The 72,089-nt window shown below is 43.0% G+C and overlaps 1 protein-coding gene across 1 annotated transcript; it reads left to right on the top strand.

Annotated features, from left to right (window-relative positions):
* The first annotated feature begins 22,156 nt into the window (after positions 1-22,156).
* NNMT (nicotinamide N-methyltransferase) lies at positions 22,157-37,844 on the top strand. The gene is made up of 3 exons (XM_032641276.1): positions 22,157-22,420; positions 23,412-23,619; positions 37,143-37,844. The coding sequence occupies exons 1-3, from the start codon at positions 22,267-22,269 to the stop codon at positions 37,573-37,575; spliced, it is 795 nt and encodes a 264-aa protein (XP_032497167.1). The 5' UTR covers positions 22,157-22,266; the 3' UTR covers positions 37,576-37,844.
* Positions 37,845-72,089: the final 34,245 nt, after the last annotated feature.

The raw sequence follows: 72,089 nt of genomic DNA, 5'->3' as shown, positions 1-72,089 counted from the left end.
ATGTGTATATATTAGGACTATGACTTTTTAAAAAATACGGAGCTGGAAACAAGAAGCCCTTTAAGCACTAGTCCTTATTCACACAACAATACGAATGCAGCCCGCATCCTGAGAACAGGTATAGGTAAGAAGGAAATGTATGAGGTGGTGAGGAGGTTGAGTGGAGTGGCCAGGGGACAAAGGGACGAAAGGTAATGGAGAGACTTGGGCCCCCAACAAAGTGCCCCAAGCTCACTTAGTAGTTTTGCTCAGCTGATTCCAGGCCGACTTTCCGTTTCTGGAGGCACTTGTCTGGGTCGCGTTAAACACAGACTAGTAGAAAGAGAATGGGCTACCTGCCAGGGGTTCATTGCCGACAGAGGGCCTGCAGGTAGACAGAAGGCTGACCGCGGGGTCGGCAGGTCTTGGGCTTGACTTTGTCCACAGCTGGTTCAGGACCAGGTCTCTCTCTGGGACTCAGTTTCTTCATCTGTAAAACCGGCAACCTGCTGTTCTGGGAGCCTCTGTGCGCCAAGCAGAGAATGGCTGGGAGTGATGTGCGCGGTCTACGCGATAAGCATGACCCACTGGCCCCTCTTTCCTTTTCCCTCCACTCCAGAGACAGGGGGGCCTAGAAGGAGGAGCGCGTAAGGAGAGCCATCCGCCAGGTACTCAAGTGTGACATCCTGAAACAACAGCCCTTGGAACCTGCGGTCCTGCCCCTGGCCGACTGCCTCATTTCCTCCCTGTGCCTCGAGGCTGCCTGCCCCACCCTGCAGGCCTGCCTGGACGCACACCCTGCGTCACCTCAGGACCCTGCCCTGGCCCAGGGGCCATCTGATGCTGAGCGGGGACTTTGAGGCCAGCTTCTTCATGGTGGGGGTCAAGAGGTTCTCCGCACTGCCCCTGGATGAGAAATTCCTGCGGGAGGCCCTGCAGGAGACCGGCTTCATCATTGAGAAGCTGGAGGAGTTTCCGCAGGCCACTGAGACCTACTTGGATGACTGCTCCGACGACACAAGGTTCTTCTTCCTGGTGGCCCGGAGAAGGGACCGAGGCGGCGACTTGGAGGAATGGGCAGCAAGCAGGGCAGGGCTCCAGCCATCACTCTGCGACCTCATTCGCGTTCCTCTCCATTTAGTCAGCTTTTCTTAGAACCCTTACCAGCAAATGATTGCCAGGTAAATAGGGATGCTTATCTCAAACAGAGAGGTTTATAATATGCTTCACTAATGGCCCAGGGTTGGGAAAAAGAATTGGACCAGAGAAATAAAGCTGTGCCTCCTTCGTGCTGAGGGCTCTTCAGGGTTGCGTGGAATGAAGGGGAAGAATCCCTTCCCGTTCCCCTATTTTAGGCAATTCAGACTATACAACTTCTGAGCTCACTCCCCACCTGCATCCTCATCCCTGCTAATACTGCAGCCCCACCCCATGAAATGGAAAGCACATGCATGGATTTGACACTTGGCTCTCTGGCTTACTTGCTCCTGTGACTTTAGGTGGGCACCTGGTATCTCAGAGCCTCAGTTTTCCTATCTGTGAAATGGAAATCATCACACCCTTCCCCAGGGTTATTGTGACACCCCAAAGATATAACATGAATGCACTTGGTACATAACCACGTGAGCAACTTCATGTGTTTTTTAAGTTTGGCTGACCTTATAGATGCATATCATAAGCAGTTCTAAAAGAGCAAGAGAAGTTGTTTTCCTTCTTTGTCCAGTGAAACCCTCCTAACCCAGTTTTGGGGCAGGGATGGGACACTTGGAAAAGACTTTTTGAAAGAAGTAGCAAAGAAATCAGTGAGATCTAAAGGGTGACCAAGAGTAAGTCAGGTGAAGGAATCGGGGGTGAAGGACAGGAACTTCTAGTACAGGTACTGAGAACCAGAGGGGAGATAACATACTGTGTTTGGTGAACTTCAAGAAAAATTGAAGACATTTGGGTACCAAGATTGTGGCCCTATCCCTCTAGGGCACTGCTGATACACCAGGCACCTGGCATGGTAGAACAGGCCAGCGCTTCAAGGGAACAGAGGAGTGTCAAATCAGTGACCGTGGGTGGCGTTGGAGGTGGGCACGCAAGCAATTTAGTCATTCAACAAATATTTGTTGAGTGTCTGCGTCAAGCTGGACCCTGTGAGGAGTGTCAGAACCTTTGCCCAGGGTTGGTCTTCACACTAAACATGGTTGCAACATCTAAGCCCTTGATCACATTCTACACCGTGTGTGCATCTGGGTATATTCTTGTGTGTGTATGTGGGCATGTGCACATGTATGTGTGTGTGTGTTTATGCTGAGGATGGTAGTAGAGATGCGTCAGTTCTATCCCTGGTGCCACCACATGAGTTATAAGTGAGGCTGCCTCCCAAAGGCTGAGGTCAGATCAAGATTAGCTACCAGGACTTGCTCGCAGTAGATGGACCCTGAGGCTGAGCGCTAACACTCCATCCCAAGAGAGCTCCCAGTATACACTGGCATGTGCGCCAGAAAGCTGGGCTGGGCTGGGAAAGCATAAGGCAAGGTGGGAGGGCATATATGGAGGGTGCCCAGGGCGGGAGCTCTTGGCGCGATTGAGGTGCCCAGTCTCTGCCTTCCTGCAGGAAGTGTGGACATGCACCTGGGGAAGTTTCTTCTGGGGTCCTAGTGTTAGTTACATGAGTTTTCACATTGGGAGCTATTGGCTTCTTGACATGACATTCAAGTGTGTGCTTTATGGGTTGCCTGTGAGCGGGCATTTGAGTGTTTACCTTCATGGGAGATGAGAGATATCAATGTGTGTGAGCCGTGGCTGGTGATTGGAGAAGGTTTACAATTTGCTGAGATAACAGGCAGCACATTTCTGTTAAGTTCTACAGTGAGGCAGAATTAGCTCGGGAGAGGGACGATGATGGGAAGCACAGAAGAGGCAGGGATTAGTTCCTGCTCAGGAACTGAGGAAGGTTTCATGGAGGAAGTGGCAGCCAAGACGCGTTTTAAAGGAGGATGAAGGTTGGAAAAGCATTCCCCCCGGAGGAAACAATACTGTTACAAAACATGGCCTTGGGAAGATGCTGAGTCAATGATGTGATGTTTCCGTTGCCTAGAGTGTGGGCTCCCTATGCGAGAGCAGAGGGAGGCGAGGGCAGGAGGGCAGCTTGGGGCATTGGGCTCCGTGAGCCTCTCCAGTGGTCATCAGAGTTCGTCAATAAATATTTATTTAGCATCTGCCAGGCACTGAGAACGCAAGAACAAATATGATACAATTCTTGCCCTTGCTGGGCTCACAGACAGTTATGACAGCCGTTAGAGGAAGTGAGGGAACACAGAAGGAATTGCCTAATTTGGGAGAGGTCAGGGAGGCTTCACAAGAGGTAATGTTTAAAGTGAGCCTTGAACTAACTGTAAATACCAGGTTGCCAGGCAGACAGTGAGGTGGCGGTGGGATGGGGTGATGACGGCATCTCAGGAGGAGGAAGCAGCTTGGCCCAGATGGGAGCCGTGGGTGGACATCGGGCACGTGTGGGGAACTTTGGTCGGGAAACACGTGCCAAGTGGCTGCTCCCTGCGGGGCCAGTTCTGTATTCTGGGGATGCAGTGGATAAGTCCAGCAAGGCCCTGCCCTCATTCCACTTGGGAGGGCAGGGAAGGCAGGCAATAATAAAGGAGACCAAAACAAGAGTGTGAGAAGCCCCAAGAAGGAAACAACCAGGGCGATGCTGTGGAGAGTAATAGGCAGAGGGGGTGGGAGGAGATGCCTGGGCTGAGCAGACCTAACTGGGGCCCCGCACAGCCAATGGTGTGAGAGCAGGAGCTCCTGGGGAAGGGTGCCAAGCCCAGCAGCCCCCCCTTCTTTATGACAGAGCTCCCCAAAACTAGTGCGGAGAAGGCCCTCTGGAAGCAAAACCAACAGGCAGACAGAAGCTGCCAGGCTGCCTGTTGGGTATCTTGTCTGCAGCCCCCCACAGAGAAACCCCTTTCCTTCTTTCCTTCTTCTTTCTTTCCTTCTTTCTTTCTTCTTTCTTTCTTTCTTTTTCTTTCTTTCTTTCTCTCTCTTTCTTTCTTCTTTCTTTCTCTTTCTTTCTTTCCTTCCTTCTTTCTTTTTTTTCTTCCTTTCTCTTTCTTTCTTTCTTTCCTTCTTTCTTCCTTTCTTTCTCTTTCTTTCTTTCTTTCTTTCTTTCTTTCTTTATTAAAAGATAAATCAAACATCTTTATTTAGTGTTTAGGCATTCAGTTGGTTTTATTTTATTTTTATTTATTTATTTATTTTTTAAAGGTCTTTTTAAAATATTTATTTATTTATTTAGGCTGTGTTGGGTCTTTGTTTCTGTGTGAGGGCTTTCTCTAGTTGCGGCGAGGGGGGGGCCACTCTTCATCGCGGTGCGCGGGTCTTTCACTATCGCGGCCTCTCTTGTTGCGGAGCACAGGCTCCAGATGCTCAGGCTCAGTAGTTGTGGCTCACGGGCCTAGTTGCTCCATGGCATGTGGGATCTTACCAGACCAGGGCTCGAACCTGTGTCCCCTGCATTGACAAGCAGATTCTCAACCACTGCGCCACCAGGGAAACCCGGTTTTATTTTTTTTTCCCTAGTACAAACAATGTTTCAAGGAATTATTCTCCATTCTATTCCCCCACATATAGATGCTTTAATATTACTAGGTAGATTTCTAAAAAATTGCTTTTGAGTCAAGAGAAAATTTAAAAATTAATCTATGTTTCCATACTACCCATAATATTTTATTTTTTTGGCCGCGTGTTATGCGGGATCTTAGCTCCCCCGACCAAGGATCAAACCCGTGCCCCCTGAAGTGGAAGCACAGAGTCCTAACCAGTGGACCACCAGGGAATTCCCACTACCCATAAAATTTAAAGCAATTTGTTGCTCCACTGCTAATTTCGTTGTATAGATATAAAACTTTGTACAATCTGTTCCTTGCAGAGTATTGCCCAAGGCAGTGATTCACTACATTTGAGGACATCGATTTCTGTGTCATTTAAGGACATCGATTTCTGTGTCATTGGTATCAAGCAGAGGGATGCCATTACAACGGATGTTGTAGGACAGTCTTTGTTTAATTTCCAGGGATTGAGGACCTATAGGAGCTCTTTGGCACATTTTCAGAGAGTTTCTAAACATCATGAAATGATGTTTATGATTGTGAAATAAAGTTCATATTTTATGGCAAGACAAGAAAAGTTTAAATGCAAAAAATTCTCCTCTGCACTTTGGCCTCCCCTCTCCCCCCACTGTGCATTGTGTATCTTCATTACCCATCCACCAACCCTCCCCCATCAGCAGAAATAGCTGCTCAGCCATAAAGAGCAACATTCTCCCAGCACCAACAAGACAACTCAAATGATAACATTCCTTCTTGATCTCGTAAGGGGTCACATGACCTACCACGATGACCCTTAGATCTGGATTATGTAAACTCAGTAATACTTCACTTGTTGGACAGCCCTCTTTCTCAAAAACTTATATAACTGTGCCTTGAGTTCTAACGGGCTGAACAGTTCTCAGAGCTTTCTGAGATGCTCTTCCCGGGTTATAAGCCTCAAATTTGGCTCAAATAAAATTTTCCATTTCTTTTTAAAAAATATTTATTTATTTAATTTATTTATTTTTGGCTGCGTTGGGACTTCGTTGCTGTATGCGGGCTTTCTCTAGTTGCGGCGAGCGGGGGCTACTCTTTGTTGCAGTGCGTGGGCTTATTGCGGTGGAGAAGCCCGCTTTATTAATTAATTAATTAATTTATATATGGCTGCGTTAGGTCCTAGCTGCGGCATGCGGGCTCTTCACTGCGGTGTGCAGGCTCCTCTCTAGTTGTGGTGTGCGGGTTACAGAGCATCTGGGCTTGGTAGTTGCGCTGCACAGGCTTAGTTGCCCCGCGGCATGTGGGATGTTAGTCCCCGACCAGGGATCGAACCTGAGTCCCCTGCATTGGAAGGTGGATTCTAAACCCCTGGCCCACCAGGGAAATCCCAAAAAGCCCCCTTTAAAATATTCAAGGCCTTCCCTTCCAGAGGAAGATCCCAGGCCCTCAGACCTCCAGGGCAAAACCCAGCAGTGAGTGGGGTGGGCAGTGCACTGCTGGGGGACAGCGCAGGTGGCCCTGCTGAATGTGAGTTCCCGTGTGTGGGTGCCCTTGGGGAGAAGGAGGCAAGACAGCTGGGTGGCTCCCAGGGGACCAGTCCTAGCCCAGTTTAGGATTAAGTTTCCCTTGTCCTTCACTCTGTGGACACAAGGGGGCAGCCGAGCCTTGAGCTTGGCAGGCTGCAGGGCCAATGGGGCGGGAGGACTCTCTTCCCTCAATTTTTTTTCTTTTTTAATCTTTATTTTTGACCATGCTGCATGGCTTCTGGGATCTTAGTTCCCCGACCAGGGATCAAACCCACGCCCTCGGCAGTGAAAGTGCGGAGTCCTAACCACTGGACCACCAGGGAATTCCCTCTTCCCTCCATCTTGCTTGTCCACAGACCGCTCATTGTCTGAGACCTGCTCTCCCGTCCAACCTGACCTCTGAATGTGGGAATCAGGAAGAGGGCCACTGCCAGGACAGAGAGTCCTAATCTTCACTGACCTTCACTTAAGCACATATAATTTGCACAGGCCCTGCCTCATCCACAGTAGAGGCTAAGGCCCAGGAAAGCTACCTCAGATCTGCCCTCTCCAGGGCCTGGCTAGAGACTGGCTCATAAGCAGCCTGGACACACAGACCAAGGGAGAGACACCCCAGCTGACCTCTGGAAGGGCATCCTTCTGGGGCCTCTCTGCTGTAATGAAAACCTCCCCAAAGCCCATGAAGCTGGGGCAGGAAGGCCAAGTACCGTGGACAGGGCATAGTAAGCCCATCATATCCATCCAACAGCTGTTATGCATGTGTTAAGGTCCCGAGCTAGTGCTAGGAGTACAAAGGGGAATTGGATTCAGATTCTTCCCTAAAGTTCACGATCGGGTAGGCAAAAGGCCATTGCAATGTAGTGTGGTAAGTTCGGTGAGAGTTGTGCAAGTCTCAGCAGTGCATTCACCTAGATGTGTGCGTGGGGTGGAGTGGGGTCAGAGAAGGCTTCCTGGAAGTAATGCCCAGGTTAAGGCTTAAGGATAAGAGGGTTTAACCAAGCAAAGGTAGAGAGGGCTTTTCAGGCAAGGGAAAAGTGTAAGCAAGAGATTGAAGAAACAACATGGGAGAGGGGTTCAAGGAAACTAATGTGTCTGAGAAAGTTCCAACCTAATACCCTTTAATGCTGCAACCATCTTATCAGGCTCAGGCTCTGTGATCTGGCTCTTGCCCACCTCTCCTGCCAGTTGAAACGGTTTCCTGAGCAGTTCTGTACATTTGCGTAGGAGCTTTGGAGAACTGAGTTTTTCTAGGCCAGAGCCTACAGGATTAAGGGAAAATGGATGCTGCAAGGGAGACTTGGAGGCTGGGTAATTAGTCTCTAGGTGAGCCTTTCCCTCTGGGGACCTTCCACATTCCTGTCCTTAACAAGTGACCTCCTTGCAAATTGGGGACTGATGGGAAACTGACAAAGGAAGTAGTGACAGGGTGCTTTCAAGAGGAATCCAGAGGTTGAGACTGTAAACAAACAACCAACACAATCTCAAAAATAAAAACCGTAAGACTATAAATTGATTGACTAGGTCACATAAAAATTAGATTCCTGATTGGTAAAAGACCCCATAGCCAAAGTGATCAGGCAGACAGATTGGTAGGATTATTGGCAATGATAAAACCAATGGGGGGGCTTCCCTGGTGGTACAGTGGTTAAGAATCCGCCTGCCAATGCAGGAGACATGGGTTCGAGCCCTTGTCCGGGAATATCCCACATGTCACAGAGCAACTAAGCCTGTGAGCCACAAGTACTGAGCCTGTGAGCCACAACTACTGAAACCGGCGCACCTAGAGCCCATGCTCCGCAACAAGAGAAGCCACTGCAGTGAGAAGCCCGAGCACTGCAACGAAGAATAGCCCCCGCTCGCCGCAACTAGAGAAAGCCCGCACACAGCAACGAAGACCCAATGCAGCCAAAAAAAAAAAAAAAGAAAGAAAGAAAATAAATTAAAAAATTAAAAAAAATCCTGACAGGGAATTGATACCTTCTAGAATACACAATGAATACACAAATGAATAACAATGACAGGAGGAAGTCTGAAAAAAAAAAAAAAAGGAACAAGGATATGATGAGGAAATTTATAGAAAGGGAAACCCCAAAAGTCACAAACATCTTGGGGCAGAGATTGTCTAATTCTTCACCAATTTCCATATCCTCTTTTCTTTGGCACATAGGGGCACCAGGATTTTCTCTGGCCCAAGGAATGTGACTGCATCTGTGCGTGGTACTACAAACCTCCTGTGTCATTCTCTGAGGGCTCTCTCTTCCCTCCCCTGCTGGCTGGATGCAGAGAATCCAGCGGAGGACCCTGAGGCCCTAGGAAATGACAGAGCTACACAGTAGAAGCCTGACCATCTGGAGCAGTACTCTGCCCTTGACCCCCACTACACTGGACCGTGATGTGAACCAAAAATAAACATTTGTTTTGTTAAGCCACTGAGATTTGGGGTTTGTTATATCACTTAGCTTACTCACTGTTTAGACGTGCTCAAACTCACCAGAGAAAGGCAAAATTTAAAAAGGTGTATGTAGCACTTCACTTGTTCTCATGAGACTGGCAAAAATTGGTAAAGTAGATCATTCTAAGAAGTGTGCTAGGGCTTGAAGGTGTGCATGTGCGTATGGTAACCCAGGAACTCCCATGCACTGCTGGTAGGGAGGTAGGCTGGTGGAGCCTTGCTGGGGGCAATCGGGTGGTTCTTAGTAAAATTAAATATGTGGATATCTTGTGGCTCAGCATTTCTACTCCTGGGGATATATCCTGTGAAAAGGCTCACACGGGTCTATATAGAGGAGACATAGATATCTACAGAATGTTGTGCTGGGGAGTTAGGGGCAATTTTGGTGTCCATCACTGGGGGAATGGATAATAAACGAAGGGGATGCAAGTCATGGAGAGTGCAGTGGTCAGAAGTAATGGACCCCATGGGCACACAGCAATGAGAATGGGCCTTCAAAGCATAGTGGAAATGGTGTAAATAAAAATAGATGCATATGGCACTGTTTACAATAGCCAAGACATGGAAGCAACCTAAATGTGGTACATATAAACAACGGAATATTACTCAGCCATTAAAAAGAATGAAATAATGTCATTTGCATCCATTACATGGATGGACCTAGAGATTATCATGCTAAGTGAAGTCAGTCAGGCAGAGAAAGACAAATATCATATGATAAAACTTGCACATGGAATCTAAAAATAAAAGATACCAATGAACTTATTTACAAAACAGAAACAGACACACAGACTTAGAGGACGAACTTATGGTTACCAGTGGGGAAGGGTGAGGGATAGATTGGGATTTGGGATTGACACGTACACAATGCTATATTTATTTATTTATTTATTTTTTGCGATACGCGGGCCTCTCACTGTCGTGGCTTCTCCCGTTGCAGAGCACAGGCTCCGGACGTGCAGGCTCAGCGGCCATGGTTCACAGGCCCAGCCGCTCCACGGCATGTGGGATCTTCCCGGACCGGGGCACGAACCCATGTCCCCTGTATCGGCAGGCGGACTCTCAACCGCTGAGCCACCAGGGAAGCCTCCACGATGCTATATTTAAAATAGATAACCAACAAAGACCTACTGAATAGCACAGTGAACACTGCTTAATATTCTGTGTTAACCTAAATGGGAAAAGAATCGGAAAAAAAATAGTTACATGTGTATGTATAACTGAATCACTTTGCTGTACACCTGAAACTAACACAACATTGTTAATCAGCTATGCTCCAATATAAAATAAAAATTAAAAAATGCATATGGAACAACAGTACCTATTTTACAAAAATACACATAAAGAATATACATTAAACACCTGGGAATGGTTGACTAAGGGGAGAATGAGAGTGGAAAATGGGAGGGAAAAAAGAAAATAGAATTGAATGTGTGAATTCATTTGCACTACACAGATTCTTCCTTTCAAAAGCTTTCTGACAAGAGATTGAAGACTGACAGTCACGGCTTTCGACTTCTGAAGCTTGGTTTCCTTTACGAAATCGGATTTCCATGAGGTTATTACACCTCTCTTCAATTTTTTAAAAAGCCCACGTTCAGCCTTCACTGTGCTTTTTCCAATTTCACAAGCGTTCTCTTTTAATCTCCTGACCTCTTGCTTTTTCAAAAACTAAACAATAAAGAGGAACAGAATTATAAGATCCAATCTTAGTCCAAAGAGCTCTTACTCAGAACATGAAACGATTTGCTTTTTACATATGTAGTAAACAGAGGGAGAAAAGAATGAAATACATTGTGCTTTTATTTGTATAGCATTATTAGTGACAGCATGGGTGTCCTAAATATGTATATATATTATAACATTACAGTAATTAGTAGGAAACAAGAAAAAAATCAGTGGAACAGAGAAGACAGCCCTAGTCAGGTCTTAGTAAGTATTGTAAGGATGCATGTGCCAAAGGAGCGTCACACCAAGGAGGAAAGGAGACAAAGCAAAAGCATCCAAAGAGCACAGAAGCCACTAAAGTTGTCAGCTCTTGCCAGGTGGGTGTCGTGGGAGCTCCGCCCTGATTTCCAGCCTCACTGTACTTCGATCGGCATGACATCTGCTGGGCACACGCAGATCTCCAGCAAGCTGGCCCCCTGATACAGCAAAGCCACTGGTCCAGGGCTCTGCCAGAAGCCCCGACTGCCATCTCCCTGCAGTTCACAAGCCGTGTAATGGAGATGGGTAGGGGCTGGATGCCTCTTGGCTGGATGATGAAGTTGGCTGAGGCTGAGGCTCAGGAATCTTGTTCTTTTCTGAGCAGCCCGCCCTGCTCCATCTCAATATCTTTTGTCTCCCCTCACTCTCCTTCCTGTAGCCAAGCAGCTCGCCACTCACCTATTCCTCTCCTTCCCCTCCTTGCCATCCTTCGCAAAGCTTTCTGCAAGCTGGGCAATGGATTCAGTGGCTAGTTTAAAATTTGGACACTCATGAGTATAGATAACCAGAGAGATAACTGGGTAACCAGAGTTTCTAACCGAATCCGTGTCTGTGGCCGTGGGTTTTCAACTCAAAGTTCTGTGGGAGGATGCAGTGTTAGAGCCACAGGAAACGAAATGCAGCTCTCTACACTCACACTGTCCCTCTCGTGGTCTGAGGGAACAGCCTCCTTTCTTCCCCACAGATAGGAGGACTCTCAACAGAAGAGAGAAGTCGAGAGGTGGTGGACTTTAAGAAAAACCTCCCGGGGGCTTCCCTGGTGGCGCAGTGGTTGAGAATCTGCCTGTCATTGCTGGGGACACAGGTTTGAGCCCTGGTCCGGGAAGATCCCACATGCCGTGGAGCAACTAAGCCCGTGCGCCATAGCTACTGAGCCTGCACTCTGGAGCCCACAAGCCACAACTACTCAGCCCTCGTGCCACAACTACTGAAGCCTCCATGCTCCTCAACAAGAGAGGCCACCGCAGTGAGAAGTTCGCACACCGCAACGAAGAGCAGCCCCCGCTCACTGCAACTAGAGAAAGCCTGCACGCAGCAGTAAAGACCCAACGCAGCCAAAAATAAATAAATTAATAAATAAATTATTAAAAAAATAAAAACGTCCCAGGACTTCCCTGGTGGTCCAGTGGGTAAGACTCCACACTCCCAATGCAGGGGGCCCAGGTTCGATCCCTGGCCCAGGAACTAAGATCCCGCCTGCATGCCACAACTAAAGAGTTTGCATGCCACAACTGAAGATCCCACATGCCTCAACTAAAGATCCCACATGCCACAACTAAAGATCCTGCACACGGCAACGAAGATCCCGTGTGCCACAACTAAAACCCAGTGCAGCCAAAATAAATAAATAAATAAATAGAAAAAGAATAACCTCCCCATGTCCCTGCAGTTGAGTCTCCCATAATCATCCCTGGTCTCACCGTATGTATTCATTAGAATCTCAAGTAGGCCCTGTGGGACCAAATCAAATTTGATGAGCTATCATTCTGCTTGTAATTTTGTTTATTTCTTAGTAATTACCAAGCACATGAAAGGCTCCCAGGTTGCCGGTTCCTCTGACGGCAAGAGTTGCTTCATCGGGCTCTGCCTGGGATTCTGACCTGGGAGCTCACACCCGGCCTCAGGTCTGGTTTAGCAAAGAACCAGGAAGAGGCTCAGTGGACGTGCTTCTCTGCCACATAAGCGAGACCTGTCCCTCACTGTAGCAGGCAGAGGTGATGGGAGCAGGCTGCGGCATACCTGGGCTTGCCCTGCTTTCTTGGATATAAGCAGAAGCCATGGAGTGTAAAAGGAGAGATCACTGCTGACTGGGGTCTGAATCATCTCTGGAGCATCCTGGGCCTCTGATCTAAAGTAAGCCTTCATGTCTGAAGCACAGAAGGACCTCTTCCAGAATTGGAAAGAGAAGCTTGGGGGGAAACTTGAGTGGCAGTTTCTGTAATGCTCCCTGCCATTCTTGCCCTATTTTGTTGAGATAGTCGTTTATCCTTTACTGCCCTTGAGTGATTTAACCCCATTGGATTAAATTGAGTAAAAAGAGACTCGCTGAGGCCTGCCTCACAGAGGAAACTTGGGAAAACCTATATGATCAAGTACACTTGATCTCTAAATCTGTGCTTGTTTTGAAAGTGACTCTGCATCTAGATGTGCAGGATGTGTTTTAAAATCGTGAGATACAGCATACATAGAAAAATGTTCTAGAAAAATGTTCATAAAATATTTACATACGGTGTAACGATTAATATAAAATGAACACCAGGTGACCACCCCCAAGTCAAGAAACAGAACACTACAGAATTTTCTTCCACCTGAGCACAGCCCCTTTCTTTCCCTCCAGAGACAACCATTATCTTGGCACCTAAAGTAATCATCTCACTGCTTTTCTTTACAGTTCCCCACACGTTTAGGCATCACTAAATGATACTGTTTACTGTTGCATGTTTTGAACTTTATATAATGGAGTAAAAACATAGGTCTTCTTTATGACTTGCTTCTTTCACTCTGTATCATTTGGAAACACATCCTTTTTTTTTTTTTTTTTTTTGCGGTACGCGGGCCTCTCACTGCTGTGGCCTCTCCCATTGCGGAGCACAGGCCCCAGATACGCAGGCTCAGCGGCCATGGCTCACGGGCCCAGCCGCTCCGCGGCATGTGGGATCTTCCCGGACCGGGGCACGAACCCATGTCCCCTGCATTGGCAGGCAGACTCTCAACCACTGCGCCACCAGGGAAGCCCTGGAAACACATCCTTATTGATGCTTATAGCTGTAATTGGTCCATTTTCATTGCTATACACTTCAATTTATTTATTTATTTTATGCCGCTGGACGTTTAGGTTGTTTCTAGTTGGGGACTAGTTCAGACAATGCTGCTAAGAGCAGCATTCTGTGTATGTGCAGATTTTTCTCTACGTATGTCCCTGGGCATGCAATTGCTGGGCATTGCACAATTGCTGGGAGTATGCACAAACTCAACTTTACTAGTTAATACTATTCTACTGTTTTCCGGGATGGTATGCCAATTTATATGCTCACTAGAGAATATTTGTTGGTCAGGGTCTTTGGTGCTGGTCAGATGTTAGTTTTGCCATTTGATGGCTGTGTAATAGTATCTCATTGTGGTTTAATTTGCATTTTACTGATGAGATTAAACATCTTTTCATAGGTTTATTGGCCATTTGGATTTCCTTTCTTATAAAAGATCTGTTCAAATCTTCTGTGTTGTTCTTTATTTTATACTTTGATTCACAGAAGTTCTTTATAAATTCTGGATTCTAGTCTTTTGTCACTTTTATGTATTGTAGTTAGTATCATTTCCCTCTCTGACTTGTCCCTTTACTCTCTTAATGTGCCTTGGTTGGACAGACATTCTTAACTGTAACATACTCAAATTTACAAATCTTTCACTTACTGTGAATGGTTTTTTACCCAGTTTAAGAAATCCTTCTCTACTCCCAAGGTCATGAAGATATTCTTCTATATTATCTTCCAATATAGAATATATACATATTCTTCATATATAGTTTTTGAATCCACCTGAATTAATTTCTCTGTACTATATTGCCAAGAGAGGTTCTAATTCCATTTTCTCCCCTACGGATACTCAATTATGCCAGCACTATTTATTGAAAAGTCTATCTTTTTTGCCATTGACCTGGGATGTCACCTCTGTTGTATAGCAAATGTTCATGGAGGTGTAGGTCTCTTTATGGGTTCTCTACTCTGTTTCATTGGTCTATTTGTCAATCCTTGTCCCAATGCCACACGGTCTTAATTACTATAGCTTTATAATAAGTATTATATCTGGTAGAGGAAGTCCTCCTACTTTATTTTTCTTCTTCAAGAGTAGCTACTCTTGGCCCTTGGCGCTGTCATATAAATTTTAGAGCTGGCTTGTCAAGTTCGAACAAAAACCTATTGAGATTTTAATTGGGATTTACTGAGTCTGTAAATCAATTTGGAGAGAAATGACACCTTTGCAATGTTGAGTCCTCCAATCTATGAACTGGTATATTTCTCCATTTATTTAGGTCTTCTTTAATGTCTCTTAATAAAACTTTATAATTTTTTCCATTAATGTCTTGTACATATTTTGTTGGATTTATTCCCAGGTAGTTCGCATTTTTTAATGCCATTGTGAATGAAGACTGTTTTAAATTTCATTTTATAACTGCTGCTAGTGAAAAACAAACGTAATTTTTTTATATTGATTTTGTATCCAGAAACTTTGGTAAACTCTTGTATTAATTCTAGTAATTCATTTGTAGAGTATTTTTCATTTTCTATATATATCATCATTATATGTTCATAATAATAGTTTTGTCTTTTTCCTTTCCAATCCTTGTACATTTTATTTATTTTTCTTATCTACTTGCTGTCCAAGATCCCCTAGTAGAATGCTGTATAAAATGGGTAATCAGTAGCATTCTTTTCTCGGTTCTCAAGTCAAAGGGAAAGCTTTTAAATGTGTCATTATTAAGTATGCTGTTTGTTGAAGTTTTTGTAGATAACCCTTATCACATTAAGGAAGTTGCATTTTATTCCCAGTTTGCCAAGAGCTGTTTTTACTGTGAATGGATGTTGAATTTGAGCTTTTTTTCCTCTCTATGTCTGTTGACCATATCTATTTTTCCTTTAATGTGTAAATGTAATGATTTACACTAATTAATATTTGAATGTTAAATCGCCTTGTGTTTGGGTGATAAGCCCACCTCAGTTACAGTGTAACTACTAAAAGAATGAAGGTATGAGTTAGACTGCTTAGGTCTGAAACCCAGCCATACCACAATGTGGGAGTGACCTGGGCAAGTTACTTAATCTCTCTGTGTCTCCATTTTCTCATATGCTGAAATGAGAATAATAGTAGCACTTAGGGACTTCCCTGGTGGTCCAGTGGTTAAAAATCTGCCTTCCAATGCAGAGGACGCAGGTTTGATCCCTGGTTGGGGAACTAAGATCCCACATGCCACGGGGCAACTAAGCCCTCGTGCCACAACTAGAGAGTCCACACAGCCAAAAATAAAAACAAACAAATATTTTTAAAAGAAAGCACCTAAATCACAGAACTATTGTAAAGTTGTCATATTTCCAGAATGCTTAAACCAATGCCTAGAACATAGTAAGCACCCTAAAAGTATTTGCTATTTTATTGACTAGACAATAATTTGTTTAGGATTTTTGTACTTGTGTTCATGAGTGAGTTTAGCTTGTAATCTTTCTTTCTCATAAATAACCTTGGTATTATGGTTTGGCTAAACTTATCAAATGAGTTGAGGAGTGTTTTTCTCTTTTTCTTTCCTCTGAGTTTGTGTAATATTACGATGACTGATTCCTTGAATGTATGGTAGAACTCACTTGTGAAGCCATCTACTCTGAAGGCTTTGTGTGGGAAAAATTTTCAATTTAAGTATATGTTGGTTATAGGTCCGTTCAAGTTTTGTATGTGCTTTACATTTACTTAGGAATTTGTAAATCTAAATTTTTAAAATATTGGCATAAAGTTATTCATAGTATCTTGTTATCTTTTAAAGGTCTGTAGCATCTGCCATGAGGTTCTCTTTTTCATTGCTTATTTATGACCACATATGACATTATTTTTTATATGTTTGTTAGAATTACCCACCAGTTCATTCTTTCTTGCATCTCAGACCTTCCATCTGGGTTCACATTCCTTCTGTCTGAAAGATATTATTAGGATTTCCATTAGAGAGGACCTACTAGTGGCAAACTTTATTTTTTTTTTCCTGAGATTTTTTTTTTTTTTTTTGCGGTACGCGGGCCTCTCACTGTTGTGGCCTCTCCCGTTGCAGAGCACAGGCTCCGGACGCGCAGACTCAGCGGCCATGGCTCACGGGCCCAGCCGCTCCGCGGCATGTGGGATCTTCCCGGAACGGGGCACGAACCCGTGTGCCCTGCATCGACAGGCGGACTCTCAACCACTGCGCCACCAGGGAAGCCCTGAGATTTTTTTTTTAACATCTTTATTGGAGTACAATAGCTTTACAATGGTGTGTTAGTTTCTGCTTTATAACAAAGTGAATCAGTTATACATATGTTCCCACATCTCTTCCCTCTTGCGTCTCCCTCCCTCCCACCCTCCCTATCCCACCGCTCTAGGCGGTCACAAAGCACCGAGCTGATCTCCCTGTGCTATGCAACTGCTTCCCACTAGCTATCTACTTTATGTTTGGTAGTGTATATATGTCCATGCCACTCTCTCACTTTGTCCCAACTCACCCTTTCCCCTCCCCGTATCCTCAAGTCCATTCTCTAGTAGGTCTGCATCTTTATTCCCGTCTTGCCCCTAGGTTCTTCTGACCACTTTTTGTTTTTTTAGATTCCATATATATATGTGTGTATATGGAATCAAACTTTCTTTTCTGTCTCAAAATGTCTTTTTTTTTTCAAATTCTTGAAAGATTTTTTTTCTTGTTATAGAATTCTAATCTGACAGGGACTTTTTTCAGCCTATCAACAATATTGTTCTCCTGTCTTCTGGCTTCCCTTTTTTGCCCTGCAGCATCAGTTTTTAGTGTAACTGTCACTCTTTGAAGATAATCTGTATTTTTTTCTCTGGATGTTTTCAACATCTTCTTATGGTCTTTGGTGTTCTGCAGTTACAGCAATAAAATGTCTAGCAGCAGGTTGCTTTTACATATCTTGCTTGGGAGTTACTGGACTTCTAAATGCAGTTTTTCATAGAACTGTTACAAGGATTAAATGAGTTAATATTTGTAAAGTACGTAGAACAGTAGCTGCACAAAATAAGTGCTCCATAAATGTTACCTATGATTGTTTCTGTGTATCGATAGCTGTGCCTGTTATAAATTCATTGCTTCACAGCTCCATCCCACCCTTCTGTATTTTGTGATGTGAGAGCTAGATTCTGCAAACACAGTTGGTCTTTGCCAAATGCCTCTTTGTTATGTTCTGCCAGCGGGGGATGCTGGAGAGACACACAAGGCTTGGGAAGGAGGAAGAGACTTGCTCTTTCCTGGGGTTTATTTCCTGAGGTCTTGTGGGCTTGTGATCCTGAGAGCAGTCTCTAGCAATGACTGTCTTCACTAAGCTAGAGGCCCAGTGCATGTCTGATCCGTATAGTGGCATTTCTTGGATTCCCGTGCTGGACACCATCCACGCAGCAGCTGTGCTTTCTCATCAGAGCTGTGAGTCTCAGTTCTACAGCCTGTACTCTAAATTTCCAACTTTGTCCCTGGTTCCCTTCATTCCCAGTGGCTTTTTACATTTGCCACCTCTGTAATTCTAAGGTATACATTAGAGTTCTTTTTACCCTCCTAGTAGTTAACCATTTTTAAACTTAGTTAATAATTCTTTATATTAAACTTATATTAAATTTTTCCAGTTCAAATTTCTGTCTCTTGACTAGACTCTGACATAGTACTTTCATCAGTTCTGGAAAATTCTCTGTCTTTACCTCTTCAAATGTTACTCTAATTCATTGTATATCTCTTTTCCATCAGAGACTCTAATTTAACGTGTTAGACCTTTTCACTTCATACTCTTTCTTTTTCATATTTTCCATTTCTCTTTCTCTCTCTTGTATACATTTTGATAATATCTTTTAGCCTATCTTTCAATTTACAAATTATCTCTTCAGTTATATCTTGGGGGTTTCCCTGGTGGCACAGTGATTAAGAATCCACCTGCCAATGCAGGGTACACGGGTTTGAGCCCTGGTCTGGGAAGATCCCACATGCCACAGAGTAACTAAGCCCGTGGGCCACAACTACTGAAGCCCACGTGCCTGGAGCCCATGCTCTGCAACAAGAGAAGTCACCACAGTGAGAAGACTGCACACTGCAATGAAGAGTAGCCGCCCACTCGCCGAAACTAAAGAAAGCCTGCACACAGCAACAAAGACCCAATGCAGCCAAAAATAAATAAATAAATTTAAAAAATTATATCTTGTAGTTGGTTAAACTTCTCTACGGTTATACACACACACACACACACACACACATATAATAAAATGTATAAAAATATGATATATCTGTATCTACAATAATACTTTTAGTGGTTTTCAGAAAGAGGGTATGTCTTGAGAGCTAGTCAAACATATTACTGGAAACTGATATGTCAATATGTAGAATCTTTCTTCTAAAAAAAATGTAAGCAATGTTTATGTTTTGGGTTTGTATAGTATATTCTAGGAAGAGAGTTGATCTAGCCTCTGGAGTCTAGGGTATGGTATTCTGGGAAAGAATGCCCCACTACTTTGATTTTTTTGTGCACTAAATATTATAGAACTATTTTCTCATGAGGTCATGACCTGAGATAATGAACCAAATACTTTATCAGCTGACCACATGCGAAGAGAAGTTACCAGTGGACCAAGCTCCCAGATTAGATGGGAATGGCATATTTTCTTTCTTTCTTTCATTTTGCCTTCCTTCCCACCCTTTCACTCTCCCTTCTTTCTTCCCTTTCTCTTTCCTTCTTGATCTTTGTTTCTTCCTATATACGTGCATTCAAACATTCATAATTATAACAAACATTCATGTAAGAGTGGGTAGAGGGCCTTTATGAGGAAGCAGATTTCTATATATAGTGAAATCTGATTCTGACTATCAACCTTGGTGGCTTCTGAAAAGAGCGGGAAAAATGAATTATGAGGTGAAGGGGAAAGGGGTACAACAGTATCAAGGCCACATATAAGCTATAGAACCATTAGTTTTAAAGCTCCCTGGTAAATTGCCCATCAGTGAGCATAGGGTACATTTCCCAATGTAAGGATTCAATGTAAGGGAAGCTATGATTTAAATTTCTCAATACCTTGAACAGAGAACTTTGAATAGGAAAGATATTATTGAAGGAAACCAAAATATATCACCCTAAAATATACCACTTCGGCATATTCATTATTTTGAATTAAAGGCACTTAAGAAACAGCAGGTACAGGACTTCCCTCGTGGCACAGTGGTTAAGAATCTGCCTGCCAATGCAGGGGACACATGTTTAAGCCTGTGGGTCTGGGAAGATCCCACATGCCATGGAGCAACTAAGCCATGCTCTACAAATACTGAGCCTGCGCTCGAGAGCCATGAGCCACAACTGCTGAGCCCTCGTGCCACAACTACTGAAGCCCACACACCTAGAGCCCATGCTCTGCAACAAGAGAAGTCATCGCAATGAGAAGCCCACGCACCGCAACAAAGAGTAGCCCCAGCTCGCCGCAACTAGAGAAAGCCCGCACACAGCAACAAAAACCCAACACAGCCATAAATAAAATAAATAAATTTATTTTTTAAAAAAAGAAACAGCAGGTACAAGGATACTCTGACCCTTCTTTTTCTTCCTGAAAGCAGGAGATAAAACTCCCATATGAAAGATACCCTCCCTATACCAGGAGGAAAGAAGACACTTCAATCACCAGAGACAGGGAATTTGGGGCTGAGAAATCTATGCAAACAAACTTTGTTGAACCAACCTTTACCTTCTTAGTTACTTCTCTACCATTTAGTATCCTACCCCAAACAGCTTTGTCTTGTCAATTCTTCACAAATTTATTATTTCTTTGTCTAAAAGTTCTAAAAGCTCCCTGCTCTGGTCACATCTTCAGGTCTTCATTCTCTTGTGAAGACACCCTTGTACATGTAAAAAAATTTATTAAATGTATATTCTTTTCTCCTGTTAACCTGTCTTATGTCCATTTAATTCTTAGGTCCAGAAAGAGACCCTAAGGGGATAGAGGAGAATTTTTTCCTCCCTTATTATCCCCATTTTACACACCAAACTGAGGCTTAAGAATCTCAAAAGTTAGTTTTTCTAACTGCCATTTCCATACAAACTGTTGGTAGCAAATCAGGATGGTAATTTCTATCTTTTGGCTGAGTTCTGGATGCTTCCTGCTGTATTCCATCCCCAGGGCAGTCAGGAGAAGCAGGAAGTACCAGTGGTGCAGCAGCCCCTCAGAACCACTGCCAAAGACACCTTGTTTTGATTCTACATCCTTCAAGTCTGTGATTTGACTTTTGAAGATCCAGCAGTTTCAATAACCCGAGCCAATTTGTCTGTCCCATATCAGTTGCTGCAATGGGAGGTGAAAAGATCCTTTACTCCCCCCACCACTATGCAGACGTAGTCAGCCAGCTGTGAGGAGATGAGTCAGAAGGTTCTCTAAGCTCAGGGGCCAGAGTCACCATATGGAATGGTCAGAATGGAGCCATGTGTATAGTGGATGCTCAAAAGAAGAAGCCAGTTTGCACAGAAGGGAGGGGGGAGAGAGAGAGAAGAAGGAGAAGAAGAAGAAGAAGAAGAAGAAGAAGAAGAAGAAGAAGAAGAAGAAGAAGAAGAAGAAGAAGAAGAAGGAGGAGGAGGAGGAGGAGGAGGAGGAGGAGGAGGAGGAGGAGGAGGAGGAGGAGGAGGAGGAGGAGGAGGAGGAGGAGGAGGAAGAGGAAAGAAGAGGAGGAGGAGGAGGAAGAAGATGATGAAGAAAATGAAGGGGAAGAAAGAGAGAGAGATTAGCTGCCTAATGATTTTTTTGGTCCATGAGACCCAGTTAGATACCCTGCAATTTATTTCCATTATAGTCTCCTATTAATAATTCCCTGAGCTTCTTTGTGTGAGTCTCTTTGCCTTGTAACCAAATGGGCCCTTACTAAGTCATCACCCATGGAATACCATGCATTTGCTGCAATTGCATTTGGTACAATATGACAACAGTCAACTAATCGCTCAGTGTTTTGAACACCTGTTAGGTAGACCCCCCAGTGATGTGCAGTAGGGGTTATAAAGAGAACTGAGCCATGGTCCTTGACCTAAAGGAGGTGGTTTTTTAGTGCATCATACATGTAAAATTTAGTTTGGGAAGTAAAATTGACACAGGCAAAACCAGGAACAAATACATGACACCACAAAATCAAGTGCTTGGCTAGTTGAACTAATTCTAAGGGCAGTATGAGTTCAGAATTGAGAATTTAAGGAATTCTTTAAGGAAGTACGGGGCTTAAAGTTCACTTTGAAAGAACTGTCAGGATATGGATTGCCAAGAAAGAGTGGGGGGCTGGGGAGGAGGTGCTTTCCAGTTGCTGAGAAATGGCACTGGGGAGGATGGTGAAGCTGCAGACTACAGAGAGGGGATGAAGGGGTGTGTAGAGTACAAGGAGAGAGTTAATTGATCTCGTTTTTAAAAATTGCTATTTTACTCTCTTTCCAGACTTCATCTGAGATTCCTTCTTTAGCCAACATACCTTAGCCCTGAGCACATTTCCTCTCCTCATCTTTCCCTTTTTCCTTTTCCTTTTCTTTTCTTTAAGTTGTTTAAACTTAAACCATTATTTGTGACTCTCTTTCCTGGGAGAATCACTGCAAGAAGAATGATGGTGCCATGGGAAGGTGACCCATCTGTCTGAACCTAGAGGTTCTTCTATGAGTTAAATAACTTCCCTGGTGAGCCCAGGTGAGTCTTCTTGTCTCTAGTCCCTTGCAGCTGAACTTCACCCCTTGGCTGAGCATTGCATACAGCTCATAGCCCTCCCCCTTCCCCTTCCCCCTTCTTTTAGGCTCCCTTCCCCAGGAATTTCATCACTTCCTAGAACTGCCAAAACATTTTTGGTATATTTCTCTCAGTTAGTGTTTAACTAAACATCTACCTTTAAGGGATGGGCTGAACTGATGGGAGAAATATTGATAGCCAGAGACTCAAGAAGACAATTTCTGCAGGGTGCCTCCCTGGCTTCTGGAGGGGCGAGAAGGAGGGCAGTGGACTGTTGGCACAGGAGTGAGACACAATGGAATCTGGCTTCACCTCCAAGGACACTTATCTGAGCCATTTTGACCCTCAGGCTTACCTAGAAAAATATTATAGCTTTGGGTCCAGACACTCTGCAGAAAAACAGATTCTTAGGCATCTTCTGAAAAATCTTTTCAAGATATTTTGCCTAGGTAAGTTTGTCTGTTGTCTGTGTGTCTCCCCTCCAAATGTGAGTCATAGAGAGAGAGTCTCAGGGCATGACTCTTGTGTCTAATCATTGTTATTTGACAGCCCTTTTGGCATCACCCATTCATTTAACTAGGATAAAAACTAACATTGGGGTGGATACTTTACAGTTTACAAAGTGCTTTTATATCCATTATCTCCTTTGGCCCTGCAAGAGGGTAATCTAAAAACTGGAGTTCTGTCCTTGATTCTACATTGATTTGCTAGGTCACTAGCCAGAGATTTCACTTAAGAAATAGAGATTCTAGGGACTTCCCTGATGGTCCAGTGGTTTAAGACTTTGCCTTCCAATGCAGGGGCTGCGGGTTTGATCCCCGATTGGGGAGCTAAGATCCCACATGTCTCATGGCCAAAAAACCAAAAACATAAAACAGAAGCAATATTGTAACTAATTCAATAAAGACTTTAGAAGTGGTCCACATCAAAAAATAATAATAATTAAAAAAAAGAAATGGAGATTCTAGTAATTATTCTATTCCTAACTCAAAGGCATGTTGTGAATGTGCATGAGATAAAGACCTCCCATGAAGGGAGGATGCTTTTTGAAGAACTGGATGTGTTTTGGAGAAAGACACTATAAAAACTCAATTTTTAAAAAATTTTAACTTTCTCTCAAAGCATTCCTTAATAGTTTTTACATTATCTGTGTGGCAGTCTTTCTGGATCAGGGGTCTGTACACCAGATGCAGATCTTTTTTTCCCTCCTCCTAGAGCTAAAAATATACCAGCAACATGCTCTACCCTTGAATGGGGAATGGAAAGTAAAAAATGTTTTAAAAAGAGACATTGAGGGAAGAGGGGTGACTAAAGAGATGGTCTGTCTTTGGGGCTCTCCTTGGGGCTCCCCAGCATAGTCCTGGCAAACAGAGTGCAAATCAGCTCTATCTGCCACCATATTATGCCTGACCCCCTTCCTCATTCCCTCCTGTAAACCAGATGGTGTGAAGGGAGACCTCCTGATCGACATTGGCTCTGGCCCCACCATCTATCAGCTCCTCTCTGCCTGTGAATCCTTCAAGGAGATCATCGCCACTGACTATACTGATCGGAACCTGCAGGAGCTGGAGAAGTGGCTGAAGAAGGAGCCAGGGGCCTTTGACTGGTCCTCAGTGGTGACCTATGTGTGTGAGCTTGAAGGGAACAGGTAGAGAAACTCGGGTCTTCTTCCTGGCTCTCTTAGGGTACCTGTGCGCCAGTTCATTTCAGAACCAAAAATTATCCTTAGAGTCCAAGTTGAAAAGCAAAGGAAACAGAGAGAGAGGGACCAAAGAGAAATCCAAATGGAGAAAGAGAGAGCTAGAGAGAGAGAACGAGAGTGAAGCACATGCGTGTTGTGTGCACGCGCACGCATGTGCGTGCGTGTGTGTGTGTGTGTGTGTATGTGCACCAGAACTGCAGAAGACATAGCTGAAAAAACTGAAGAGTTGGTTACTGAGCCAAGATGAGTGGTCACAAAACCTTTCCAGGCCTGTGTATGGATGCAGTGTGCAGGCCAGATACTGTAGGACCTTGTTTTAGGAAAACTTCAAGTAAGAGGCCAAACCAGCTCCTCGCTAGAAGGTTTCAGGTCAGGGCTTGCCGCCCTAGTGACACTCTGTTGCTAGCCGTCCAAATGCATAGATCTCTGCTGTGAAAGTGGCTAATGCCGACACCACCAGATATAACAAAAATCTGCCTAGGTTTTTAAACTGAGATTAGCAGCATAAAGGAATTATTTGAAAAGAATTTGTTACTCACCATCCATAAAATTAGGGCTTTATATATTGACAACTAATGATCAAAATCTTATAGTACCCTATCTATAAGTAAATTTAAGCAAACAAAGTTTGTTTAAATTACTAATTCTCTCCATGCAAGAAATTGGCAATAGACTACCAGCCAGAGGGGAAGAGTCGAGCACTTCACTTTGTTATTCCCTTGTCCCATTCTACAACCCAGCTGACCATCAGTGCCTGGAGCATCATGGCTTTGCTGCTATGAATATTGACAAGACCCCAGAGACTCCTTTGCAAATGGCACAAAAAGACCACTTTTGTGTTCTAGTGTTTAGCAGAGGAGGTCCCTTGTCTCCTAGAGCTCACATCAGGGAAGGCAGGCACATACCAAATCATTTAGGGCCTTCAAGGCCAAGTTAATGCTTGTGGACTTCAAGTGTAACAAGAAGACATCAGACGTATAACTAGGAGAGTGATGTGACCCAACTTACATTTAGAAAGATCTCTCTGGCTATTGTGTAGAGAATCGATTGGAGGTTTAGAGAACAAGAGATGCAGAAGGGAGAGATGATGGTGGCTTGGACTAGGTGATGGAGAGAGACAGAAGGTTTTAAGATGAATTTTTGAGAGAGAATGAATAAGAGTTGGTAGTGACTGGTTAGTGGGAATGAGGAAAGGGAAGTATCAAGGATGACTCCCATGTTCCTGAACTCGAACAACAGGGGGATTGAGGTACCATGCCTGAATCCCAAGTATGAATATAAAATCATGTGTTCTCAACATGTCGCTCAGGAGTATGCCTACCTCCATGTTCTTCTGGAGTGATTGATGGTCAATTCATTTTTCTATACTTGCACTTATATTTGATTCCCATCTATTTACCAACTTTTGTTTATTCCTGAGTCAAGTTCTCTTCTGAAAATTTCTCTAAAGTCTGCTTCTATTTCTTTAACCCTCCCATTTTCTTTTAAAGGTCTGCTGGCTTCAGCTTATTAGGAGTATTCTAAACTGTATATTCATTTTCTTACATACTGTTGCTACATTGTCTTATTGGTAGTAAATGTGGATTGTCAAATCTAAGTTATCAAGATGACTCATTGGTGGTACAATTCCTTATAGTACAGAAGTATGAATAAACTAGAAGTTTTACCTTGTGTTCCCAATTAAACTTTTTGGTATTATGCTGAGTCACTAAACTTCCACTGCGTTTTTTGGTCTTTTATTCCCTTTACCAGGGATAGTAAGTATTGAAATCAGAGAGTTTGAGTCCTCCAACTTTGTTCTTTGCAAGATATTTTGGCAAATTTAGTGCCATTACTTTTAGAATAAATTTGTACATTTCTTCAAAAAAAGTTTACTGAGGGCTTCCCTGGGGGCGCAGTGGTTGAGAGTCCGCCTGCCGATGCAGGGGACACGGGTTTGTGCCGCGGTCTGGGAAGATCCCACGTGCCGCAGAGTGACTGGGCCCGTGAACCATGGCCGCTGAGCCTGTGCCCCCGGAGCCTGTGCTCCGCAAGGGAGAGGCCACAACAGTGAGAGGCCCGCGTACCGCAAAAAAAAAAAAAAAAGTTTACTGAGATTTTTATTGTAATTTCTTTGAATTTACAAATCAATTTAGGAGAATGTATATATTGCATCTCCAGTCCATGAACATGGTTTATCTCTACACTTAGTTAGGACTTCAGTTTCTCTCAGTTCTCATATTTTGCATATATTTTGTTAAAATGTCTCTGTGTTTCATGTTTTTTAATGCTACTGTTGATTGTACCTTTTAAATTTCAATTTCATTTTATTAGTTTCATCTGCTAGTATATAGATGTACAATTGATTTTTTGTTTATTAGATCTTGCTGACTTCATTAATTTCATATTTTATTTTATTTTTTATATTGAAATATAGTTGATTTACAATACCTGTGTTGGTTTCAGTTGTACAGCAAAGTGATTCATTTAACATATATATGTATATATCTATATTCTTTTTTCTATTCTTTTCCATTATAGTTTATTACAAAATATTGCACTAATTAATTTTAATCATTTTTGGTAGATTCCATAGTACTTTCTATGTACATTCTTATATGATATACAAATAAAAATACTTTTACTTCTTCTATTTCAACTTTATGCCTTTATTTTTTATGCCCTATTACATTGACTAGGACCACCAAAACAATGTTGAACAAAAATGATAAGAACAGACATTTGTGCTTTTTTCCATATCTAAGGAAAAAATGTTCAATGATTCATCATTAAGAATGACATTATTTATAGATTTTTCATAGAAATTCTTTATCAGACTAAGTTCCCTTGTATTTCTAGTTTCTTGGGGGGTTTTAATCATATGTTAAAATTTGTCAAAAAATTTTTTTGCATTTACTGAGTTGGTCATGTGATGTTTCTCCATATTCTGAGAACATGAATTATGTTGGATGATTTTTGGTATTTAAACCAAACTGGCATAAACCTCTTGGTCATGAAGTAGTAATCTTTTTATGTATTACTGGATGTGATTTGCCAATATATTTTTAAGGATTTTTGCATCTATATTTATGAGGGATATTGAGCTATAAATATGTTTTCTTGTTATATGCTTGGCAGATTTTGATATCCGCATGATGTTAATTCATATAATAATTTGGAAGTGTTTCTTCCTCCCCTAATTTTTGAAGGAGTTTGTATTATTTCTTCCTTAAATGACTGGTAGAATTCACCAATGAAGCTACCTGAACATGAAGGTTTCTTCCTGTGTGAGGAAGTTTTTTATTAAGAAGAGTATTCCTTTAATGACTATTTGGATTGTCTATTTCTTTTTTGTCTGTTTTGATAAGTACTATTTTTCAAGGAATTTGTCCTTTACATCTCGGTTGTCAACTTTATTGTCATAAAGTTTTTTTACAATATCCCTTTATTACTCTTTTAATGTCTGTAGGATCTTTGGTGATTGTCCCTCTTTCATTCTAAAATTGGCAATTTGTCTTATTTTTTAATCTTGATTGATCTTGTTAGAGATTGATACATTTTATTACTCTTTTCAAAGAACCAGCTCTTGGCTTTGTTGATTTTCTCAGTTGTCCATTGTGTATTCCATTGATTTCTACTCCTATTTTTCTTATTTTCTGTCTTTCACTTACTTTAGTTTTAATATGCTCTTCTTTTTCTAGCTTCTTGAGATAGAAGTTTAGGTCATTTATTCTCACACTTTCCTTCAGCACTCTTTTAGCTGCATCCCATGATTTTTGATGTGTCATATTTTTGTTATTATCCAATTCAGCATATATTCTAATTTTCTTTGTGATTTCTTCTTTGACCATAAATTATTTGTAATTGTGTTGCTTAATTTCCAAAGTTGTTGGGATTTTTTTTCTAGATATTGTTACTGGTTTGCAATTAAATTTCATTGTAGTCAGAGTTTTATTTTGTGACCCAGCATATGATCTATTTGGTGAATCTTCTATGTGCTCTACATTGAAAAGAATGTATATTGTCCAGTTGTTGGTGTCATTTCTATAAATATTAATTCAGTCAGGTAGATTGATGATATTGTTCAAATTCTCTACATGATTTTTTGTTTACTTATTCTATCAATTACTGGGAGAGAGAGATGTTAAAAATCTCAAATTATGATTGTGGATTCATCTCTTGCTCCTCATAATTCTGTCAACATTTGCTTCATGCATTTTGAAGCTTTGTTATCAGCAGCATACACTTTTAGGGTTGTTATGTCTTCTTGATGAATTGACTATTTTATCATTATATCTCCCTTTACCTCCAGTAATACACTTTGTTTTGAAGTCAACTTTGATATTAATATGGCCACACCAGCCTTCTTATTCTTGTTGATGGCATAAAGGTGGTAGGGGCCTCTAAGATGGTCCCCACTAATCTTCACTTCATGTATTCATGCTCTTGCTTAATTCTCTCCCCATGAATATCCATTGGATTTAATGACTGGATTCTAACAAATATGGTGCTGTAGAGTGATGGGACATCAATTCTGAGATTAGGATACAAAGAGACTACAGCTTCCCTATTGGGTGCTGTCTCTTATGCTCACTCACTTGTCCTAAGGAGTGAGTTTGGAAGCAAATTTACCCCCAGGTGGGCCTTCAGATGACACTGGACAACTCTGAGAGTGGCCAACGCTGCAGTCTCATGAGGGACCTTGCACCAGAGACACTCAGCTAATCTACCCAAGTATCTGACCTGCAGAAACTGTGAGATGAATGTTTGTCATTTTAAATTGTTAAGTTTGGGCATAATTTATTATGTAACAATAGATAAATAATATACATGGTATAGCTTTTTCTACCCTTTTGTTTTCAACCTGTCCATGTTTTTATATTTAAAATGACTTCTTTTCAAATAACATGTAGTAGGTCTTGCTTTTCAATCCAACCTGACAATTTCTACCTTTTAACTGGATTGTTTACTCAATTTACATTTAATGTAATTAGTGATATTGTATGGCTGAGTCTAAATCTACCATCTTGGTATATATTTTCTATTTATCCCATCTGTTTGGTGTTCATTTGTACCTTTGTCCTGCTTCTTGTTGGTGAATGAAATATTTTTTGTTTTTCCATTTATATAGTATAATTATACACATTTTTAGTATGACTTTATCTCTTCTATTGACTTCTATCTCCTCTGTTGACCTCTTTTGTGTTGTGTGTGTGTGTGCGTGCGCATGATTTTTCTATAAATTACATAATATATTTGCAACATCTCATGAACAATCTAAGATATTACAACAGTGTAATTCCTTTAACCCACTCTCCTGCCCCTTATACTCTTGTTGTCATATATTTATTCTGTATAAACTATAACACTATAATACACTGCTATAATTTTTGCTTTAAGCAGTCAGTAGTGCTTTTATTTGCTTTATTGTTTTATTTTTAATTTTGGTTAAGAAAATACACATCATAAAATTTATCACCTTAATTCTTTAAGTGTACAGTTTCGTAGTTTTAAGTATATTCACATCAGTCAGTAGTATTTTTAATAAATATATATAAACTCTTCTGTGTTTATCCACAAATCTGTCCTGTCTAGTATTCTTCACTCCTTTCTGCAGATCTAGGCTTCTATCTGACATCATTTCCCTTCATCTGGAGAACTTCTTTTAGTGTTTTTGTATAATGTATTTCTGTTGGAGACAAATTCTCTCAGCTTATCAATATCAGGCAAGAATCAATAATTCTTTTCTTCCTCGTAATAGGAGGAATTTAACAATTTTTGACACCCAAAGTCCTTCTGACATCTTCCTTCTCAAAATTTATTGTTAAACTTTGAGATTTTAAATTCAAATATTGTAATTTAGAGTATTTTTATATTTTCTTTGAACATCATATGCTCTCAGTTTGTAATCATATTTGCAACTATGTGGATGTATTTTATGCTCATTTTATATGATTTTTTTAGTTGTTGAGTTTTTAATTCCGATTCATGTCATAGTCAACCGAGTAAGTCTTTGGACCCTTTTCAAGAAGAACACAAAAGTGACATATTTTCTACACCCATGAATATTGGGAAGGTATTTTTGGTGCCCTTACTCATGAGCAACATTGTAAAATTGTTTAATATTGCTTAAACATTGCTCCACGTTTTCCCCCCGCATTAAGTAAGAAATCAAGAGAGGCTATTTTCACATGCTATTTTAACCTGTAAACCCCTTACTTAGAATTTTATGCTGGCTAGAGCCTTCAAACGTCAGATATTTCTTCAAGATAACAATAATTTCAAACTTTTAAATGGACTATGTGATTTCACAGAATGAAACTGACATTAACTAGAAGAAAACTGTAGTGATGAGGATTTAGACAATATTCAAAATTATTAAATAAGGAATTTCCCAGGACTTATAGAATATCAGGGAAAGTTTATCAAAACGTTCTTAGTCGTTGTCAGAGAGCACATCTTTCCAAGGACCAAATCATGCGTCAAGAGGCTTTTAGAACTCTGCTCTCAATTTCCCTAGCTATCACAAACCTTTCCATCTTATTCAGAAATGAACCCTTAACATCTAGCAGGATACTGAAAGCATTACTTATCTCAAGCGAGAATTGTCAGCTCGTAACAATTGTTCCTGAGACACTGTCCCTTCCCAATCACTCTGTCAGACTAAGGAACTGTATTTTTGGTGGTAAAATTCTGCATTCTCACCCTTATCCTTCTGCTAGATCCTGTGGCTTCAACTGTTTTGAGAATGATAGTGATCCCATTCAACTAATGTCTTTCTTGCATCTTCAAGTTCCTCTATCAACCCATAACCTATTTCCCCTGAGATTATTTCTTCTTTATCTGAAGCTATTTCTTATGCTGACTGCTTCCAAAGACAATTTGAGCTGTCTACTCTTCCTCCTGTTCCTCTGGAGTGTGACTCAGACATTTAGATACCACTCATTTTTACAATTATCCGAAAAGTTGTAAGACACTGGTACTAAATTCTTGTCTCACACTATACATATTCATCAAGTCAGCAAGTCAAATACTAAGATATAACTAACTACTCAAGAACGAACCAAGGAAAATGAGCGTCACCTTAAGAAATCCTAGAAACAGCATTAATTTACCTCTGGCACCTGGAACCTGGAACACGTTGCCTTGTGGTCCACAGATGAGCATCTTCCGTATCATCTGGGAACTTATTAGGAATGCAGACTCTCAGGCCTACCTACAGAATCAGAGTCTGCATTTTAACAAGATCTGCAGGGGACCGTATGCATTTTACAGTTTGAGAAGCACTGGTGTTTGGAAGGGAGCTCCCCAACAGGTATGTCAGGACACGCTGGTGGGGATGTGTTAGAGGTGTGCTCTGCAGGTTCTCCTCAGCCCTCAGCCCTTGGGGCAGCCTGGAGGGGTCTGGGGAGGTTGGAGCCCCTCCTGGTTGCCTCTACAGACAGCAGCTCCTCCACTTACCTCCGTGTACCTGACAGGAGAAAACTTGAGCACCTGTAGAGGTGGCGGTTCTCTGAAATAAACACTTTCCTTACAAAGATTTTCATATCTATTGAAAAATACGTTGTCTAGGGCCCCCAATAGACATACCTGTGCCAAACTTGTTCTGTGAACTAGTGAACTGCCTCTATCCCAAAGCATCCCTGTATTCCCAAGTCTTGTAAAAGATTGATATTCTTTCTCAGACTCGCCATCTTGGTGGTCATGATGATTGTCTCAGGGATGACTAGGAAAAGTTTTGCCTTTTACAAGGATGCCTTTCTCTTGAGCACGGGCTCTCACTGCATTATCTCTTGGAGGAAATTAACAGGACGAAAAACCTTCAACTGTCCATTTCTTCAAATGGTAAACATTTCTATTCCTGTGTGTCAAAGCATCTCAAACTTAATGTGCCCAAAATAGAGCTATGATCTTCCCCAAATCTGCTTTATTTCTGGTATTCTTATCTCCTTGAATGGTACCATCATATAATTAATTGGAGAAGCCAGAAACCTGGAAGTCGGTCCTGTCATCTCCCTGTCAGTCATATTTCATGACCAGCAGCAAGTTCTGTCTCACTTCCTGAGTTCCTCTTAAACCAGTATATTTCTTCCAGTATTTTCCATGCAAGCTGTTTTCTTGGTCCAAGCTACCAACCTCTCCTTCCTAACTGGCCTCCCACCTCCATTCTTGTCCCAAATTGATTGCCTCAAAGTATAAATCTGATCATATCACTCCTTTCCTTAGTACCCCCTTAATATCTCCCCATGGCTTTTAGGATAAAAAGCAAAATTCTTAACATCCACGAAGCCTTGTCTAGTCTGGCACCTGTCTTGTGGTCCCCAGACTAGCAGCTTCCATGTCAACGGGTGAGAGCTTACCTTTTTGCTTCCCATTCTGCCATGCCCTGCTTTGTTTTCTGAGGTTCAGCCACACTGGTCTTCTCCTCTCCATGTTTCTTCCCACCAAAGGGCCTTTGCTCTTGCTATTTCCTCTTACTGGAGTATCCTCCTCCCTCCCTACTCTCTTTGGTCCAGTTCACTCCTACTTATTTATCCTCTCTTTCTCTGCTCACCTGACTCCTTTCCGGAGGAGCTATCCCTGATGCTTCTACACTGAGTCAAGCTCCTAGTATTCTTCTCTTAGTGCCATGTGCCCCTCCTGCCTGGCATTCATCACAGCTTTAATGTTTCAGTTTTGTGGATGATCATTGGATTATGTCTTCCTCCCACACCAGACTGTAATCTCCATGAGGATAGGATTTGTTTCTCACTGACCCATCTTAGGTCTCCACTGCCTGGTGCTTTTCCTGGCACACAATAGAAGGTCAAAAAATATTTATAAAAGAAGTGACTACAGGCATTTTGCTTTCCAGATGCTGCCTCCTAGCGTCACTCAGTTGTGGCCTGTATTGAAGGTTCCACAGTGATGAGTCCTTTTGCTCTTACAATTCTCACGTTGACATCCAAGCTTATTCAGCTTTTCATTTCTTTTACACGTCTTGATGGTTTTCCCTCAAGAGGGCCTGCTGGAACCTCTGGGGATGGGGCTTGGGGAGGTAAGTGGAATGGAAAAAACATGTCCAGGGGATTCTGATTCACCACCCGCCTTGCAGCATCAGGGCAGGAAGATCCTGCTTTAAATCTCAGGATAACTACCTAGGGTCTGGACAGACAATCTTATGAAGTGTTCTTCCCAGGAGTCCCATTCTATCCCTTCCTCCCCCTCTCCCTCCCCAGTTCCTTCAGGCTTTTATAGACAACATATTTACAGAGGATGTGGCTCCTTTTTTTTTTGGCATATTGATTCCTTTGAAAGGCTAGATCTTTAGAGCTAGAGAAATGGCCACACGGTGGTTAGCTTTCTGTAAAACTGCATAACATTTTTCTGGTGTGTATTTATTCCCTACCCCTTGAGCTAAACATGAAGCTGAGTGATAATTGCCTGTGTCTCCAGGTGAGTCTATTTCATTGCAGGTGTATCACAGGCCCCGAGGAGCCCTGAGGTGTAATCTTTACATGGCTGCCTCGGCAACTGAGTTCACCAGTGTTTGTAGTGCGTCCGAAGACAAGCAGGTATCCACGACAGTGGATGTTTCTAACAAATTTCCCTCTCAAATTGGCACCTTCTCTGCCAGCTTTCCAGATTTCACAGTGTGTCTCACAGTTTGGGAACAATTTCCATCATCATCTAACTGGCAAATACTAGTTCTGTGGCAACTTGTGTTTTTAAAATAGCTTCATACACAGTAGGGCCCAGAGGTCCAACCGGCCTCTGACGTAATCACTTAAATACACATTAACATAATGTTCCCAAGAGACAGCATCATCTCTGGACACGTTCAAAAGAACACTACATTGTCACTTGTTTAGCTTTTTGTATACACATAAGTTATCCATAGGTGAGGATAGGTTATTTGAATTTTTTCTATTCTAGATTAATTTACCTCTTCAAAGCCATGTTTCACACAGACTTTCATAATGTTGAATTATTATTTTTTATTCTTGAAATGATCTGTCAAATTATGCATGCTCTGTCAGGCGGGGTGGTAGCTTTGTAACTGATTTCCCTATTTTTAGAACAACTAACCCTCCTGGTTTGTCCAGGACTGAGACGGGTTCCCAGGACATGGGATTTTCAGTGCAAAAACCAGAAAAGTGCAGACCACTAGGACAAATTTGTCACCCTACTACCATTTCTACCCCAAGAAGGGGAACAGGTAGACCCAGTCAAAGGAAATTATCATTCCCTGTATCTCCCAGTTTATTGGTCAGTAGGAATTCCCTGAAAGTAATATCTTGCAAAGCTTTCTTCTCTCTTTCTCTCTTTTTTTTTTTTTTTTTTTTTGCGGTACGTGGGCCTCTCACTGCTGTGGCCTCTGCTGTTGCGAAGTACAGCCTCCGGACGCGCAGGCCCAGCGGCCATGGCTCATGGGCCCAACCACTCCGCGGCATGTGGGATCTTCCCGGACTGGGGCAAGAACCCATGTCCCCTGTATCGGCAGGCAGACTGTCAACCACTGCACCACCAGGGAAGCCCTCTCTTTTATTTTTTTAATATTTTGGTTGGCATTTTTAAAAAAATTATTTATTTATTTATTGGCTGCACTGGGTCTTCGTTGCTGCGAGCGGGCTTTCTCTAATTGTGGCGAGCAGGGGCTACTCTTCGTTGCAGTGTGCGGGCTTCTCATTGCAGTGGCTTCACTTGTTGCGGAGCACCGGCTCCAGGCGCGCAGGCTTCAGTAGTTGTGGCTCACGGACTCTAGAGCACAGGCTCAGTAGTTGTGGCGCACGGGCTTAGTTTCTTCGCGGCATGTGGGATCTTCCCAGACCAGGGATCAGACCCGTGTCCCCTGCGTTGGCAGGCGGATTCTTAACCACTGCGCCAGCGGGCAAGTCCCCTCTCTCTCTCTTTTAATAGAACAGCTTTATTGAGATAAAATTCACATAACATATGATTCACCCATGTAAAGGGTGCCATTCAGTAGTTCTTAGTATGTTCACAGAATTGTGTGATTTTAGAACATTTCATAACTCCTCAAAGAAACCCTATACCCATAAGCAATCATTCTCCTTTCCCCCAGTCCTCTCAGCCCCTAGCAACCACTGGTCTGCTTTCGGTCTCTACAGATTTGTCTTTTCTAGGTATTTCATAAAAATGGAAACATACACTATGTGGTCTTTTGTGTCTGGCTTCTGTCACTGAGCAACATGTTCTCAAGGTTCTTCCATGTTGTAGCCTGTGTCAGTCGTTTGTTCCTTTTTATTACTGAATAATATTCCATTGTATGGATAGACCACATTTTATTTATCTATTCATAATTTGTTGGACATTTGGATTGTTTCCATCTTTTGGCTATTATGAATAATGCTGCTATAAATACTCATGGACAAGATTTTATGTGGACACATGTTTTCATTTCTCTTGGGTATAATCCTATGATTAGAATTCCTGGGTCATAGAGTCTGCCGTACAGAGTGAAATAAGTCAGAAAGAGAAAAACAAATACCGTATGCTAACACATATATATGGAATCTAAGTAAAAAAAATGGTTATGAAGAACCTAGGAGTAAGACAGGAATAAAGACACAGACGTAGAGAATGGACTTGAGGACACGGGGAGGGGGAAGGGTAAGCTGGGACGAAGTGAGAGAGTGACATTGACATATATACACTACCAAATGTAAAATAGATAGCTAGTGGGAAGCAGCCCCATAGCACAGGGAGATCAGCTGGGTGCTTTGTGACCACCTAGAGGGATGGGATAGGGAGGGTGGGAGGGAGACGCAAGAGGGAGGAGATTTGGGGATATATGTGTATGTATAGCTGATTCACTTTGTTATAAAGCAGAAACTAACACACCATTGTAAAGCAATTATACACCAATAAAGATGTTAAAAAAATAAACAAAACAGAATTCCTAGGTCATGTTAAATCTCTATGTTAAAACTTTTTTTTGGGGGGGGGGGCGGGGGGAACTTCCAGACTGTTTTCCAAAGTAGCTGGACCATTTTACCATCTCACCAACAGAGTATGTAGGTTCCAGTTTCTCCATGTCCTTGCCAACACTTAGTTATTATCTGTCTTTTTTATTGTAATCATCCTAGTTGGTGCGAAGTGGTATCTCATGGTTTGATTTTCATTTCTCTGATGTCAGCGATATTGAGCAACTTTTCTTATGCTTATTAAGCTTCTTAAATGGAAAATTATAGCACAATTAAAGGATGTTTGTAAATAACTGATTATACACACTAGGCTTTAGATTTTAACTAAGTATTTAAATAGGATGCCCACAGCTAATTGCTATTATCTCAAATCATTCTACCTGGAGGTAAATCTCCAAGTTTTCTTTAAATCATCAACTTTTCCTCATGACCAGAAATGGTCCCAGTATAAATCTCTCTCGTTTGCTCTGATGTTGGGCCATCCTCCGTTCTCTCTATCAAGCATCGTTGCCTGAGTGGCTGTCTTCTCTGGAGCCAGTGACTGTGTGTTTCTTGCACATAAGCCTGGATTTGTAACCCTGGTGCTTTGTTGATTAACTTCCTCAAAGTGTTGGATACTCAATCATCACTCGTACTATTTGGACTCAGTGGCCTTCTGGGCACTTTATACACTCAGCGGTTCCTCTCTTTGTCTTAACTCTCTGATTTTCTGCTACTTCTTTTCCTTTTTCTGTTCCCTTTCTCCAGTTTCTCTTGCTTACTCTATGTGTTTATTTAATTTTGTTCATTGGTTAGTTTGTTCCTTTATTCCTCCACTAATAAATTCCAAAAGGACCTGAGGCACTGGATTCCATCTCCTGCCCTTGCCTTTTCTCCTGTCATTAACGAATTTTCTCTCAAGAGACCCCATTGATTTGGCAGAAAAGGATAGGATTCCTGGCAAGGCTACCAAGAAAACTATCTCCATCAGGAAACATACTCCCTATCTGCAATATCTTTTGGAGCCTGAGCATGGAAACAAGGAGTTTTCATCTTTCTAGAAAGGCCCTGGCCACAGCTGTGTGACATGATCAACAGTTTCTACGAATGCCTATGGATGACCTCCTATTGATCAGCAGCTACTACAAAGATACCATTTCTGCATTTAAACCATTATTACTTGATATATGTGGCCAAACAGTCACTACCTTACAGTTTGGCAGAGGGAACAAGGGTAATAATAATTAATAATAATAACAACAATAATAAATGATCTAGGCACTATTCTAACAGTAGAAGAAGAATTTCCTGGGGGCAGTCCACTGTAGAAGCAGGCAACCAGGTATTTTTATTATCATTTCCATATTATTATTTACTTTGTAAAAAGATTTAACCCAGCACAAGGTAATATGGTCACCTTCAGATACCAAAATGGTCCCTCATTTCTACTTCATCTGTTTTTACAACAGGGATGGCCCTAAGGCTTTACCCTTTGGGACAACACTGCCATTTTCATTCCTGACCTAAGAGATCTGGGGTTCCCATGAGTGGGGTAGCCAGTGATCTTTGTCGGTTTGTGTGTTTCAGAGTCAAGGGGCCAGAGAAGGAGGAGAAGTTGAGGCGGGCGATCAAGCAGGTCCTGAAGTGTGACGTGACTCAGAGCTGGCCGCTGGGGGCTGTCCCACTGCCCCCGGCCGACTGTCTGCTCAGCACGCTGTGCCTGGACGCCGCCTGCCCGGACCTCCCTGCCTACCGCACGGCCCTCAGGAACCTCGGCAGCCTGCTGAAGCCGGGGGGCTTCCTGGTGCTCGTGGATGCTCTGAAGAGCAGCTACTACATGATCGGCGAGCAGAGGTTCTCCAGCCTCTGCCTGGGCCAGGAGGCAGTGGAGGCTGCCGTGAGGGAGGCCGGCTACACCATTGAACAGTTTGAAGTGATTTCCCAAAGTTATTCTTCCAACATGGCCAACAATGAAGGGCTTTTCTCCCTGGTGGGGCGGAAGCTGAGCACATCTGTGTGATACCTTGGGATCCCCATTAAAGCAATTCCTCTGGCTTACCCAGTTGACTTCAATCCTTGGTTCTAACTGCCATGGTCATTATTCTGAGTAGAGGTTAATGGCTGGGGCCCAATGGTTCATCTAGGGCAGGGTTGGAGTGGTCAGTCTGCCTAGGAACCATTGGTTGACCACCTACTCTGTGCTCCCCAGATGTGCTGGTGTTATGAGGACTCCAACACGACAAATGGGCATGTCTAGTCTTCACTGCCTATGATTACAAAAGAATACCTCATTTTCCTTGAATATCCCAGTTATGATGGCTTAAGCCCACACATGACTACAGAGAAGTGTCTGCAGTTATTCACTCCTCATTTCCTTGAGGCCCTGATGCCTTCTTCTCTCCCAGGAACAGGCTTCCCCTGTCCTTCACTTCTTGCCTTCTCCGGGGACCGTGTCCTCCTCTGGGGTCTACTGGTGTTACCACCACCCAGAGTCAGAGAACAGCTGTCACTTTTGCCTCTTGGTCTCAAGAATGGGGTACGCCTTTCTTTTACTTCCCTCAACGCACCTGAGCCAAGGCTGTGACTTTTATACCCGAAGAGAAGTTTAGGAGTTAGCAAGAGAGAAAAGAGACCCTGTCTTGCAGATGCTATTAGAAACAAGTATCTTTGGGAATTCCCTGGTGGTCCAGTGGTGAGGACTCCACGCTTTCACTGCTGAGGGCCTGGATTCAATCCCTGGTCAGGGAACTAAGATCCCACAAGGCACGCTGTGCGGCCAAAAAAGAACAAAAGAAAGAAAGAAACAAGTATCTCAGAGCCCACATCTGTAGAGGGTCCTGGAAGGTAGCCTGTTGGTATAGCTTTTGGCCAAGCATCTATTTATCTACTTGGAGTTAGCATACCTCCATATGACACGGCCACCCTTTCTGGGTCCTATGCCTGTCAACCCAAGGCTCTAAAACAGAAGTTGACAAACTACGACCCAGGAGCCAAATCCAGTCTGCTGCCCATTTTGTAAAGTTTTATTGGAACACAGCCATGGCCATTCATTTGCGTACTGTCTGTGGTTGTTTTCCTGCTGTGATGGTAGAACTGAGTAATTATGAGAGCAACTGTATGTATAGCCTGAAAAGCCTAAAGTATCTATTATTTGGATGTTTGTAAAAAAAACTGTTTGCCTTCCCCTACCCGAGAGAGAGAAGGAGTTTCCTCTTCACCCTGGTCTGAGGCCCCTTTCTCTAGTCTTCATTTCTCATCCCAAGATTTCTCTCTTCCTAGGATTACTGACAGTGGACATTTCTGCTTCTCACAAGGGAGAGTCCTTCCTCCCCACTCCCCGACATGCGATGACCATCACATCAGGGCAGGAGAGTCCAACACCAGTACATTTTTGTTTACTTGGTTGTAAATGACACAGTATTGGTCCATTTCCGAGACATTTCCAACTGTTCGATTATCATAGGATATTCACATCACAACATTCTAACCTGTTTAGGGGTTCTAGAGATTCTGTCCTGAAGGTCACTAACAGGCCAGTCCAGGCTGCATCAAGAAGGCCAAGTCCAGCTCTGTTCCTGTAAGCAGGTGGGGAGGGTCAGACCTGCGCATCCTTTCTCCAAGTAACTGTTCCCAGAAGGCAGCACACTTAGCTCCCCAGCAGCCAGCCCCAGTCACCCAGGCTCCAAGAAAGCAACAAAGTCTGTGGAGACTGGCTCTCCCAAAACGGTGCCATCTACCTCCACCCAGAATGAAGGTCACAGCGTCTGAAAACGTCTGCATTTGGTTACCCCCCAGCCCACCCAAGGCAATGGCCCTTGCTTACATTTGCATAACAGCAAAGAAAAACATAAGCCTACTTTTAAAACAGGATTTCCTGGTTTCAACCTCTTTTAAAAAGAGCAATTTCTTTTTAAAACAAGCTTTAAAACGATAGGTTTTCTACTTTGACCTATGCAATTTTGGCTGGTGGGGGGTTGGATGCCAGGGGAAGAAGCTGAGACCAGATGGCCCACAACAGCTTTGTAAGGCACATTCCCTGAGCAGATTAGTCTTCTGTGATTTTACCTCTAAGAGGACATTTATGGTAACACTTTTTGTTTCCCCACTCAACTGTGAGCCTCTTGGGATTATATTTGGATTCTCCAACCCTTTGGCCAGACATGGTCTAGGCTCTGGGCACAGAGCAGTGAATAGTGGAGGTTAGAGCCCTGTTCTGGGAGTTTATGTTCTAGAAGAGGAAGTGGGGGGGACAGGAAGATAAGGAAACTAATCAATGAATGATATACTTTCTGATAGCGATCAGAGCTATGAAGTCACTATAACAGGATAATGGGCTGGAAACTGTCTGATAGACAGAACATCTGACTAAAAAATGTTTAAAAAATAGGGATTTATTAATCACACAAAGAAGAAATGCAGAGGTAGGCACTTGCAGGAGAAAGTGGTGGCTCTACAGTATGATCAGGCATCCCAGTCGTATCCATCTTTCTACTCTGCCTGTGCCTGTGAGTGGAGTTTTCATGGGGGAAAATCTGTTTCAGAAGCCCCAGCTGGCTTCCTACCTCTTACTGACCAGACTAACATGCCCACCTCTAGACCAATTGCAGGCAAAACAGAAAAGACACAGGGCACACTACTAAAGATTTGTTAAATGAATCAATAAATTCTTAGGTCCAGTGGCTTTTAAAGTTTTTCAAAAAGAAAAAAGAAAACTCACTGGATTCAGCAAACAAGCCAGCAGCTCTGATAATCTCAGCATCCAATTTTTTTCCTACAAAGATCATCCCATTTTCAAAATCTGGCTCTGCTACTTACTAGCTGTTTCTCCTTGGGCAAGTTACATAACCTCTCTGTGTCTGCCTCCTTATTTGTAAAATGAGATTAAAATAGAATTTCCTGTCAAAAGAATACAAATGAATTGCTACATATAAAGGACCTAGAATAAATGCTTGGCACTTGATAAGCACACAATATTTATTTATTGTTAGCTGTAATATTATTATCTTTGATATTAGTTGCCAAAGCAGCTGAGAAGAGATATCTTGAGCTCTAAGTAAGAGAGAGGATTGCAGTTCTGGGCTGCAGGTATCCAGGCTCTTTACTACTGGCATTGTCTTCCAGAGGGGTTGTGATGAAACTCAGTTTCTACACTGCATGACACCAATTCCTTTCTCATTTAAGAAATATTCAGCGGGCTTCCCTGGTGGCGCAGTGGTTCAGAATCCACCTGCCAGTGCAGGGGACACGGGTTCGTGCCCCGGTCCGGGAAGATCCCACATGCTGTGGAGCGGCTGGGCCCATGAGCCATGGCCGCTGAGCCTGTGCGTCCGGAGCCTGTGCTCCGCAACGGGAGAGGCCACAACAGTGAGAGGCCCGCGTACCGCAAAAAAAAAAAAAAAAGAAAGAAATATTCAGCAAACATTTGTTTAGCACCCTCCAAGTACCTTTCCTACTCCAGGCACTGAGAATTCAGATGAAGCCCTGTGTCAGCTGGCTTTCAGGTCCTCATCTCTGCAGTCACAGTGATACATCTAGTGCTTCCCGGTACTTCCAAAGGCAGTACTGCAGCCTGCAGCAGTGGTCCCCACTCAGAATCCCACCCTGTTCAGCTTTTCCTGCTCAGGCTGTGCTGCTGGTGGTCCATGTCCCACAGCCGGCAAATGCTGGGGGAAGAATGATGTGGCCTGTCTTGAGAAGGATATTCCCCATGCCCAGGGTTCTGCCTTGGATGCCTCAGAGCCATGCCAGTTTCCTCCAGGAGAAGGAGAAAACACTTTCCATCTACACCAGGGGTCAGCAAACGTTTCCTGCAAAAGGACCAGATGGTAAATATTTTTGACTTTGTAGGTCATAGGATCTTTTTAAAAAATATTTATTTATTTTTATAATTATTGTCTTTATTTTTTTGGCTGCGTTGGGTCTTAGATGTGGCATGCAGGATCTTTTGTGGCTGCACACGAGCTTCTCTCTAGTTGTGGCGTGAGGGTTGTCTCTTTTCTAGTTGTGGCGCGTGGGCTCCAGAGCGTGTGGGCTCTGTAGTTTGCGACACGTGGGCTCTCTCATTGAGGTGTGGAGCTCAATAGCTGTGGTGCATGGGCTTAGTTGCCACGTGGCATGTGAGTTCCCTGACCAGGGATCGAACCCAAGTCCCCTGCATTAGAAGGCAGATTCTTTACCACTGGACCACCAGGGAAGTCCCAATCATAGAATCTTGATCTATTCAAAGTCTGCAGTATAGGAAAGCAGCCCTAGACAATATGCAAATTAATGTGTGTGGTTCTATTCCAATAAAACTTATTTACAGAAACAGGTGAACAGGTTGATTTGGCCCAAAGGTTGTAGTGTACAGATTCCTGATCTAGACCCTGAAGCAGCCTTACTTGTGCCTGAAGTTTTATAAGCTTTCTCTAGTTAATTTCAAATACTCCATTCTACTTATAGGAGCTCAAACCCAAATCTGAGGGGCTGAAAGGGGAATACAGAGAACACTGTTTCCTCCATGATCCATCTGTACTCCATCTCTCTCTACCCTGCTGCATCCCCCAAACAGAACTCCTTACTCCTCCCCCAAGGTGAAGCATTCAATAAATAATGACAGAAGATGGAGGTGGGGGCGGGGATGGGGTGGGGGAAGATGAAATCAACTACACTAATAGTTCTCAAACTGCAAGTTGACATTCATTCATTAAAATCAAATTAGTATATCACAATAAACATTTGGGAAAACAACAGAGAATGAACTAGAAAAAAATCCCAGATATTAGCACTCCGTATAGTCTTATTTTGTGAAGTTTTGTTTTAGTTTTATTAAAAACTACATGTAGGGACTTCCCCGGTGGCACAGTGGTTACAAATCCACCTGCCATTGCTGGGGACATGGGTTCGAGTCCTGGTCCGGGAAGATCCCACATGTCACGGAGCAACTAAGCCCGTGCACCACTACTACTGAGTCTGCGCCCTAGAGCCCACAAGCCACAATTACTGAGCCTGCATGCCACAACTACTGAAGCCCGCACACCTAGAGCCCGTGCTATGCAACAAGAGAAGCCATGGCAATGAGAAGCCTGTGCACCGCAACGAAGAGTAGCCCCTGCTTGCCGCAACTAAAGGAAGCCCGCGCACAGCAATGCAGACCCAATGCAGCCGAAAACAAACAAACAAGCAAACAAAAATACTACATGTATATGCATAGGTATATAAATACACGTTTATATATATATATACACACATATATTTCCTCCTGGATCATGATATAAAATGTATTTATTACTGTAGGTTGTGTCAAAAACTTTAAAAGCCACTGGACTGTACTCTGGGCTTCTGGGACTCAGTGTAATAGCCAACGTTTTTCTTTCATACAGAGATGAAGGACATGGTCCCTGTTCTTAAAGAACTGAGTCACTGGGGGGAACTGACATGTAAACAGTTAAAATTCAGGGTGATAAGGGCTCTGAGATGAGTAAGCCCGGGGTGCTTTGGAAGGGGGATGTCAGGAAAGCTGGCATTGGCTCTGGGTCTTGCTGGCTGCATAGAGGTGTTTTTTGGCAGATGAGGAATAAAAGGGCAACATGAGGAACGTCCTGTACGAAGGCACGAAGCAACGCCTCCCACCGTCACGCTCCTCACGGGTTTGTTCTCCCAGTGAAGCCAGGACCTAAGCAAACATCTGGCTGCTGGGCTTTTGTTTGCTTTCCCAGAAATCAAACAGACCAACCAAGTCACTAGCAAACCCTGACTAGGGGTCACTCCGGTCCTAACGTATAAATCTCGTTGACCGCTGACCCAGCGCAGGTGTTTTTCAGTCTGCTTTCTGGGGAAGTGTTCCACAGTCTCGCCCTGAGCAAACCTGCATGACGACGCAAGTCGGTGTGTAATGTCCTGGACGACGACCTGGGAAGAGAAAGCCATTTACGGGGTTGTTCACCCAGTTGGTGCAGGCAGCCTGGCCAGCCCAGCCTTTGTAATTCCCGTCACCTGGCTGTCACCAGTACTAAGAGAAGATGTCCGTGATATGGCTTACTAGGCTGATCTTTAAAAGCTGTGACTGCCCCCTCTAATTTTAGCCTCAACCAACTCGGAGAGTGGGAGGGGACCATTCAATCTTACGGAGATTAGGAGGAGGTGGGGAAAGCTCTGGATTGGGGTACAGAAACCACGTGTGCATTTTTGTCTTGTGACTTGATTGCCGTGAAAGCAGCAGTCCACCTTTGCCAGGCTCGGGGCTACCTCTGTAAAAGAGGAGGAATGATCATTTCGAAGGACTATTGAGATCAACTGAGATTCCCGTGAAGGCATAGTGTACCCTGTGAAGTGATTCATAGCTCTTACGTGACTTGGGTATCATTAACCCCTTCTAGGGCAGCCACTGCCACATGGTGCTACATTCATGAAGATTCCCTTCACAAACTGAGTAAGGATGGCCTTCATGAGCTCTTTAAAGAGCTCTTCAAAAGCTCTCAGCCTTGTCATGGAGAGGGTCCAGCCATGACTCGGGAAACCTGTCTTGCCTGTGCTCAGTACCTAAGTCAGCAGCACAGGCACCTTGAATCCAGAGTCCTCTTCACAGCTAGTCGTTCATTTGGTAGGTATTTATCACACCCCTGTTACAGGCCAGGCATTGGGTTCAGGGGCTGAGGATGCTATGCTGAAGGTGATACAGTCTCTGGCCTCATGGGACTTATTTCCCCGAGAAGGAGACCAGAAAGTAATGCATTTGTACAGAACCTTAGAATAAATACTAGATGTTTTGATTCTCAGGTCAAGCCTGTCAGGAACCTTTGCCCTTTCTGACAGAGCTCACCGAAATGAGACAAACCAAGCCTTTCTTAAAGCCGTACCTGTCCATTTATAGATCAGCTTTGCTCAAAAAAATTTTTTTGAGCTACAGATAAGGTGTTTAAGGAAGATCATCACAAAGAAAAACCCCACTGTGCTGTGTTCCTATTTTCCAGCGGAAGCAGTGATTTAACCTTTTGGAGTCTCCCTTTCTCTCGTCCTTGCTGGCAGCACTTCTGCTCAGAATCACTGAATCGGAAATGCTTTCCTTAGCCCTCTGATCGCCAGCAGAGGGCGCACACAGCTCTTGTTGGAGACCTTCATTCCTGAAATTACCCATTTACACAGCAAGGAATTTAAACTGAGTTAAATCTTCCAAAACAAGAAGCTTCTCCCGAGCATTGCCTTTTGTACGCTCCACTTTTGAGGTTGCTGGAGAAAAAGGAAGGGGAATTCAGCCTATTTTTCTTTAACAAAAAGTACGTATAATTATTTTTATAGATACATACATTAAAATTTTTCCCTTTTAGGTCTATACACAAAATGCAAATTTTAATAAACCATACAGAGGTTCTTTGCCAGATTAGCATAAGAAATGTTAAATATTAGATTATGCGGTTAACTCACCATTACCTTCTATTTCCTGTTTATTCAAAGTAGGAAAAAAGTTTTTGTGCTTTTTCAAAACCCAGTTTTTTAATATTTAAAAAATGAAGAAGTCTTCTTATGGTTGCTGGCCGAATCATGATACTTAAAACTTTAATGTTTATTTAATAGTATCTAATGAATTCAGAGGAAGAGTTGGGGTTGAGTTTCAAACCCTCCACAAATAGTTATGAGTTAATATTGCCTTTGTTCCAACTTCAATGTTGAGGACCAGGAAGTATTTTCTTCCCTGGTAGGTTATTGTCTCTCTCATCTCAGAGAACAGCTCTTGAACGTTTAAACAGAAGAGGAGTTAAAGAATCGTAAACACTAGTTAGGTTGCTCTTCAGAAACATCAGTAATAGCAGGAACAACTCACTTATCCTCAGCTGACCACCCTATTGACTGGTAGTCTCCTTAAGAGTGGAGAGTTAAGCACTCCATGTGCAAAAAGAGGAGGAAGATGTTTCTAGAAGGAGGAGGGTAAGCTGTTAGTTTATCACTCCCTTTCTTCTCAAGGGTCAATTTCTGTCACCTTTCCACCACCTTTCACTATTCATTAAATGTTACGGAAATCCCAGTTATTTGATGTGACCCTTGCCCTAGCGGAACTTATGATCTTACTTGTGCGTTAAGATTTACAAAATTTGAAGTCCAAACCTCCTATTTTATAGGTGAAGAAACTGAGACGGTGATCCGGGATAAGGAACTTCACCTTTCCATGCCTCGGTCTCTGCTGTGACGTGAGGGGTTGAATCAGGTGGCTACGAGGGCCAACAGTTCATGATTTCTGAATTAGAGAACAACAGTTGTTAAAATAGAATTTTAATATAGGTGCCATCTGAGGTAATGAAGTGATTACCTCTAATGTGGTAATCACTTTAAGATTCAAGTGAACCCGTGCTTCCTCTAATGTGTCGGGGAATTTGGAGGGGCAGTGACTTATATTCCGCCTGGATCTGAGCTCCTGTTGGCACTGAGTTTCAGTTTGTGAGTCATCTCACTTCGAGCATATGCCGATTCTTTTCTGTATCACGTGACCCCTGACCAGACACTTCCTGATCCCTTCATTCTCTGAAATTCCACTGGCCCTAAAATATATGAGTAGCTGAAGGTTCAAGACAATGGAAGTGGTTCATGCCCTAGGACTACAGCAACCTAAGATATTCGAAACCCTTGCTTTTAACCTTATGCAGGATTTCTCAGCGACTCACTTTCTCTAACTGTCCCTCACCACGCTGTTCTGCTGTCTCCCCTCCCTTCTCTGGTCTCCGGCCCCCTCCTCATTAGCTTCTTGCCTCCCTTCCCAAACACCTGTACCCATCTCTTTACTTCACTTGCTTCAAGTCCAGATCCCACCCTGGGATTTTCACTTCCCTCAAGCCTTCAAAGTTCCTTAAAAGGAACTTTGCTACTTGTATTTAGAATTAGAAAATTCACTCTTTTTCCTTAATTGGGGGCTTGGGCTCTGAGCTTCCTAGAACCCAAAGCAAAGAGGGGGAATATCCATTACAAGGTTCACTGTGCTTATGAATTCAAAATAGACCAGCAGTCGTTCAACATAAGCACAACTTTTTCTGGCTCTGAAAACTCTCCTGCAGTTCATGATGATTGGGGGAGGGGGGATAGTGTAGCTATCACTACCCCCTACCTGCCTCTACTGTGGTATACCTAGCTCAGTTAGTGACTTTTTTCAAGGTTAAATCCTGTAGAAGAACATTATTAATTCCCTACACTAAAAGCCTTTATTGAGTGCCAGGAATAATGGTTCAAAATGCTGGATAGAGAAGAACACAAGGCAGAGATGGTCCCTGGCCTCCTAAGCTTACAGTAGAGGTGGGCACGGGCAAGCAGGAGGTCAGCTTTGATGCATAACGTGGTGTAAATGGGAAAACACAGGAGAGCCTTGACTAATCTTGAGGGGTTGGCAAAGGCTTCCTGGAGGAAGTGATACTTAAGATGAGGCTTAAAGGGGAAGTAAGATTTATCTGAGCAAAAAGAGGGGAAATGAGTTCCAGGCAGAGAGAAGAGACTGACAAGATGCCTGGAGGTGAGAGGGACGACACATAGGATTAGGGACTGTAGCAGATGCCGTCGTGAGGCACGCAGATCCCCTTCTCCAGGTCAGCACATCCAGCCCCCGCTGCTGCTGCTGTGGTGTTGGCTGCTAAGGGCCCAGCTGCCCCCTTCCCAGGGGAGTTGTTCTTAGCTGACAGGAGGCACCTCATCTGGGAAGTTACAGGCCACTGCCCCCTCCTGCACCCACGGTCAGTCCATAGCCAATGAATGACTGATACAGGGATTCCAAAGGCTGGTCCTCCTGCCCGGGGGTCGGGGGTGGGGAGAGGTGGGGATTGTGGCTGTGTGCTTGAGCTAAGACAGAGGCAAAGGGAAATGGTTGAGACTGAAATCTCCAGACGTATTTGGTCCAGATTTGAGCCCCATCCCATTAGCAAGTTAGGGATCTCCTGACTTAAGTTACTCCTGTTTTCAACAAAAATTCTCATGAGTTATATCCATTTAGATTTCTGATGACTAGGATCACAGTTCATAAAACTCGACCCTGGTTTCATCCAACTTTCTGAACTTGTAATTAAGGACTCCGAAAACTCAGCAAATCATGACATTTGGATAAAATCCCTCTGCACCTCAGTCTCTTTAAAAAGTGGGAATAATAATCCACGCTCTCTCTGCTTGATCGGGGTATAACTAGAATAAAACATACCTCAAGCATATCTCATGTCCTTTGACCTGGGATATGAGCTCAGGAATGCCTGGATCACAACCACCAATATCCCAAACACTGACAATGCACCTTCCTCCCACCAAGTGAGAAGAGCCTGCTTTCTGGTTATGACTCAGTCTCTTATGAGTCTGGTCAGTGTGAATCAGTGAAGAGACCAGCCACGGATGCAGTGACAAATGAAGTTTCTGAACCTACAAAACCAGACACTAAATCGAGACACTGACACTCTCAGAGACTAACCTGGAATAGGCTCCTGTTTTCCTCTCTCCCTTCATCCCCTAGAGATCAGGGCAAATGACCTACCATAGTAGAACAGGACGGGAGCTAGATCTTGAAGGGTGAGTGGAAAGAACTCCAACAAGACCCACTTCAAAGCAAAGAAGCAGCATATCTCCCCACCAATACAATATACTTTTTAGTTTCTTGCTCCCAGGCAATAAGTATAAACCATGAATTAAAGTTAATTAGTGTCCTTCTTGAAAATGCAACTGTAATTATAGACATTTAAGTGCATTTAATGCATTGGAGGAGAATCAATTGTTTCACAGTTCACAGAGGGTCCTGCTGGCTGGAGGGTAAACTCAGCACCTCCAGTAACTTAATAATCATCAGAAGTGCATGGGGCTTCAGGAAATCTGGATCTCGGGAGACCATGCATTCCCCATAGTGGAGAATGGAACATTCAACCTTCAACGTAGTGGAAAACCCCAGTTATTCAAAGTGAGCTGGATGCCAAAGTCCCCTGGGGTAAACCCGTTCTTTCCTTGCCTTTGGTCTCACAGGCACCTTCTAAGTGCCAAGCACTAGGCAGGAGAGCTACAGACGGTAAATCAGACATACACGGTTCCTGCCTTCTCAGAGCTTATGGTCTATTTGTCAAGGATGGACAATAAATCAAGCAAAACAAGTCACCGTGGAAAGTGTCATATAGGGAATGTGCATGGGCATGATTTCCTGGAGAAAGTGACTTTAATCTGAGACCTAGAGGATGAAGAGAGTAAACAAAGCATGTTACAGGCAGAGGGCTGAGGGGAGGGGAAACCATAATCCAGGCAAAACACAGCAAAACCTGGAGATAAGAGAGAGCACGGCTCATGGAAGGATAAGAGGAGTTCTGCGTGGCTGGTGTGGAAGGTGTGAGAAGGAAGTGGCCAGAGGTGGACTAAGGAGGGAAACAGAGGCTGAGTCAGAGAGGCCGATGGCGTTTGTACTTAAATCTCAGCACAATGACAGACCCTGGATGGTGTTACCTAAGCAAATAACAAAACCTGGCTTTGAGAAACATAGAGACTTCTGCTGTCCTCTAGTATTTCCAGGGAAGGAAATGTAGCTTCCTTGGGTTGTTTGGTCTACTGTGTAACTAAAAGGAAGCGTTTAGCTTTACCCAAGACTTTTGCTCTTGGCCACCTTGGGTTCCTACACACTCCTGCCTTAAAGGCCTGGGGTTAATTCCAGCCCTTAGTGTGGCATCCAGGGCTTTTCTCTACCTCTGCCTCCCGCTCCCACCCCGCAAGTCTCAGCCCTCAGCCCTGCATGACTGACACTCAATAAATACTTTCAAATGAAAGGAGGATGGATTGCCTCTGGGCTTCTATCTCAGCCGCTCACAAACGTGCCTCCAGGCCTCTGAGCTTTGCTTGTGTTGAGCCCCCTCTCTCTTCACACCAGCCCTCGGACCTGCAGAAGCTCTCACTGTTCTTCTGCCAGGTGGGCTCAGAAATCTCTCCTCTAAGAAGCCTTTTCCTCTGGCAGAGCTGATAGATCCTCCTCTGGGTTCTCTGGGCTCTTTCTACACACAGTTGATTCTTGTTGTTCGCAGTAGGTAGATTGTATAAAGTCTTCGCGAACACTGGATTAGCGATCACCCAACCATGGCTCCCAGGGGAAACACGGGGTTAGTTTCTGTGTAACATATGTATTCCACTTAAGGTATATCATAGCCTTCTTGCGCTTAAAGAACAGTAGCCCTTCAACGCCACGTTTGGGGACCAATTTAAACAGCGAAATTGATCTCAGAGAGGCAGCAATGAGGGGTGGTGTGAAGCGAGATCTTAATTCCCCGCCCAGGAACTGAACCTGGGTAGCCTGGATGAAAACCAGGAATCCTAGTCACTACACCCCCTGGCTCTTTCCCCCAGTGAAAAATGCCTTTCTCACGCAGGCAAAACTGTAAAAACAGGTACAAAGTTTATTATTAGAGCCATAGCGCACAACAAGTGGGAGAGCACACAGAGAAACAGTTTGTTTACTGAAGATAGAAGCAAGGCAGAGATGCACACACAGAGAGGAAGGGAGTGGGCATCCCCCCTAATAAGGAGGAGTGCAGTAAAGAGGAGGTTATTTATAACACAAGCTTCATTCAAGCATGAGTTGTAGCGCTGTTGGCTGTGAGTTCAGTGTTAATGAATCGACAACATGGACTAAGTAAGTTATCTTTAAATAGCAACACGTAAAACAAAGGTATGCATTGATCGGTTGATGAAGATGTTGTGACCAGAGGCTCACAGAAAACTAACCCCGTATTTCCCCTGAGAGCCATGGTTGGGTGGTCATTTATACAGGGCAGTTCTTCCGGGTCTTTGTTTACCTTTGGCCAATTATCTGGTTTCTTTTTCCACACCTGACCTGCCCTAGGGCCCTCCCCAACATGCATGTGCAACTCTTCTCCAAGATGGACTACAGCCCAGAGGTCTTAGCATCACCTATTATGGGGTGGTGCCCCCTCCTTTTTGATCCCCAAGGTGCAATGTTTCCCTTGCCCCAAGGGTGGGAAATGTATGACCTCTTGATCTTTTAAGAGGGTTTATTCCCACTCTGGCCCTGCCATAAAAATGTCCAATGTCTGGTTATTTACCCTATTTCTGTCGCTGGTATTTATATCGAGGTGCAGATCTTGAAATACAGACAGGAGTCCGGTCATAAATATGTAGTCCTGAAGCCCGTTTGTCTCTTGCTTCAGGAAATGTAAACAGGAGGCTGGTAATGAATGTCCGGCCTGGAGCCCACCTTCTTCTCACCCCAGGAAGTGTGAACAGGAGGCCAGTTGTAAATGTCTAGCCTGGAGCCCATCTATCTCCTGCCTCAAAATCACCAACAAAAAGCACAAAAATGTGAAAAATGTAACACTTAATAGATCATGAAAAGCACACTGCATACAGTAGGATTACTGAAGCAAGAAGGTAGAGAGAGTTTGCCTTGTTCAACCCCAGCTAAGAATGTGCGTGTTGACAATTCACATTTTTCACTACTCTGTGCATGTCTAGGAGTGATCACAAGAGCACTGCAAGTCCGGATTTTAGGGTCGCAAATAAATTTTAGGGAATAGGAGAATCCACAAATGTGGAATCTGTGAATATTGAGAATTGACTGTATCTTTATTATTCTGAATTGAAGTTAGTAACTGATATTCGCTTTTTTCTTCCAACAGTGTGTAGTGACTACACCGTGAGCTTTTGAGGAGTTAGCATACAATAGGAAATAATGACAACAACTAACATGCAGCATTTAATATGAGGTGTGCATTTTCTCATTCAGTTCTCAAAGAATTCTCTGAATTATGTACTATTATTATTCTTACTTTACACATGGGGAAACTAAGGCTTAGTGGTGATAGTAACATTTGCCTATGGTAACATAGTAAGTAGTAAAGGCTGGATTTGTGCACAGGCTATCTGACTTGGGAGCCCACACGCTTAATTGCTGGGCTATCCTGCCTGTGAATCTAAGTCCTTGTGGAGAACTGCCTGAAAAGGAAACACGAGACCTTCAGCATAATCTTCTGGTCAGCCCCTGAGAGTGGCAGTCAACCCATCTGGAGAGGAAGGAGTGGCTTTTAGGAGGAAGCAGAGATGATGGCAGGAGTGCTCATGGGTGGTCCCCCAGATGACTGAATTCACTCATTGATTTTGATGTGGAATCTGGCCTCTGTACCCCAACACCGAATTAAATCTCAGAGACAGAGTTTTGGGTGAAGTAGAAAAGAATAGCTTTATTGTTTTGCCAGGCAAAGGAGGTCACAGGGGGCTAGTGCCCTCAAAACTGTGTGTCCCTACCTGGAGGGGCTAGTGAGGAGTTTTATAGTAATGATTCAAAGAGGGTGTGATTAGCTTAAACATTCTTCTGATTGGTTGGTGGTGACGTAAGTGGGAGTCGGCATCATCAGCCTTCTGGTTCCAACTGGTCTTGGGTCTACCTGCCTGTGGGCAGCATACTGTTAATTTCTCCCACCAGGTGGGGGAATATCTGCAAAATAGCTCAAAGATATTGTTATGTGTATCCCTTAAGGGGGAACCAGGACCCTGCCCCAAGGCTGCACTATTGTTTCTTGACTGTTCTTCCCATGTCTCCGTGTCCCCTCCCTTCCCTAATTAACAACTGTTTGAACCTGCCTGTTGGAACTCAGGGAAGGTCATGGAGGCTGAATGAAGTCTATTTCCCATAATCAAGAAAAGGGGGACACAGAAAGGCTTCTGTGCCCAGAAGCCCTACAGGGTCCTGCTTGGTTTCAGTTTGAGGAGACAAGTGGCCAAGGCTGTTGTCTGGAAAGAACAGTTTCTGCTTATGGGTGAAATTTCTGTACTTACCTGTGACAGTAAATTGTCCAGATTGGACCTATTTGCCTGAAGGCAGTGGCATAGGCCGTGCATGGGCCTTGCTGGGGTCAAGGCAGCACTAGCATGATAAAGCTGGTACCCAGACAGCAAAGTTGGGGGCCCAGAGGGAGCATGACTTTGGAGTATGAGGGTCTTTTAGGTAGCAGCCTGGTACCTGGTTATGTCAGAAGTGGTAAGATGGTGCTTCCACTACCCGAGGTCTAGAAGGCCATGTAGCCTGAGAGGAGCCTCTGTAGGGCAGACACCTCAGCGATCATCTCCCATGCTCTCTAGGATCAGAGTGGGGTACTCGGACCAGGCCAGAGCCCTAGCTTTTGGGTCATTGGCCATTATCTGTCTGACAGTGTGACCAGGCTGCTGGGTCTTGAGGAAATGGCTCAGGGAATAAATGAGTGTAAAAAGAAATATCGTGTTGGATACAGGGCCATCCATAACTCCTTCCCTCTTGGAGGGAACTAACACCCAAAGCCCTGTTTGTGGCCTGGATGTTCTGATTCTGGTACAACTGCGCTCTGCTCTCAACACATATTTGTACCACTCACACGCTGGGCTGTTCACGGGCCTCATGTGAGTCCTTCCAATGGTCATGGGAGCCAGGGAGCCAGCTTAGACTGTCTGTGGCTGGAAGAAGACTCTGGAATGTCTCCAGTGAGAGCAATTTACATACCTCAGAGCAAGTTGTCAGATGTTTCCAGGAACAGAAAGGCCAAGATCTCTAGGGAAGGGACGAAGGGACGGCCACAGCCTGTGCAGATTCTCCTTCTGCCCAAGGGAGTCCTGGCCTTTGTCTCAATCCCCCCACAAGGTGCACAAAGCGCTAGCTCTGCCCAGCCTTTCCCTCATGGCCCGCTGCCACCTGCCGTCGTTCTGATGACTTCATCTTGGCGAAAAACCGACCTCCTCCCCGCCCCCAGCATTTCTCAAGGAACTGACCCTCTCAGGGACCATCACTCCTCTCTGTCCCTCCTTCAAGGGGGCATGTGAGGATAGGGTCAGGGTGGGTACTGCCCCCAGCAGGGGACGTTTCCACCTTTAATGAATTTTCCCTTGATCATAATTTATATTATCTAGGTCTAATCTAATTTCTCCAGGGTCTTAGGCTATGGACCTGTGATCATTTGTACAACAAGAGTGGATCTGGTCAAAATGAAGAAGTGGGTGAAATCTATCTCCATTAACCTACACCATACAGCTCTCTTCCTTCTCCAGACACTTCCTGCTCCAGATCTGCTGCTCTCTGTGCCTTCATTTTTCTCCCATCCAGGTTCCTTTTACTGTTTTGGGTGCTGGATCCTTGGGGCTTTCACGATTTGGAAGCAGTGTATGAATACATAACCCAAATACATAAACCAAATAAAATGAGTGACCAACCTCCACCAATATTACCTTAACATGAAAAAAACCAATCTGACTGCAGAAGCATTGAAAAGTAACACAAGTAACACAGGCGTGTTCAGGGGTGTCCTGAAGCAGCTGTGGGTTATATTGTACCACATAAAGAAAGACTGCCCAAAAATTCTCCTTTTGAATCTCTTTCTTTAGGCCCATTCCTCACAATAGCAGATTTTCTCTCCTCTCCCCAAAACTTTTCTGCCCCAAGCACCTGGCTGTCGCTTATGCCTCATGGTCCAGCCACCCCACTGTGGGGATACCTTTTCCCGCCTCCTGGATATTCTTCTCTCTGTAGCCCCGTAATCTGCTGCATCTTCTGGGCTTCTTCAGTTTTGCATTTTCATCCTTTTTCCCACTTGTCACAATAAAAGCCTGGGAATAGAGCAACAGAAAGAGATGTTTTGAGGGTAGTAAGGAAGGCGATAAGAGGAATGGGTCACAGCCATGGTGTTTTCTGGCTAAGATGCTTCTTCTCTAATGCATGTGTTGGGGGGAGGTATGCAAAGTGTTTTGTCCCACTCAAAATCCTTGGTTCCTTTGAGCTGTGCTAGTATTTCAGATCGGTGAACAGAGCAGGGACTTCATTTTAGGAAAATCTTCTACCATTCTTAAAATCATCCAGCGAGCATGCAGCTTCTAAGGTTTCAAGCTATCTTGCAAATGGATCAGTTCAGAATCTGGCTCCTGACTTCTGTTCTAGTATTACCTCTATCTACTTGACCACATGTTTCCTTCACTCTAACCTTGCTTGATTACTAGCAACTGTCTTAATGCATCATGCCATTTTATGTCAGAACGCCCTCAATCCCTCCCTTCTCTATCCTATGCTCTCTACAGTAAATGTCAGTCACTTCTCTGATTTCCCACTAGATTGTTTACTCCCAGTTCCTAAGGAAACTGACAGATAATGGGTTCTTAAAGATATTTCTCGTATGGATGAATGAATGAATGAATGAGTTATAAAAAGATTACAGTGTATTTCTTTTTTTAATATTTTAATTTTATTGGAGTACATTTGATTTATAGTGTGTTAGTTTCAGGTGTACAGCAAAGTGATTCAGTTATACATATATTCATTCTTTTTTCGATTCTTTTCTCATATAAGTTATCAAAGAATACTGAGTAGAGTTCCCTGTGCTATACATAACAGTGTATTTCTAAGCTTTGGTCAAAATTTAAAAAAAAAATCATTATAGTGAAAATTGTGACTGCAAGTAAACCAGTAAAATGAATGACTTTTTCAAGTCTAAGGATTAATGTCATTCTTTAATTTTGGAAAATTGTCAGTTTATAATTTTATAGTATTTTATTTCCCCCATTTTAACTATTCTTACCAGTTGGGGCACCAGTTATACATATGTTGGACCTTCTCAGTCTATCTTCTATAACTTCATTTTCATTTTTCTATGTATTTATCTTGTTTTATTGCATTCAGGGTGATTTATTGTCTTTTCAGGATAGGCTATGCTATGCTGCACACCAAACACACTCAGAAGGCAGAACAAAAGTTGATTTCTTGCATATGTCACAATCTGAAGCAGGTTGGTGGTCTCTTTTGACAGGTATCCTCCAAGATATGACTTTCTTCTTGTGATGCTGTCATCAACATGTGGTCTTCATGATCTCCAAGGGAGCAGATGGTCATCCAGGTTGTTTTGTGGCCAGGCCAAAAAGTGACAAACTTTACTTTCATTCACATTCCAACCACATGGCCCTGATATCACTGCAAGGGCATCCAGGAAATATGATTTTCCTATGTGCTCAGGAAGAGGAAATGGAATAGGTGAGCATGTAGCCAGCCTCTGCCACATTCATTTAGTTCTCTTTCCAATATACTGATTCTCTTTTACCTTATCTAGTCTATCATGATCACATTACCGCTTTTTTGACTCAATTTTTAAATTTTTAATAGTTTTTGGTTCATTTTTATATATAACTTTTCCAATTTAATAACCTGTTGTCATTTTAAGTATGCTATTTCTTCAGTTATTTCTTTGAGGATTCTAAAAAAACTTGTTTTAAATACCTGGGCTAGTCACCCCATTTTTTTTTTTTAATTTCCTTAGGTGTGATTTGTCCTATTTGTTGGGTCTGCCAACCAGCTCTTATTATGATTGATGTCATTATATGCTTTGTAATTTTTGTATGAAAGCTGATCATGCATGGGAATTTTTTCCCATGCTTGCTCTTCCCTATTGAATGATTTCATTGTAGCCTCAGCCTGATCCTCTGAGATGCACAGCTCTGACTTGAGTTTTTGTATAAAGATTTAAGCATTTTGACCCATTATGTATAGTATATCAGCTTGATCCAATATTTGATCCATTATATATAGCACCATTTTTGGATGCCATACATAGGCCCCATTCCTGTCACTCCAAACAGAAATGTTCTAAAAATTTAGTTGTACTATCTTAGTCCCATTTCGCTGGTGGATACCTTTGGCTTGGCCCCAGGATTCAGGCAGGAGCTGGATTCTGACTCCCACTCCCAGGATGCTCTTGGTACCTTTCTCACTGAACGACTGAAGCCCTGGCCTCCACACCTTCTAGCTGGCTCAGTTTTGCTTGTACTGCATGGCTTCAGCTCCTGCCTACTTTTTTTTTTTTTTTTTTCTTGTGGTATGCGGGCCTCTCACTGTCATGGCCTCTCCCTTTGTGGAGCACAGGATCCAGACGTGCAGGCTCAGTGGCCATGGCTCACGGGCCCAGCCACTCCATGGCATGTGGGATCTTCCCGGACCGGGGCACGAACCCGTGTCCCCCGCATTGGCAGGCGGACTCTCAACCACTGTGCCACCAGGGAAGCCCTCCTGCCTACTTTTTTAATAAAGGCTTTCTCTATCTTCTCAAACAGAATTAAATGTGCCCTCTTCTGTGTTACCCAGCACACAGTATATTATGATTATCTATGTATAGCCCTGTCATCTTAACTAGACTGTAGGCACATTGAAGGTAGAGATTATGCCCTATTTGTCTTGCCACCCCAGTGCCTAGCACAACAGCTGTAGATTAGTGAAACTGAATTTGAGGGGGTTTAGGGCCCCTTAAGGAACCCAATTTTTTACTGTAACACAGAAATGAGTCTCCATTGATATAACACGATGTTTGTGGAAGACAATTTATAGACATAACCAAAAGGCATGCGTTTGGACTCTGAAAATGATGTTCTGATCTGCCTGTTGGTGTGCTAACTTGGGCAAGGCTTTTTATTTGCTCTCATTTTGCTCCTTTGAAGATATAATTGCTTCTTGGTTCCATATTTCTATAGCTCATTACACTGTTCCATACCATTTCATTCTGAAAATAAAACAAAATAGGATATTTAAAATTAATGATGTGGAGCACAGCTTTTTTTCTCTCTCTCTCTCTACCTCTAGGCAGAATTAGTAAATGGCTTCAACACCAGCCATTCTCTTTATTGGAAGCATCTGGGTTTCATTAGAGTAAGAAAAATCACTGATTACAAGGGGAGAGGCCCCAGACCTATGTTTCAAAGGATCACTGGGATGTTTACCTATTCCTATCACCTCCTTCCCTTGTCCAGCAGGCTTGGGATGGCTACTTCTGTTTCCAAGCAAGTTGAAGGGGCATCCTCATTGGTTTTGGAATTTGGAGATTCCTAGTATAAGGCTTTCCACCTTGGCTTCATTTTCAAAGATTCAGAAAATGCACAGTTTCTTGGATGACACAAGATCCTATGTGGCAAAGCTCTGTATCTTTTGTGATTGTCCCTGTCCGTGAAGAAACTAAAGTATCAGTGGGGGTCTATTCATCATGTTTTCTAACTTATGAAGGTAGTTGAAGGTTTGTCCTTTCCCCCCAAGCACCATAACTAGTTTAAAATGGAATTTGCAAAGACACACAATGGAGCCACCATATTAGGGGATGGAACGTTCAGTGAGAGGTGTTACAAGTGTACTACTACTGACAATAATAATAGTATTTAGCTTTGATCATGAGTTTATATACCAGGCCCTTTGCTTATCCTATTTCATTTGGACATGTGTGTGCTGGAGAAATGTTATTAAAGATCTTTCTGTTTTCTTAAGCTTGGTTCTCTCTTCCATCTCATCTGACCGATGTAGGAAAATCTGACTTTCTACTCTGGCGATCACCTTGCCCTTGGAAAACTTTAGCAGGATTAGGGGAAACAGTGGAATAGGATCCCTTTATATACTTGTGTGTTGCGGTTCATATCAATTATAAATCTGCAATTGCTGAAAATGCAACTCATATTGGCTTAAACATGAAAGGGAATGTACTTGTTCACATGCTGAAAGGACTGGAAACACCAGGCTTCAGTCAAGGCTTTACCCAGCGACTCAGGTTAACACTGAGGACCCAGTTGCTTTTTTTCCTCTTTGCCTTCCTCAACTTGTATTTCCCTAAATGGCCACAAGATGGCTGTAAGTAGCTGTGAGCACTAAGGACGTGTTCAAATCCAAAAGAAAAAGAAGGATCTTCGGGACGTTTCAAAGGAAGAGCGAAGCCATTTTCCCCAGAATCCTTCAGAAAATGTGTCTTTGTTTTTTTTGACCCTAATTAGGTGAGATGTTCATCCCTGTCACAGCGGCGGCGGAGGGGTGCAACCTAGGGATTACTTTAAGTCAGTCAGGGTCCATCTCTTGCATCAGTGTGTGGTCAGCTTCCCCTCAAGCACATGAGCTGCGTGAGGGAGGGATGTACATCCAAATGGAAATCAAGGCACTGAGTCAGAGGGACCGGATGGCAGGTGCTCCCAAACAGCATATTTCTTCAGGAGAGAAGTGTCTTCACTTTCCCTTCTCTGGGCTTGGAGGGTAAAGTACCGGGGACTCAGTCAGGACAGGAATGAGGCCCCAGGAAAGGAAGCCCGGAGTAGGCCAGGCTCTAATCTAGCCCCGGGTTGGAGAGACAAAAAGGCTCACTTGTGTCCTCCCAGCTCACCTGGTTAAGACCTTCCCTAGTAACAGTGTGCATCGGCCAGGATTCCTAGTCCACGGGGCGTCACGTGGACTAGCCTAGTAGGCAGCTGGTAGGCAGGGGGTGTGGAGATTCAGGATGTCGGCCACCTTCTCGCATTCATCACCACTAACCGTGAAAGAAGCATCAGCAGATCAATACGAATATTCACCAGTTTTATGATAATAACTCAATCAGTGAACTTTCCTGTTCCTTCATTTCTTCATCTGTAAAATGAGGATAATGGGATCCTGGTAATCGCCTTGTTTATTTTATGTTGAGGATTTCAAGAGGGAACGTTTCTGCTCTTTGTCCTATGTTTTAGTCTTGGCCCATAACGGTGGGAACTTCCGGCCCATAACGGTGGGAACTTCCACCCCACACCCGCCCCCGCTGGCTTCTCTTTCTTCCTCCGAGCTAGCCCTTCGCAAAGGAAGGCGGAGTCACACATTTGATTGGTCAGCCCTCTATCACTCATAAGTTACACTGGAGGGCGGGGTTATGTATGAAGGTGGGGTTATGTATGAAGGTGGTGTAGGTCCGCTCCCTTACTTGGCGCAGACCCTTGCTGTGTGTGAGTGGACCAGTCAGGACCTGTTCTGGCACACCTAGACATCCTTCCCCATCACTTCTCGCAGTGAAATTGGTAAGCAGAGCCCTTGGGGGAATCCAGTCAGCTCTCTAGCCTCAGGTGCCCTGAGGGTGCAGCTCTTGCGTTTGGATATGAGTTTGGAGAGAGGAGACCCCACTTTGAAGTGAGCTCATGGTCCCCCATTCAGCATTTACCAGACCTTTGCATTAGAATATTAGCTTCTTGTCCTGCCAACTGTAAAAACTAGTGCTCTTTCCCAGTTGGCTGTTGACCTTTGTGCATGGCTTCCTTTGGCAGGAACCCAGGTGAAGACTTGAGGATAATGGGCAAGGGAGGAGAGAAGATAGGAGGTATCAAGGCCTAGCCTAGTCCTCTAATGCCCTATTAGGGGAGTTGTACCAATGACATGAAATTCTATATTTTAAAGTATCTGAGAAGTTAAACCAAGCACAAATGTAAGGTAGCACTAGGCCCCAGTTGATAATGTAAGGACTGATGCTCTCTCTCCTGGGAATTGACCTTATACAGATGTCAGTTCTGTAAGAAACATTATTAACTCCAAGCTACTCCAGCAACAGAACCTGATGTTAGCTGGGAGATTTTTCTCTTCCAGATGTGCTTGAATAAAAATGTACTATAGTACTCCCCTCTTATCTGCAGGGGATATGTTCCAAGACCCCCAGTGGCTGCCTGAAACTGTAGATAGTACCAAATCCTAGATACACTATGTTTTTCCTCTACATACATACTTATGATAAAGTTTATGTATAAATTAGGCACAGAGAGAATATTGGAATTACCAGCATCACTACTATTATACTTTGGGGCCATTATTCAGTGAAATAAGGGTACCTAAACACAAGCACTGCAATACCATGACAGTGGATCTGACAACTAGACAGCTACTCAGTGACTAATGGGTGGAATACGCTGGACAAAGGGAGGATTCACCTCCTGGATAGGACAGAGCTGGATAGTGAGAGATATTATCATGCAACTCAAAACAGCGCTCCATTTAAAACCTGGGAATTGTTTATTTTTGGAACTGTCCATGTAATATTTTCGGGCCACGGTTGACCACGGGTAATTGAAACCACGGAAATAGAAAGGGGGCATATACCACTGTGGCATAAGATATAGGCACTGCTCGGAAGTTGACTGATGTCCCCAACTTGGATGAAAATGCGTAGTAGATCTTTTCTTCTTCCTCCTCTATGAGAAAACACATCTTCTTGCTAAGTCTGTTTCCTTACAATGTGCTTTGAATTTTAGAGCCTCCTGGGACTTTGGTTTCTCTACAAAGAACTCTTCCATCTTGAAAGATATCTTGTCTTCACTCTGCCTTTCCCTTGAGTTACTGCTCACCCTTTTTCTTTTCACTTCCCTTTACTGCCCACCCACATATTCCTTCATCCCAGGATGATTTTCATGCCTATGGCTATGCTAAGTTGCTCTGTCTAAAGTCACCAATGATGTCACAATCACCACATTCAAATTCAAAAGTCTATGCTGTATAGCACAGGGAACACTGCTCAAGATTCTGTAATAACGTAAATGGGAAAAGAATTTGAAAAAGAATAGATACATGTATATGTATAACTGAATCACTTTGCTGTACACCTGAAACTAACACGACATTGTTAATCAACTATGCTCCAATAGAAAATACAATTTTTAAAAAATTCGTAAGTTTTTTCTTAGTTCTCACTCTCCTTGACGTCCCTTCATTGTTGTTCACCATTTCTTTCAAAATTATTTAATATTCCAATAGCTTATTTTTAAAAGCATCTCCCCAATTTTACCATAATGCAACTACTTATATGTTTTTAATCTCTTCTAGTCTTTAACCATATTTATAGTTTGCTAAACAAAGTTGGAAACAATATACAAAGAATTATTTGTTCTTTCATTTAATATTATTTATAAACATATCATACACGAGTAAAGCTGGAAAAAGCCTACAGATAGGGCATATTCCCTATGTTTTACAGATGAGAAAACTAAGGTTACTTGGGCATGCCTGATGGAAAGCTGTGGCCAGGAGCAGCCATACCCAGATCCCAGTCAGCCCTCCACCTTGGCAATAGGGCCCACAGAAGGGCTTCTCCAAATATGGAGAAAGCACCTGGGGGTGTTTGTTAAAAATGTAATTTCCAGGGCTTTCCTGGTGGCGCAGTGGTTAAGAATCCGCCTGCCAATGCAGGGATCATGGGTTCGAGCCCTGGTCCGGGAAGATCCCACGTGCTGCAGAGCAACCAAGCCCGTGCGCCACAAATACTGAGCCTGTGCTCTAGAGCCCGCGAGCCACAACTACTGAACCCACATGCCACAACTACTGAAGCCTGCGTGCCTGGAGCCTGTGCTCCGCAACAAGAGAACCCACCACAATGAGAAGCCCACGCACCGCCGAGGAGCCCCTGCTCGCCACAACCAGAGAAAGCTCGCGCACAGCAAGGAAGACCCAACACAGCCAAAAATAAATAAATAAAATAAATTAATTTATTTTTAAAAATGTAATTTCTAGGACCCACCACATTTGTTTTTTTTTTTGGCTGAGCGGCCTGCAGGATTTTAGTTCCCCAAGCAGCAATCGAACTTGTGCCCCCTGCAGTGGAAGCGCGGAGTCTTAACCACTGGACCACCGGGGAAGTCCCCCTACCACATCTCTGAATCAGACTCTCCATCAATGGGACACAGCATTTGCAACTGTAGCAAATACCTAGGTGATTCTTAAGTATATTAAAATTTGAGAACCTCTGTTTTGGAAAGCTTAAGTCATAGAAGACCCATAGAAAAATTTCAGCACTACCAACTGGAACTTCTGAGCTGGGCTAGACAAGCACAGATTTTGCCCCCACTAGAGGCTGAATGAGCAGCCAGTTCCTTGTCTGATCAGTATCCGTCAGGCATGTCCAACTGCAACCAGCCCAGTAGAAACAGATACATTTGTTCCATGTGACTTTTTATAAGTATGTCATATGGTTCCTGGGTTTTGAGCTATAGAAGGGAGAAGAGGGAAGGAAGAAATGGCCTAAGAGTGGTTCAAGATAGCTGTTAACACCATCTGAGAAGCAAGTTACCCAGTAAAGTTGCATTAAAAATCACTCTACTTCCTGACATGTATGTCCAGTACCTAATGGGGTATAAGAATTGCATGCCTACTACAATTACTGCCATGCATGGTTGCATTCCGGCCATGACCTTTACTGGAGCTTCCTTTGGGTATATTGTGTGTGTGTGTGTGTGCTTGGGGGAGAGTGGGGATGTTGGAGTGAAGGGTGGGAGAAAGGGAGGTGGTAACCTTTGAGCACACCTATAAATCAGCCTGGTGTTTTATGAACTGCTGGTTGTGATAGATTAGTCGGTTTCCAAACAATTCGGTGACCAGCATTTTAAAATGGGGTGGAAAGGAATGAAATGTAGAATAGCATGGAATAGAATAGATCACCATGTTTTAATCACAGTGGGTGGGGGGTGGTGTCGGGAGGGGAGTATAGTAGATCAGAATGTAAAATTTCTTAATTTTGATAGTGGTCAAAATGTTTGAAAACTGCTGGGTTGGAGAAAAACTGCACTGATAAAAGACTAACAAAGTTTAGAAAGTCTGAATCCTTAGCAGAAGGTCACTTAGTTTCAGGCCTCCTGAGTCCAAATCCAGTACTTTTTCCCCCTTACATGGCAATGCAGCATACAGCTCCCTTGGTCTACAGAATCTTCATGCATTTTCATTTCTAATGACTGAATATTAGGTTAATATAACTTTGTTTTATTATTTCCCTACTATTGAGTATTTTGGTAATTTCATTTGTTAGCTAACATAAATAATTCTGCTATAAATATTTTTATAATTATAGCTTTGTTCTTCTTATGAATTACTTATATGGGATACATTTTCTGGTATGATCATTTTTATGGCTCTTACTGAAAAAAAAAACAAAAAACAACCAATTTATACTTCTGCCAACAACCATCTCCCACTAGTCTCCCAGGTACTAAATGTTATCATTCTTCCTTATACGGTTATCTAATATGTGTTAAACTGTCCCTTATAATTGTTTTCATTTGGATTTCCTTAATTACTTTTGAGGTTTAGTGTTTCAATGCTGGTTTATGTTGGTGTTCCTGATGTACGTACTGCCTGTGTGTGTCCCAGACTTTGTCTCCACTGGGAACCTCGTTTGAATGACTCGATACATTTTAAACTTTACATATGCTGCCATATTTATGGGAAACATTTACAGCAAACATTTTTCTTATTCTGTTACACCTCTTTTTGCTTTAATTTTGAAAAATTCCCTTGCTTAGGAGTTCTACATTTTTATATACATAATTCTATCCATCATTATTTTTTACTTTGAATTTCTTCCATGTTTTATATCATAAAAAGAAATAATCTAATAGTTAGAAAAAGCATTCTATTCCCATTTTCTTGTAATATGATTTTTAATTCGGATGTACATGCGCAAAACGAAAAATCCCTCACTTTTGTGGAATGTGAGGGTGTAAGTCAAGAACAGAGTTGTTATAATAAGTCTTTTTGCTGTTCTTCTAATCGTCATTCTCAACGAGTGGTCCCAGACGAGCAGCATGCACATCACCTAGGAACTTGTTAGAAATGTAAATTCTCAGGCCCCAACCCGACCTACTGAATAGAAACTCTGGGGGTAATCTGTGGTTTTTTTCTTGCGGTACATGGGCCTCTCACTGTTGTGGCCTCTCCCGTTGCCGAGCACAGGCTCCGGACTCGCAGGCTCAGCGGCCATGGCTCACGGGCCCAGCCGCTCAGCAGCACGTGGGATCTTCCCAGACCGGGGCACGAACCCGTGTCCCCTGCATCGGCAGGCGGACTCACAACCATTGAGCCACCAGGGAAGCCCATAACTTTTCATTTTACATTTAGGTCTATGATCCATTTTGAGTTAATTTTTGTGTAGGGGGTGAGGTCTGTGTTAGGATTCTTTTTTTTTTTTTTTGCATGCGGACACCCATTTTGTCCCAGGGCCGTTTGTTGAAAAGATATCCATTCTCCATGGCATTTACTTTGTTCCTTTGTCAAAGATCAGTTGCCTTTATTTGTGCGGTCTATTTCTGGGCTGTCTATTCTGTTTCATTGACCTACTTGTCTATTCTTTCTCCAGTACATGCTGTGTTAATTACTAACGTTTACAGTGAGTTGTGAAATTACATAGTGTCAGTCCTCTCTCTGGCTGTGCTCTTCTTCAGTGCTGTGTTGGCTATTCTGGGTTTTTGCTTTTCCATATAAAAATTTAGAATCTGTTTGTCAATATCACACATAGACTTCTTGAAATTCACAACAATTCTGCACTGAGGTATGGAAAAGATCATTTAATTTACTCACTCATAGATGAGCTGAGTGAGGCCCTGGGCAGTTAGGAATTTGTCCATTGTCATGCAGATGCTCAAATCCAGGTCTTCCACTGCCAAGCCCCCAGTGTCTTTCTCACCCCTGTAGAGATACTGTTTATAGATACTGTCTAGATAGCAGGATCAAACATGTATACACATGTTCGTGCACACCTGGCCTGTGTGCAAAACAGTATCCAGTATTAGCGTTCGGAGGCCTGGGAGTGGAGAAGTTGGCAGCCCTACATGCCAGCAATGAGTGGTCAAGCTGTTAGGATGTGGCTACTTGAACCTTCCTTCAAAAACCACACTTAGTTCATGGGAACTATCACCGAAATACTAAGAGACCAAGTAAGTTGCCTGTACTGAAACACAGCTATCCCTTGATCTTACATCCCTGGCTGTTTCACAAGTATATCTCGAAAGCCGAGTGGAAAATTATTCTCTTGTAGTATATATGACATGTGACACATGTCTCAAACCAAGTCTAAAAAAATCTATTTTAAAGTATTTTCTCTTATTAGAAAAATAATATAGGTTTTAAAAAGGAATTTAAAAGTACAGAAAATTCTAAGAAGAAAAACAAATCACATATATTCTTGTTACTACACGGAGATAACCTCCATTACCAGTTTAGTAATTCCCTTCCAGCATTTATTCTATGCATATATCTGGTATCTGAGCGTTGTTCATTCGACTACTTTTAATTAATTATTTTTCATTGAGCTACCACATTTGAATGTATGTGTATCTGGATTATTTGGTTACATTTTGTTATGGGTGCTTCCTATAACATTGCACATACTTCATGAATATGACTTTAAGTAGTTGCATTATATCCTATCATATGGCTCTACAATTATTTATTTAACAATTCTGCTACTGTTAGAAAATTTGCTATCATAACTGTATTTTCAAAGCAAAGCCTTGTACGTATGTCTCTGTCCATATTTCTGATTTCAAAATTATTCCTCTTAAATAAGGACGAGGTTGCTTTTTGTCTTAGGAGGCAGACCTCTTCAAAGATCTTGTGTCAGTTTTGTCAAAATATATGTGTTTTTAACACATTAGTGCCATATTCTGCCCACTGTCTTCACATCTGAAAACAATGTGAGACACTTATCTTGTCTCTTTTCCATCAATTTGTTTTTATCCTTTTGATAGTTCTTAGCCAGATGTAAGTATCTTTTTTCCTCCCACTTAAGACAGTGATGTGGGATAGTGGCCTTTAAAAGGAGGTCCTCAAATGAAAACTAAACCAAGAACTGTCAAGAAAAACCATCGAGAATTGTCACTAATAAGGACCTGCCAGCCAGAATTTGCCAATGGTTTAGAAACTTCTCTGCATAAGGATTACTGAGATGGCCCAAAAACTTTCTCTTCCCATCCCAATAAGTTGAATTTCCTCATTTTGACATTTAGAAATCTAAATGCAAGAAAATGATAATAAAATGGGGAGGTCATTTATCTATCTATCCATCTATCTATTTATCTATCTATCCATCCAGCTATCCATCTTGCTGAATCTTGCGTTCTGCCAATTTAGTGACCTTTTTATGCCTGATTTATCAAACTGCTGTGCAGTCAGTTGGGTTGAGTCATTGAAATCACCTAAGACACTTCACCAGCTATACTTTTATAGCAATGTTTAAGCAAATAAAATGTGTCTCAGAGTAGAGGGGCTGATTAATTGTCTACCGGTATAATTTGAGAATCACCAAAAAGTACACCAACCTCAATATACCTCCCCACAGGCCCAAGCACTTCTGTATTACTTATTCACAAAAATGTAGCCCTTATCACAAGAAAAGAAAACTAAAGACTACAATTCCTCATACAAAAATCCTCAAAAATATTAACAAATCAGATCTGGCAATAAACATAAAAGATAATACATAATGACAAAGTGGGGTTCAGTCTAGGAATACTGATGTTAGTTTAACATTTGAAATCAATCAGCGTAATCCAATGTAATCTGTTAATATGATAACAGAGTAAAGGAGACACACACTACAACATCTCAGTAGATGGAGAAAAGCAATTAGCAAAATTCAACATTCATTTATGACAAAAAAAATTCCTAGAAAACTGGGAATGAAACAAAATTCATCAATCTGATGAAAGGCATCTATGAAAAACTTACAGCTAACATCAAATTAGCTGAATTCTGAATTTTCCCACTAAGGCTGGGAACAAGGCAAGGATGGCTGCTCTCACCACTTCCATTCGACGTTATACCAGAGGTTCTAACCAGTGCAAAAAATCAAGAAGAAGAAAGAAGTGACACAAATATTGGAAAAGAAGAAGTGAAACATTCTCTATCTGCAGACAACGTGATTGTTTATGTAGGAAGTCCTAAGGATTCAAAATTTAAAAAATTGCTAGACCTAAACATTAAGTTGAACAAGGTCTCAAGATAACAAGGTCAACACATAAAATCAATTATATGTCTATGTACTAGCGGCAAATAATTGAGAAAAATGTTAAGTCATTTACAATAGTGTCAAAAAGAAATAAAATATTCAGGGATAAATGTAGTAAAAGGCATGCAAAATATCTCGTTGAAAACTGTAAAACATGACTGAGAAATTAAAGAAGACCCAAACAAATGGAGAGATATAGCACGTTCATGGAGCAGAAACTCAATAAAGTCTTAATCCAGGTGCTCTAAGGCCTAACCATTTGTCTCAAAGTCCTCTTGATAATTTCTCCCAGTATAATGTAGATTTATAAGCTCCTACATTAGGTCCTTATGCAAACAGGCTTCTAAATTGTCCATCCTAGAATGTCAGAATTTCTTAACTGAGTATGTAGATAAGGTTTCACAGATGACAGGATTATAGATCTATAAGAAACCAAGTGGACTTCTCCTCAGCCAATAGACTTTGGCAGAGAGGTTGGGTGACTTGTAATTATCTACAACTGGAAGGAGAACTAGAATTAGAGTGTCTTAACTCACAGCCCAGAATTAAGAGGCTTATCTATAAAGATGTGTTGTTATTCAGGATTTTTTATTTGAAAGAAAGAAAAGAACCCCATGAAAAGTAGCTTAAGCCCAAAATGGAATATATTGGAAGGATAATGAGGTAGTTCACAGAATCAAGGAACAATCTCTGGATTCAAGGATGCGCTAGACACCACGGGAACTAGAAATGTGGACTCAAATACTGTTGATAGGCTATGTCTTTCCGATCCTTTTTGTCCTTTTCTTTCAGTGAGAGTTCCCCAGAAATTTGACACTAATGATAAAGTCTTTGAGATTGCAGATGTGTTTTAAAACTAAATTAGAGAGGATTACAGCCAGGGTGCTCTGAGGGGAGGCGAGGGCAAGACTTGGCTCCCGAAGAGGGTGGCGATCAGGGGGCTCCCAGACAAGGTGGCCCCTCCCCACTCAGCCCCGCTTCCTGCACATAGTTTCTCCTCTGGATCAAACACGTAATAAAGAGAATGTCTGGGGGCTTCCCTGGTGGCGCAGTGGTTGGGAGTCCGCCTGCCGATGCAGGGGACACGGGTTCTTCCCCTGGTCCGCGAAGCGGCTGGGCTCGTGAGCCATGGCCACTGAGCCTGTGCGTCCGGAGCCTGTGCTCCTCAGCGGGAGGGGCCCCAGCAGTAAGAGGCCCGTGTACCGCAAAAAAAAAAAAAAAAAAAAAAAAAAAAAAAAGAGAAAGTCTGGAATCTGAAAAAATAAATAAATACAAAAAATAAGAGAGGATTCATGGTTACTCTTTTAAACTCATCAGAATTACGTATATTTATATTATAGTGCACAGGTTTTTCTCTCTTTTCTTTTCCCTGATGGGTATTATTGTTGGAAAATTTACTATTAAAAATCATTGTAAAAGGCATTCTTGATACTTAATTGTATATTTTTCCTGAGGCAAAATTTTCCTGCCCTGATTTCAGTCTGTCTTCCATTGGTTTATTTATTAGATTCCTCCATTAGATAGTATCTCTTCCAGCTTTGGATAAAACACTCCCTGTGAGTATCACTGCCTCTGTCCTCACCAGCTAGGAAGCCTACATTGAACTTCACTTTCTGTTGTTTATATTATGAAAAAAATTAATATCGTTTTTACATCTATCCTGCCCACCAGCTTACCACTCATTGGTGTGGGGCATGATGGGAAAGGCAGTCAGGTGTAACTTGCTACACCCTGGCATGGCTGCATAGAGTGTGCCTTGGGCCTGGAACATTTCCTTATGTGGAGATAAGAAGCCCTCATGGCCTCGCTTGGGAGAATCTGGGCTTGATGTGTACTCCTTTGTTCTGCCTACGCATGTGTGTTATATGGCACCGGGCTAATCCCACTGCTATATCTTTTGCTAGTGGGAGGCAACGGGGTCCTTTGCCTGCAGACAAGAGGGGTGCATGCAGACCATCTCCCTGCTCTGGGATGAGACCCGCTAGCCATGGGAGACTGACCCACACGATTGAACCTGATTTTGCTCTGTCTGTTCTCTAGGTGAATAAAGCATCATTCCATCCAGTGCCTGTGTGAGTCGTGTCTTTCTTGGCAACACTGACACCTGCAAACCATGCAGTGGATTGACATCCGGGACTTAATGCTCCTAGTGGCAGGGACCATTATGTTCTTTACTATCCTCCACTCAGTGGGACACCTCCCCTGGAGGCAGTAACAGGTGTCACTTGCTTAACAGGGGAGCATATTGAGTGACACTTGAGAAACACTATCTTAAAAACATGTTTATTGTTCTAATCTCCCCATCCCTAGCCCATAACAGACGCTCAGTACATGTGTTGAACTGAGTTGGCCGGTAACAAACATCACCCCAAAGATCCTGCTGTGCAACCCTGGAGAGCAGCAGCTGCACCCCTAGATCATTTCCTGTGGCACCTTCTCTAGGGACAGAGGTGGTTGCTCCCTCACCAGGGCCCTGTGTCCCCAGGGACAAAGGGACCTCGCCCAAGGCAGCCAGCCCACACTGACCACCGCTGCTCTTCCTGGAAATGGAGCCATTGACCTAAAGAGGACAAGAGTGAGGTGTTTAAACCCCTCACCACCACTGCATTTTCTGTGACAAACAGGACTGGATTTTTGTTTGATTCTAGCCAAGTTCTGATCTAGTAGCACATGCAGAAACTTGGTCCAGGCGAGGCATCTGTACTGAGGACGATATTGAAATCAACCAGTGATCTGCTTTTCAGCACAATCCTTACTTTCTTGTCCAGTAGATTAGAATGAAGAGGGCTGAAACACCAACACTTGACAATTCTCGATCATCTTGTATGTGGAGTGCAAACAGAGAGAGGAGGTGCATGCCTCCCCCTTCTTACCTCTTTAGATTTTGTTACGTGGATACGGCTCTGTTTATGCCTGTATAGCCCTCATTTTCTAACTCAAAACTATCTTTCTTCTTCCTACCACAGATGCATGACTTACTTGCTGGAACAAATCATGGAGCCCATATACAAATGCCTTGCTAGAAGTTTGCACAGGAAGACAAAAAAAGCTCTTTCCCTGCTCAACGCAGATGTCAGCCAGCACAGCACCCGAGCATTCAGAGAATGTGATGGAAATTGCATATACAGAAAAGTACACTTAGTGTATTAGCTAGGGTGACCTGTTCTTTTAGGCTATTCAGAGAAATAACGGTCATTTGCAGTGGTTTTTGTCAACTGCTCTATCATTTTGTGTAATTAGGGACAGCGTTTTTTTTTGAGTGGCAAAACATGCAGAGATTCAGGTTTTCCTTTTTTTCTCCCGAACCCCCAGCCCCGGCCCCATAGAACAGCTCCGTTTCTGGAGCCCTCAGAACTGTAATGGTCTTTGGGCAGAATAAGTCACTGAGGCGGCAGCATCAACATGGAACATGCGGTTAGCTAAGCACGGAGACAGGCACAGATAATGTATGCAGTCAGCTCCACGGAAGGAGGAAAGATGAACGACAGAGCTGTTTCCTGAATGTCCTACCTGTCCATCACTTGGTACCAAAATGCCCTCTTGGCTATCCAGCTTCTTATTTTTTTCCACTGGAGAACAGAGGCCCTAAGGATGCAAAAGCTTACGTATTTTGACATGTCAGAGGAGAAAGCGATCAAATAAAATTTTCCTGCCACACAGGGTGAAGGGAATTTAAATATGTAATTGTTTTCAGCTGCTTTGCTCTAGCCCTGCCCTTTTATCTACCGCTCTTAGAAATGACTTCATTTAGCCAAACTCTCCCTCTCCCCCCTCCACCACAGGCATTTTCAAAGCACGAGTCACATGGCTCCACTTCATTAGCGCCTTTGTGTCCCAGCATCCTTGATGATATCAGTTATAGCTCTGGGAGTTTGGTTTGTTCATACATTAACCATCATTAGGAACAAACAGCAAACAGTTTCTCTCAGGAGCAAAGCCCATTCCCTGTGCTGACAGAGCCTAAGAAACAGTGCCCTTCTAGAATACTGTTTATGCCTGATATGTAAGTTTTCTCTTACACTAGCTCTCGTGTATTCTCCTGAGCTTACACAGCATGCCCCCTAGACCAGTGCGAAAAGAGTTGTTGATTTTTTGTAAGATTCACAAACAGTATCCTTGTCATGCCCGGTACCCAGGAAGTCCCAGAGTTTTTACTTTTCATGCTTTTTAGCTGAATTGGGTTGTCATTATGTCACGGGCAATCTTTTCTGTGGCATCCTGAGACTAAGTGAAGTCTTGGTTCTCAATATTTCCATTTGTACAGCGAAATTTAAAATAAAGAACACATACATTAAAAAACTGGTCTCAAAATGATGGATTTTGACAATAAAAGTGAAACCACTCTATTACTAACATTTGAGAGATGGGATTAAGAACAATTCCAATGGTGGTTACTTTTCAAGTGAATTTCCTGTGGTTTTATTTACCTGAGTGCTGGAGGGCCAACTTCTCAGGAGTCCCAGACTGTGGATATGCTACCACTGAATTAAGTCCTTCAGCTGGTTCACTTCCCCAGTCACCCAGAGGTCACGCCGCCTGGCAATCCATCAGTTACTGAATCATCAGTCCTTTTGTTGGCAATGAACTCATATTTGCTTTCTGTTTGATTGATTTCTTAGGCCAAGGCCATTGAGAAAACAAAACACTCTAAAACAGTAGATTCCCTGAAACACGCATAGGTGTGGCCAAAAGCCTCACTTCCTCTCTTTCCAGTTTATCTTTGATCATCTGTAAACAGTGGTGGAGCACATTATCTGTGATCTGAACTGTCCTATTAATAAATGACGCAAAGAAAGGCTGAGGCATGTTTTTTCTAGTCTGATACCTCAGGTACCACAATAATGACAGGAGCAAACCTTCCTTCTGCCAACAGTCCATTTCTGTTCCAACTCTTCCTTACATGAGGTCCAAGCAGAAGATCACTGTCCTGTGATAGCCCGCAGGCTGAATATGAAAGAGGTCCTTAGGGAGAACCTTCCCAGACTCAGGGAAAAACCTGGGTTGGTGCAGAGCTCTCTCTGCAGTTTACCAGTTGCTGGAG

This window comes from Phocoena sinus, chromosome 8 (genome assembly GCF_008692025.1).
Source record: "Phocoena sinus isolate mPhoSin1 chromosome 8, mPhoSin1.pri, whole genome shotgun sequence".
Taxonomy (NCBI): Eukaryota; Metazoa; Chordata; class Mammalia; order Artiodactyla; family Phocoenidae; genus Phocoena; species Phocoena sinus.
This window is presented reverse-complemented; position numbering and strand designations above follow the sequence as displayed.

What these genes read in the sequence shown, in the direction of transcription:
- NNMT (XM_032641276.1), top strand. Translation starts at nt 22,267, where the DNA reads ATGGAATCTGGCTTCACCTCCAAGGACACTTATCTGAGCCATTTTGAC. An exon ending in TTTCAAGATATTTTGCCTAG is followed by an intron (nt 22,421 to 23,411) that starts GTAAGTTTGTCT and finishes CCTGTAAACCAG; the next exon opens with ATGGTGTGAAGGGAGACCTC. An exon ending in TGTGAGCTTGAAGGGAACAG is followed by an intron (nt 23,620 to 37,142) that starts GTAGAGAAACTC and finishes TGTGTGTTTCAG; the next exon opens with AGTCAAGGGGCCAGAGAAGG.